Raw genomic sequence first — 72,089 nt, forward strand, 5'->3', positions numbered from 1 at the left:
CTAATCAGTGGATAATATTTCAAAGACACATCTTTGATTTAAGTCAAATATAAACCATGACTTTTCATATTACATCTCTGGTAATTCTGCTTACAGGAGAATTAGACATGATAAATGAGTGCTATTACATAAAGCACCATAAGCATGAAAATCATGGGTATTTTCTGGTGAATTAATTGTCAGTACAAAGGTTAATCCAAGCAAAAATACAGCTACTAGTCTTAACATAGATTTCATGTAAAGCTCATAGAGTAATTCCAGCAGAGTATTAGACACCCCTATATTTGTATTTCTTGTGATCATGAATTTGAATCTCCAGGTGAAATACAGTCAACAAGAGCCAGCTCAACAGATATTCCCTCAAGCTACACAGCTGTCCCTCATACACATGAACAAAAGAGCACACAGTAGCTGGTAACATAATTCACCTCAATAAGAAATGTGTAGTGTTTATGCACATAAATATTTTAAGTGAAAATTCTGGCAAATTCTCTTTACACCCCATATCCAAACAGCACTAATTCTATTTAAAATTTTGATCATTTTAATCTAGTCACAAATGAGGTGTTTGGTACCAGAGCAGCTCAAAATTAAGTCCTGTTTGAATGGAAGTCTGTGGTAACACCATAATTTCAGTACAATTTATCCATCTCTTAATCAAGTCTTACAGCCCCTCTAAGTAAAGCCTAAGTGATGTTATTGCTATAGTGATTGACAAGGTTGTTAAATTTTGGCCCAAATTTAGATTTCCTCCAAATTAAGAGTACAGAACATGGGAAAATTAACAGAAAATAAAGTTGATGGTCTTGACTAAACTTGGCAACTTTAATTTAGTGACACTTTGGTTTAATATTTTAAGATTTTTATCTCTGTAAAGGTGTATGTTAATGTTTTCATGAAAGTCAAGACAATGTAACAATGACCACAGACTATTGTAATTCATGAATTCAGAAATGGTGTCTCACACACCGCTACATGTGTTATTAGAGACCAAGGGAGTTGCAAGGTCAGTAGGTTAGATATGCATCCCTTTTTTCTCATATGGCCATGTCCCTGCACAGCATAGAGCTCCAGGCAAGTGCCCTACGTGCCTCGTAGCTTAACGAGTGCTGCTGTTGATGAGGGAGTAGTCATTTACCAGATACTTTTCCAATAAAGCCGATGGGGCCACCAATAGCAGAAAGGGTCTGAAAGGTCAATTTAACTGTTGCTTATTCAAATCTGAATTCATAGTTATGTTACAAAAACAAGGTAGCCTCTCCTTTCAAGTATAAAAAGTAATTGTAAAATCAGAACCCTGCACAGAAGAAAACTAGGAAGAAATATATTTTATTGATATTTATGTAGGATATGTTATGAGTCTAAGTCATAACATTATTCCAAAAGTGATAATCAAACATGACAGCATATACATGAAACAACTCCTTTCTCTCAAGTAAAAGCTTCTAGAATTTGAGAAACATTTATATAGAATGAAAACACAAAATCTAAAGCAAAATTCTGCTTTAATTCCAACCTACATAGTCTCCTTTACATTCTGTGGTGATGCACTTGTGTGACCAGAAAAGATTGATATTATTATACTCATACAACCAGACTAAAGTCTCACAAAATAAGTAAATTCAGACTCATACCTGCTGCTAACCATTGGCTTGCCCTCTTGTCTCCAAACATTATATCTTATGATTTAATCAGTAGAGAGGATCAATTTCTGGCACAAAAATTAACTAAGAAACGTAGTGGTAGGTAATAACTTCGTATTTCTGTGCTTTTTATATCTTAGCCATCTTATCTTAAAATATAGCTAGGAAAATGTTACCAAGAGGATTTTTCTTCAAGATTCTAGTTTGTTAGTCTGAAGTCAAAAAAGACTCATTTCCCACTTAATAACCCCTGTGATTGGTATCAGACTTCAGTGGAACTTCCAAAGGACAGTAATTGAATGGCTGGTACGTTGCTGAAACAGATTCCCAAAACAACCTTGCCCTGATTTCTCTATTTCTTCAGCGGTTAAGAAACACTGCAGTGGTGTGGATACATCCAGTTCAGACACCACTGAGTCGGAAATTGCTCTTTACTACTTCTCAGATGCATTCTTAAAACCTGCCTTCAAAGTTTTACAATAGTTGAACTGAAGTTTGAGTTTACACTGAACATTGTGGGGATGTGATACCTTAGCATGCTTTATATGGCTGAACTTAAGTAGGAGATATGAAAGCCAGTATAAAACAAGGGGGAGTGGTAAATACAATGGAAGACATGGAAAAAACACAGAATGACACTATTAGTGATATTAGTCCTAACAAAGACTACAAAGAAACACTTTGGAGAAAGAACTATGTGAGACAACATGAGTTTTCTTTTCAAAGACAGGGCTCACTCATTTTAAATTACCTCCTAATGCAACTACTTCCTGCTTTTCCACGGTCTAACCATGAAAATATCACAGTGTTGCATGTGTTGATATACACTCTGGCATTAGATAACCCTAACCTGGTGAGAATCCTGGTTAAAATCTTGTAGGCATATTCAAACCATTTGAAACAGATATAGACATCATAAGATGCCATATTTCTATATTAATATTAGTATAATACAGGTTTGTGGTTAGCTTCCTTCCAACACTGAGAACTTTAAATATGCTCATTTAACAATGTCAAAATAACTTTCAGACTTGAGTGAAGTAAACAGTAAGTGGCTGTATTTGTCCAAGAAGTTTATTATTGCCATGGATCACATTCATGAAGATATCCGAAAGTTACAAAGAATTGTAATTAAAAATAAAAAAAAAATTAAAAAAAAACAGTTACAGAGATGTACCGTGGTCCATTACATGTTCCATATGACAACTTTATTACAGCAGAGGACCACTATAGCAATTACAAAAAGGAAATATCAAAAAGGAAATATATTACCCATAACTTGTTTTGAGACAAAATGCAACAATGGACCAAAATGATAGTATAGGAACATATTATTCTGTGACATGATGTGACAATAATTTTGAGGTTACAAAGGAAGAAAAGAAACTACTATAACTTAGAATTTGATAAAAAAAAAAAAAAGAAGTAACAAAAAGAAATTTAGCAATGGAAGCTTTGCTATTATTTTTGGTTATTACTGATGGCTGTTTGGTTTTTATAATTAGCAGCTGTATTGTTTTCTCATTATCAATATCAATGCTTATTAACTTATTGCCAAGGACTAGAGAATGCTAAGGGAGCAAGCACTGGTGCTACACACTGTACAAACTTTTAATGGAATGACAATTCATACCCAAGAGACCTGACAGCAGAAGTGAAAGAGAACATGTAACACATGGAAAAAGATGGCTGGGAAAGACATGAAAGCAGTAGGGAAAGCAGAGGTCTGGATAATCACGAGATTCAAATTTTACACACTTTGACAGATCACGCACTGATGAAGAGTTTTACGGGGAATTCAGGTGAAGATAACTAAGTAGCTTTGAAAATGTTTACACATAGCTCTTCTCAAGTATGAGAGAAGGCATAAAGCTCTTTCCTAGTAGATTTGAGAGATGGAGACATTCACTATGAATAAATCTGTTCATTCTTTACAGTGTTGTTAAGTGAATGAGTGAATATGTGTATTATAAGAAGCCAAAAAAAAGGATTGAAAGAGAAAAAAAAAGAATTTTAAAACTCAGGAGTACAGTGTTCTACAAATCTACTTGAAAGATAAAACCACAACAACACAGTTATTAAAAAATATATTTTAATTAGCAAGTGATAATCAAACTTGATTACTTTTATTAAGGAAATTATTCTCATATTTGCTGTTCATGTGTTTATGTTAGTGTTAGAAAATGTAACTGAAATGAAGACAAAAATGTAAACAAATTATATAACTATATAACTACAAAACTTAATTAGATTTCAAAGCACACTTACAGAAAATTTGAGACAGCAAAAAGGAGCTAGGCATGCATTTTTTAACAGATGGTGCTAGATTAGGTCACATAGATATAATTGAGGTCAGAATTCGGCCACTGAAGGAAAAGACCCTCTCATTGAAAGAGGTGAATTTCTTCCTGTGTTTTTCATTAATTACTCGGTGCCATCCAGTCACAGTGTTGTCTGCTGTAGATCCTCTCACTAATTCCTTGTCCATACAAGCCTTGCTCTAGAATATTCTTTCATTATACATATGAACAGAATTTCTCCTTGTAGAAACATTGATTTGTTTTTTAGCAGCAGAGACAAAAGCTTGTTAGCATCACCATTTATCTTAGCTACAGTCTCTAAGATAATAGTAAGTACTGGGGACAAACAGATAAAGGGGCATTTCCACTGCTGATGTAGCAAGGACTAATATAAAACAACAGGTAATTTTTAAGAAAACACAAAGAATTTTTAAATCCTAAGACCAATTTGAAAATACTTTATGTGAGAGACTGAACATAAAACAAGAGCCCATGGATGTAGCAGAACAGACTTGCACAGCTGTTTTGGACAGACACTGCTCAAATTCTCCTTAGCTTTCAGCATGTAGAAAGACAGTTTTATTGACCTTGCTGTTGGTTTTATACACTGTAACTGAAAGCAGTTTGCTTTGTTTGCTCACATACAGTATAAAAATCTATTAAATAGCATTGTATACTGTAAAGCAAGGATTCAAGATTGCATTTATTTTTACCAGGAGTCATTCACATGTGAATGCCAGTTAGAAAGCATGCCACAGAAATCAAACCAACTGAATTTCCGCATGAGCCTCAAAGCATAATGTTATGCTGTTTCAAGTCATATAAAACATTCTCTCCACAGCTGTGCAGGCTCAGCCTGCAGATGAAACCATCACAGTCAATACTTACTTGAATGACACCCATATTAAAGTAGTTTTCTTTCATAATAGTCCATTTTATGTCACTAAAAGAAAACTGTGTTTGAAAAATATCATTAATATATCCACTTTATTAATATGTTAGATTATATTTTTATTTTTACTTTTTACTAAATTTATTTCCTGAAAATATTTTGTTCTATATCTCTTCAGCTAACATTAATTTGGATCTGTGTTTTGGCCAATCTCCCTTGCCTAACAGCTTTACACAGAAATAGACAGTATTAAATAAGAATAGTAATAGCAGAAATAAATCAGCTAACAGTATTTACCTGAGTAAAGGTTTCTCTAGATAATTGTAGTTTTGCTTTTGGGAAATGGCTGAAAGCAAGGCCAGACTATCACTGAAGTCAAACCCAATACTTCAATATTTCATTATTTTTGTTATAAAGGAGAATACATTCATTTGTGGTAATCATTTAATTCCAAAGGCTGTGGAACTTTTTCTTACAATAAAAATAACATTGCTTTGGGCTTCTTAAACCAGCTTGGGTGCACACACAATTTATATATGCCATAAGTTTGTCACACATGAGGTCCAAGTATCCCCTCTTTGCACAAACACAAGACCAGCAACATTGCTGCTAAAGTGTAATTGAGTTTGGCCCATTATATATTGAAAAGGAGCAACGAGGACAAGCTAAAAGAGTATTAAAAAAAAAAAAAAAAAAAAAAAAAAAGAGTTGATTTTATATCAACATAGAAGCAAAAGTCACCTTTTATCATTTTGTTCAGATATAATAGCTGGCTGATGATCAGTGGCTCCTTGAACCGAATCAGCCCTGAACACAAGGCAGGGAATTCTGCTTACAGCAGGTAAGCTTTGAGACCTCAAACTGTCAGAGTGCAATGGCAACAGCTCAAATGGCTTTAAACAATTGCTTATTGTTTACCATGAAAAGCTTGAATAGCAGGGGCAGAATTAAGGAATTACCTGTTGTAAGTTTTATTTTTTCTGTAAAGCAAGGCTTTTCACAGTTTTTTAATAAACTATTTGGTTGTAGTAGGGCCCCAAAACGGCCCTTCTTAAAAAAGTCTCTGTGCCATAAGGCACTTTTGACAAAGAAAGACATCCATGTTAGCATCCATAGATGGCACATGAAGATACTGCAAGCGGATCTCATGCCATGAGGGGAGATTGCTCCCACCCTGCAGCCCTGCCGTCGCACAGCCTTCCCACACCACCACAGCTCAGCTCCCGCGCTCCGGCACCGCTGGCAATCTCATCGGGGCCCTGCACAAGCAGGCTGGCTGTAACACCTATCAACACCTATCCAGAGTCAGTAAAAAAGCTGCATCGAAAGCAGCACGGCCAGCAGGTTGAGGGAGGTGACTGTGCTCCTCTAGTCAGCGCCGGGCCCGGCCCCGTTCGCACCGCCCGCGGGCAGCGCGGCCGCGGCCGGGCCATGCGCGCCTGCGCCGCCTGCTGGGAGGGGCAGAACGGGGCCGGGCCCGGCGGCGATGGCGGCGGGACGCGGCGGGGGCCGGCAGGGAGCGACCGTCGCGCTTCTCTTGCTCGCTGCGCTGACGCCGGCGAGCGCCGCCTCGGCTGCCGCTCTGCCTGTAGTCATCAACACCTGGGCGTTTAGGACGGCCGCGGAGACAGGTGTCCCGGCGGGGGCTCGGGCTGCAGCGGGGCGGGTCCGGCCGTGCCGCGCCGCGCCGCTCGGTGCCATTCGGGAGCGCCTGCTGCTGCTGCTGAGGGGCCGCCGGGCGGACCTGGGTGTTGGTGCTGCCTTAGGAAAAACGAGTCTCTGAGCCGTGAGTGGGCTGATGGTGGCCAGAAGGAGCGGGCTGTGACCCGGCTGCCACGCGGCGCTGGCTGCGGAGGGCCCGGGCTCTGCTCGCCGCGCTGCCCCGGCACGGCTCAGAGGCAGCCCCGCAGCCGGCGGGGAGGCGGCGGGAGGTGCCTGGGTCGGCTTAGGAAGGATTACCCTTCCTATGGAAGGGCCCCGCGCTCGAGCTTGCCCGTCCTTCCTCTGCCGCTGGGAGCCTGCAAGCAAATGGTTTCGCTTTCCACGATGGGAAATAACGCTAAAAACCCGACCAAAACCCTCAGAAACTGAAGAAGGGAGTTCTGAACTGCGGGAAAGCTAGATCAGAGACATACTTTTGATAATGATGTGGTTGGCACTCTTGTGCAGTGTTTCTTAACGATTTGGGGTTTTTTTTTGAGATTCCTCTAAAGAACTAGGTAGTTACATTGTTTCTTTGAAACTCTGTTGTTTTGTGATTTGTTATTGACAGTCAGAGCAGGCTTTCCTTACGTACATTAGCTGGGAACAGTAATCTTAAAAGACTTGCAGATTATTTTATTACTGCCGAGTTGTAAATAACCCCTTGCTACAGAATGCTCGCTTGTGAAATGAGTTACCAGTAAAGCCTTGTAATGGTCAGAAGTGAAATACACTCATGAAAATTGCAAGCCCCTTGCTTTGCAGCTTCTGAAAACCTGTGCTAAAGCTACTCACGGCAGTAAAAGGTAATAGGAATCAGACAATACTCCTCATACTGAAGTTTGTAATAGAGGCAAGCATATGTGGAGTTGGATGCATGATATTAAATCTTATTTTTTCCCTGGTGCAGGAACCTTCATGTAGTAGTTGTGAAGCATCTGTGATGATTAGGCTTCTTGGCATATGCTGCCTCCCCTGAGCTGGATGTGTCAGGGGATGGAACACCAGAGCCAGCACAAACAGGAGCATGCAGGACTGTGATTGTCAGTGGCAGCAAGCTCAAGCACCTTAGGAGATCTTGCCTGAGGTCCATCCTTGTGAAATCTCCTATGTGCAATGCCTTCAGGCTCAGTGTATTCAAGTCATGTCGTTTGACAGGTCTGCAATGTCTTACAAAGCTGCGCCATGATCTAGATTCTGAAGAATGGAACACCTAGGGTTGAACAGGAGAATCTGGAGACTTAATTTCTTCTATATAATTTTCACTTTGCTTTTGTGCTTACATGGTTACTAATATAGGTTTATACCTTTTTATTCTGCAGTTGGACACTTAATATTCTCATACGAAGCTTTTGAGGGCAGCTTTTTTTTTTGGCCTTTTTTTCTTTTTTTGAGTTGGAAGATTTTTTTTTTTTCCTCTTTCTTCTCCCAGAGAAAGAGGTGGGATCACAAGTGGTGATAAAGTAATGATTGGTTCTGGACAGTGAAGGGTATTTGATATAGAGAACTTGTGATAATTGTTAATAAATAATACCTCAGTCAAAAGGAAAGCTCTGTTTCTCAGTCAGAAACACTAATCAGATACACAGGGAAAAGAATATTTAGAAAAGTGAATAGTGAATTTAGAAAATATAACCAGTTCTTTTGGTTATATTTATATTTTTACTTCATAATCTGTAATTTACAGTTTACTGGTTTTTGTCTACTTATGTAGTGCACCTGCTTCGTGTCCATCTTTAAGGAGCAGTGGAAACTCTTTTACCTGGTGACATTTAATTGTTTGTGTTGATTACAGCTTGGAAAGTATTAGAGTCGGGAGGTTCAGAGCTGGATGCGGTCGAGAGAGGCTGCGGTCAGTGTGAGATCGATCAGTGCGATGGAAGCGTGGGGTACGGAGGAAGCCCAGATGAAAGTGGAGAAACAACTCTGGATGCAATGATTATGGATGGGTAAGGAAACTGTATGGAGAAAAGAATGATCCCTGCTGTTAAAAGCGACTCAGACCCCAAGTGGGAATGCATTATATGAGTTTAATTGAGAACAATAAAAAAGTTCACAAGACAAAAGGGATAGCACTGGGAGCATATCCGAATGCAGGAGGCTCATCCACAAAATGGCCGCTCCATGATTTATACCCCTGTGTTGTTCCATCAACAACAGCTGTGGTGTTCCATCAGCTTGCTGCATATTTATTTTGATTTTACATAGTCTTGCCCCATGTCACTCTCCTGGGCGCCGACACAGTTTCGTCACTGTGGTCCTCAGGGCCATCACTGGATGAGTTCCGCTCCTTTTTAAGGTTGTGTCTCAAAGGTTTGGCCAGCAGCAGTCTGTCCAGTGTAAACTCACAAACCCCCACCACAGCACACAAAACCATCCTCACAAAAACCAACCTCACAACTAGGCCACTGCAACAACATCAACCACCCCACAGCACGTATCACTATATAAATAGTGACAACATCATAATATTTAATCAGCAGTATAATTAATAATATCAATTCATACATCACCCAGTGAAAGCCAACCTCCATTAACTTGTTTCTCACATCTGCCATTTTTATTACACTTAAGTGTTGTTACAGGATCTTGGTACTTTGGGGCTGACTATGGGACAAGCTAACTTGTGGAACAAGGAAAAATAATATACCTGATTGTTGGAAGAATAGGAAATGACTCTTCACTTGCATTAATCCATTTCTAGGTATAGCAGTTGAAACAGATGGTTTGTAGCATTGATAGCTTTCCCTTTACATTCAGTCCATAAATATTTAACTTCTGGAGCAATTGTCTTCAATAATTTATTTGCTGTTTAAAGCTTTCATGATTAAAAAGTAATTGCAAATGTGTGGTTCATGTTATGAGTTTATGTAACAAAATAGTTACTCTACTGAAAATATTACTGTGAATGGCAGTACTGTTTCTTGAGCAGCAACTCCATGCCTGTGAAAGGAAACAATATATATAGGAAGTCTTTCCCTACAAATGTAGTGACATCTGTCTGTGGCATAGAACTGTTAAAGCATTATGTTAAAGGAGCAGGCTTTTTGATTTAGATGAGAACAGATTTTGCCTAGTAAAAAATGTGCAATTATTCTTGTAGTTATAATAAGTTTTAAATATTCATTGTTCCCAGGAACACTATGGAAGTTGGGGCTGTTGCGGATCTCAGGCGTGTGAAAAATGCAATTGGTGTAGCACGAAAGGTCATTGAATACACTAAGCATACATTACTAGTGGGAGAGTCAGGTAATTATATTTTTAACTGTTTCCAAGTCAAACCCTCATTTTAAAACACTTCATAATAAAATTGCTATGTTTTCATCTTGGTAATATAGGTGGAAGAATTCCTTGACAATCAGATCAAACTACTCAAATAGTTCAGAAGTGTTTATTCTTTCATTCTGTGTCCATGAAACAGATTTATTTTTAGACAGAAAAAATAGTTGTATGTTTTTTTTTTTCCATCAGCTTAACTGCAAATATTGACTTGTAATCCCAAGGCTAATATCACTGATATCCAGGTTACCAAAGATGATTTATTAAAAGACACTGTAGAAACTGTTAGATGTAAATGTTGCATTTAAGCCACTAAGTAACTTTTTCTAAGGAATGACAGAATTTATAGACACTGGAGTTAAATTCTAATATTTTGGTATATATTGAGTGTGATTAGAATATTTCATAGTTTAAAAGTATTAGTGAGACCTTAAATATAAAAAAAGCTCATTAGAGGCTGTACTCCCAGGCACAACAAAAGAGCAATAGCAAATTGGAGGATTAGTTGAGCTTTTTAAATACAGGCTGATGTTGGTAGAATAGTACCAGTTTCAAAAAGAGCTGTTCATTCCCCAGAGGAGTGTGAGTGGTAAACAGCTTTCTTGGCTTTTAAGAAGCCTGCTCTGAGCCTGTAGCTGCTCAGAAAGAAATATGCAGATTAGTGTGGAAAATGACATCTGACCATTAATGGTGATTCAAGTACTTTGAAATTGGTAAGAAAAAATAAAATATTCTTGAAGTAATTAGCATGTGCAAAAGTAAGTGCACAAGCAGTTTTTTGATGGAGTAAAGTGGAACAATTTTGGGATACAATTTCAAGGTCTGAACAGAAAAACCTATTTAATTTAAGGCAATTGGTCATGATGATGAGTGGCTTTTCTAAGAGAACTTTCACATGTAGTGCAGAAAAAGAAATTGGTCAGGTGTTGAATAGTGGAGGGAGATATACTCCTAATACTCATTTGCCCCCCATTGCTAGTTACCTTATTATTTTTAAATTTTAATCAGGAGAATGAACAGAAAGGATAAGGAAAATGAAGAAACAGAAGGATTAAAGTGCTGATTTAAAATACATCTTCCAACCTAAGAAGATACCTATTTGCCTAGTGGAGGCATGTGGGCAAGTTTATTATGCTGAATACTTACTGTCAGTGATAGCTTCCTCAGAAGAAAACATCTAGCAGTAATGACAAAAGAAAGATGTGAAAGCTAAAGATTCATCTGTTTAAAAATTTGAGATAGTATTTAATGTTAAAGAATTAATGAAAGCAGTGGAGAAATTGAGAAAGACTATTTCTTTTGAAGAAATGTATTTTTTGTGGAAATCGGAACTTGGATAAAAGAAGCTCTGGTTGTCTTCACCAGATGCAGATGAATAAAAAAAATCCATATGAATCTTCAAACTGGCATGTAAGAGAACTAAATAGAAATACTTGTATTTCTAAATAGAAATACTTATACTACAGAAAAGATAGCTAGAACAGTAATATCTTTTCATATAACTGCATGTAATCTCTGCAGGCATTTTTTATTCAAGATGCAAAATTAGGAACTCTGCGTCCTAGAATAGAAACAATGTTTCAAAAACTATTAAAGAATTCCTAACAAACATGCACAAGCACAATTTTAGCTTAAAAAAAACAAAACAAAACAAAAAAAAACCACCAAATAAAACCCAAATTAAAAAAAAATTCTGCCTGTTTGTTGTATAAGTGGGAAAATATTTATCTAATTCAAGCTGTCAGTTTTCTTTTCCTCTGACTGCTGATACTTGTGTCAGTTTTTAAGAAAAACATAGAAAAGCAGTCCAGAAATAATTGAAGGCTTCTCTTAATTTTTGGACTGGATAAGTTTGTTCAGCTGTGTATTATAGTGATATTATTATCAAGGATTGATAATATAAATTCAAGCATCTGAACCTAGCAACAGTACCTGTTACTGGGTAATATCAAAGGTATCTACAGCTAAAAGATGACAGAAGAGTTGATCTTTTTTCTTTTCCCTTTGCCTAATGATAAGTCATTCTTAGAAGTGTAGCATTCTTTCATTGCTTGTGTTGGTATTTCTTTTGCTCTCTTGCCACGTACTATATTAATTTTCAAAACAAGGAAGCAGTCACTGCTAAAGCTGCAAGGACGAGGTGTAATGTGATGTAAGCTGGTGGATTGCTTTCTTCAGGTATCAGTTTTAAAGGCAAACATACTGTTATGTTATTTATATTTGATAAAAACTTGCTTTTTAAGGAAAATACACTTACATTTGTAGGACTTACTTATTTCTGTGACGCACACAGCCTAGACCATTCTTGCTTCACACTCTTAATTGTGTCCAGTTGATTAACAGAGTTGAATTTGTTTCTCTTTCAATGGGAAAACTGTTATGTCACTTCCTGTGGAGCCAGAGTTGGCTACTGCAGTTGTACATCACTCTAATGGCTGACACTGCTCCCTGAAGATGTCTTTCTCATCCCCAAAAAGGATGTAGAATTTCTTGATGTCTAAAAAACCAAAACATGAATACATTATCATAAACCCCAGAAAACTGTGAATAAATCAATGTTTCTTTATTATTTTGTTCTTGCTTTTCAAGCCTCCCTGTTTGCTGTAAGAATGGGGTTTCCATATGAAGATTTAACTACCCAGAAATCCCTTTCGCTGTATTCAGAGTGGCTTAATCAAAGCTGTCAGCCAAACTACTGGAAGGTACGGTGCATTGATGGCAGTGAAGGGGGGATTTAGAAAGTCAGTTGTGCCTCTTCCTTTCAGCTTATATTGAAGTTACGCTTTACATTTAAAGAAAAAGAAATTTTGCTTATTAGACAGAAAAAACTTGGTATTACTAAGCACTTGCTAGACTTGGGAGTGTATATGTCTAGTTATTATTTCTTAGATCCTGCTGCTTTTGACCTTGCTGCAGTAGTGTTTTGGTGTGGGAGTTATTCTTTAGTTCTTAACTGGGACAGGACTTACTAAAATAAACAAAGCAGTGCTTGTATTTTTTGATGCATGTATAAATTTCTGAAAGAAAATCTTAGAGCAGTAATTAAGGTCTTTAAATAGTTAGTTGAGAGGCTTTTTGCAGACCTATGAGTACATCAGGTTACTGCAGATGTCCGTTAAACTTGCCTGTTGTGGTGAGCTTGGCTTGTTGTTTGAATGGGGCTTTTTTTTGCTTTGGGTGTTACAGATTTCTACATGTTTGTACACTGGTTTGGGGTCTTTTTTGAACAGTCATTTGGGCAAAAGAGAGTCTTTAATGTGAACAATGTAACTTTTCCAGGAAAACCTTTTTACTGTATAATACCAGAAATAAGTCTTAATTCATTAAGCAAAACAATTTGTGGGATTTCAGTACATCTCTGTGGTTTAAGTACTGGGCATCTAATGCCTTTATGGTAGATGATAGGTATTGATTGGAGTGTTTTTAAATTTATGTGTGTTGAATATGTTATATTATTCATGCAAATCACAAACTGATTACAGAATGTAGTGCCAGACTCTTCAAAATCCTGTGGACCGTATAAAAGGCGTGAAGAAGTATCTTATAAAGAAGAACACACCAGCTCACAAAGAAGTATTCATAACCATGATACTATTGGTAACAACTTTTGGTAACTCTGACGCTGATATTTTTTTTTTTCTCATTCCTCTAACGATTAAATCATACTTATTTAAAGAAGAGTATTTCATATAGGAATTATTTCCTGTTTATAGTGTTTTCAAGATTCTGTTACTTATGTGTTAGGATGGAGTGCCTAAAAGTAGAATTTGTTTTTGGTTTTTTTCAAGTTCACTGGCTGCACAGATGCTTCATTTTTTGCCATTAACTCTTGTTCATTGCCCTCCTGCTTTTCCCACAAATACCTTGGCATAATTTCTTGGGCAGCTGTGGATGCTCAGGAAACTGACAAGTTAAAAGTAATTATGTTTGTCTTGATTATAGTGCCCTGTCAGACCAACTTAAAAGGCCTTGCAGTGGTAGAAGAAATGAGTATACCATTAGTCCTGTTGCCAACTAAAAGCAGTGTTTTTCATGCTCTTTAAGCTTATAAAATAAAGTTTGCTTTCCTTTTTTCTTCTATTCTGGCTTTTTTCTAAATCAGTAAATTTCTACAGAAACCAACATTAAAACAAGTTAGCAGTAGTAGTCCCAAAAACTTCTAAGAGTTTACTGTTTGAGGATTGTTAATTGCTAAGACTGTAAGTTGATTCATGAGCAGATCAGACAAAGGACTAAAGCAGTTACAGGTTCATGTCTTTCATATCTATACTTTATAGTCTTGAAACTTGCACTTTTTGGTTTAGTTTGGATTTTTATCAGTTTAGCAATAGCTTTTTGTCTGATGGTCTTTACAATATCAAGAATTAACAAGTTGTTTCAAGTGTTAATCTTTCTTCTTTGTTTCTAGTTCATCCTAATCAATTAATTGTCTACAGAAGTCAGGTGACTTACCAAATTCTGAAGTTGATAGCCAGCTTACTTACTGGGGTAATTCAGTAAGTGCTGGAAAAGTTAGAAATTATGGAGTGTCAGGAGAGAGGAATCTGTTAAATACAATTCAAGGATTGATCTATCATTAAGTAGCCCTAAGCTGTTTTGTAGTAAATTATGGTATTTTATATTTGTATTTCAAGTACTCCCACCCCATTGTTTTACATATGAAATAATTCTGTGAGCAGCACATTTTGAGAAGAGTCTTCATTCAGCCTGCATTTAGGACATTGGTAGGAACTGATGTCTTTCCAGTCTTTTTGCAGAGGCCATTGGCTCTGTGCCTCTATGATTTTAGCTCCTACTGGTCAGGAAGCTTTTCTGTGAGAAGAACATACTGCTTAGTGAGGTCAGAGAAACAGAATTCAGCTCATCAAATTCTTCTTCTTGGCTCTCAGTTTGTACTGGAGTTTTATGCTAGCAGCAATTCATGCCCTCTCCTGCTTTATGGAGGTAAATTTTTGCTCTGTGGAGAAGCAACTGATCCCAAATCTGATTCCAAGTGACAGTCTAAACTTCTTTAGTATGAGGCAGTGTCTTTCTTACCAGCACAAAATTATCAAGGGGTAGGCTCATCCACACATTTGGTTGTCCGTCGTGTAATTCTAGTTACTTTGTTAGGCAAAATGTCATCTTCTGCCAAATTAAAGCTCATGCTTCTGACTTTTTTTTTAATTGCCTTCAAGTACCATTTATAATTCCTAAACTTCATTGCTCTGATGGTGTTGGTGCTTGATGTGGTGACAGCAGGTATTTGTTCTCTACTTGTTGACAAAGGTGTGTATCAGGAGGCAGTGGCTGCTTGGGCAGCAGTAATACATAGCTCTGAACAGTGTGGCACTCAACTGTTTCACATTCCTTTTTGAGCTCTTGTAATAGATCATAAAAAGTTTCAAATATCTTTTAAAAAGAACTTGTTTTCCTAAAGAGTACAATTCTTGTATTTCAGGATATCAGTAATTTGAATAGTCTGGGATTGTGGTTCTGTTTGATAAGGGTAGTCCCAACTAAATAAATATGCTAGTAGTGTTCCTGAATATGTTTTGTCCCTGTTGAAAATCTTAGGTATGGTTGTAATTGGTGTGAGTGGAACCGTTGCTTCTGGGACATCTACTAATGGTGCAATACACAAACTTCCAGGGTTAGTATCTCTTGATTTTACAAAACAGCTTTCCCCCCCCACCCTGTTTCCTATGTTAAACTTGTCATTGGGGCTTAAAATATTAACCAGTAGATCACAAAATGGCTTTGCTTTTTTTTGTGCACTTGCCATAAATCCTAATATTGAGAAACTGATTCAGTTGCAAAACTGCATGTTGCATTTGAGGGAATGCTTGTTTTTCATCTTGCTTAATTCGCCATATAGAGACACAAACAACTGGCACAGTTGTGAGACAACTTGTAAAGCAAGGCACCAGGGACAAATAAGCATTTTGGAGAGGCACACAGTCTCCTAAGAAACGTACATAAAATCAGAGCCTCAGGCTTGTGTTTTGTCTTTGAGATACTTTTTCTACACAGTTAGGATTATTTGTCAACCAAGTCAGACAACTTCTGGATTTAGCAACAAGTTATTGAACATATTAATGTCCCTAGCTCCTTACTGTTGCCCACAGGCTAGAGCTCACTGGCTTAACTATAGTCAGTATAAAAATAGACAGTTATGCATTGGTGGTGGATTAAGCCGCAGGTCAGTCAGGTTATCACAGATCATTTTTACAGGTAGTTTTAACACAAGACTTTTGACTGCAGTGGATTGACCTCTACCTGTTCTGCTCTCCTGTGGGTTTAATGCTAAGTCAGCTGGAATCAGTAAGGCTGACAAAGTTTGGTTTTTATTTTCCATTGTTCACTGCAGCCGTGTGGGAGATTCTCCGATAGCTGGAGCGGGATCCTACGCGGATAGTACAGCCGGAGGAGCTGCAGCCACTGGGGATGGTGACATCATGATGCGCTTCTTACCCAGGTTTGTCCTTAGGGCAGAGTTTGCTAGATTTCTGCAGCAATATGTGGACTCAGCAAATGAAGAGATTGATTAAAAATATGATCTGACTTAGTGGCTGCTGAAGTGGGAGTAAAGGAAGGAGAGGAAGGGGAAATGGTAGCAGAACCAAGTTACCCTTATGATCTGTCTGAAAAGAAGAGACTTAAATATCTTGATGACAGATCCCTTAATACTGCCAAGCTGTGAGCAAGCAGGCAGCAGGTAATGAGTATATTTCCAACCTGTATGCTTTTTAGCAGAACCGATTAGCTTTCTTCTCCAAAGCATTTTGTTGTGTGGGAAAGTATCATAAATTGTAGAAAGGATGAGCTGTGGGTCTCAGCTCACGCAGGAGGTATCACTGCAGGAATCCTTTGTAATTGCATCTAATTTGAAACTGAAAGAGGTGTTCTAGTGTTGTCACAGTGGTTGCATAAACTGTGTAAGAAATGGCTCTCTTCATGAGCATCCTCGTGGGCTGGTCTCAGCTGGAATCAATTATGGAAGTCCATGCTGAACATAATGGGCACTGATGCTTGAAGGATAATAGAGAAGTGGCCTTCATATTGCTCAGACAACTTTTCTGAAACTCTGGCAGCCAAGAAAGCCTGCTAGCTGTTGCATATTTACAGATATTGTCAGTGAATTTCAAGCTGTTCTGAGTCAGTCTTTCAAATACAAGGCAGTTGACAACTTCATGAATTACCTGTCTTGTCATACAAGATACCAAGATGAGTAGTGAGTTGATCTCCACTATAAGGTTAGTCAGTAAAAGCTTAGATTGCACTTAAGCAGCCTGAAGTGTTTGTCTGCAATGCCTAAAAGATTTAATGTTGGCACCAGTGGGTTAATCACCAGACTAGGTGGTTAATTACTGGTACCTTATAGATAAATATTTTTACTAATTCCATGATATTTAGATATTCCCACGTGAAAACAAAGACAAGAATTAACCTCCTGGAAGTGAAGGAAATTTCAAATAAAGGCCAAAATTATTAATATTTTCAGTATGACTTTGTTGAGGTGGTAACTTCTTGTTGAGTTTTTGATTAGTCAATAGTGAAATACAGCTTTATATTCAGATACTTATCTTTAGATAGCTTGTACCTATTTGATTGTTGGAATAAATCAAAGATAATAGGGAGTCTCGAAATGCAAGAGTTTTTCTTTTCTGTGGTACTTTGATAACATCTGTAATTAATGCAATCTGTAGATGTGTTAGTGTAACAAGTTTGTCTTGGTATATGCATCTTTCATCAAAGGGATAAAATGTTGTTTGCTTATAAGTTATGTCATGAGTTATCATTTAATCTTCAGGTACTGAAAGAAAATGGCAACATAAGTAATTTTTTACCTCAGGACATTTTGGAAATGCAACTGGTTCATCTCAAGCAATTTCTTTCAATATAAAGGAAATTCATTTTGATTACTCTTAGAATAAGGGGGCTTTTTAAATCACTTGCAAAAAGTTTGAAAGTGGCTCAAAGTCTTGATCAAAACATGGTACCTTCATATTCATAAAATAAAGAAAATCTGTCAATTTTGATGTTTTCAGAAACTTAATTTTTTTCTGAAAGACTTTTTTAATGCTTACTGAACTCAAAAATTTATCAGTAATGTAATATTGAGTTTTCCTCAAAAAATTATCTTGACATTAGCCTTTCTGAAAACTAGCAATTACTTCTAATGTTAAACCAATCATATGATAAAAAGTAAAAGCCACTAAGTCTTCTAAACCACTGCTCCTTGCTGTTCTTTAACTGATCTTTTGCTTAGCCTCTTCTACTGCAAATGATCAGAGTTCTGTCTTGGTTTTGCCTGCCATAGAATGATCCATGGTATAGATGTCATCTTGTAGTCCCTTTTAGTCTTATTTTTAATTGCTTTTTCTGTACAATTTGAGTAATAATTGCCAATATGAAGTTGGTCTAAAAAATTATCAAGTGTTTCCATTATTCAAAGAAACCAGGGTCTCTTCTGTGATATTTCAAATTATATAACCTAAATAGGACTGATTTTCTGGGTATGGGGTTTGTTTTTTTTTAGTTATCAAGCTGTGGAATATATGAGGATGGGAACAGACCCAACAGTAGCCTGTCAAAAAGTTATTTCCAGAATCCAGAAGTACGCTCCAAAGTTCTTTGGTGCTATCATTTGTGCCAATACAACTGGAAGTTATGGTATGTATTTTGTTTTGCAGACAAAGGTGCTTGACCCTAACTGGGTCACAGATGTACAAAACTGAACATAGATTTGAAAGAAGTCTTTAATTGTTCTTTGGAGACTGCAGCAGTACTGGCCATTCACAGTTTGGAATACTGGGTAGCAGGGCAGATGTGTCCTAGTGCAGACTTGAGATAATTTAATTTTGCATTCTGATGTCTTAGACTTTCACAAAATTTAAGAAAATCTTAGCAAAACCACAAAATATTTACAACCTTCATTTGTTTCCTGGACTGTATATGATTAATTTGAAGGTTTAAGAAAAAGACAGTTTTGCCTTCCCTAGATATGGCATAAGGGAGGGAGAATATGAATGTTAAGCATAGCTTCAAAGTGATCTAAGAGTAGTCATTGTGCCAGGCATCTCATTAGTGAACTCTTAGATCAGTAGGAAGTACAATTTGCTGATCAATGTGGATTATTTAGTTAGACTGCTTTGCTTATTCTTTGATCTCTTACTTCTTATAGTTCTGTGTTTCAGAGATTAGTATTGAAGGAACTCATTAAATTAATCAGGATTGAAAGAGAGAGTGATTTTCCTGACTTGTTTTACTGTTTTGAATTGTACTATAAGGGCAGTAATTGCACCACAACAGCCAGTTGTATTGTATTTTAACTTAAAAATTAAATACTTTCAAGATGTCTTGGGTTAAACAGATTGTAAAAGAATAATCACACCACTGTAGTAGAATTAGTAACTAGATCTTTAGATGATAAAATAAAATGACAGAGAGATTAATCCCAAATGTAGTAAATTAGAATATTTTTTTTTCTTTTTTTCCTAGGTGCTGCATGTAATAAAATTCCAGGATTCACTCAGTTTCACTTCATGGTTTCAAGCCCTTTGCTAAGTCGACCAACTGAGCAAGTAGTAGATTGCATTTAATGTCTTTTGTCCTATTAGCATCTCAACTTAGAAGAGGACGGTGCTAAGTTCCCCTGGTTATTACTTCTTAAAAATGGTTGTTTCTAGCATTTAATGGCTGTTATGGTCTGCTTGTTTTCCTAAGAAGTGAGTAGCTAGAAGTGATGAATAGTAACCATTGAACAGGCCCTTTGCCTTGCCATTTAAAAATATATTTGTCAGACATCTGGAATAAGAGGCTGGAAGTGGAACTATGATTCTACATATAATTGTAGAGTCATAGTTCCACAAAACTTATGTTGAGAATATTTAATTGTCTTTCTAAGATTTAGTCCAGGTTTTCTTTTTTCTTGAAAAGAAAATTGCATGAAAATGCTGGCATGCAAGGAAAGGGGCTTGAGGAGTAGTGAAGACTATTTCAAAGATGTAATGAAAAGATAAGAAGTCCTTATGGACCATTCTAACTTGTTCTACAACACCTGGGAATACATTTGAATAGAAATTACATGCAAGCATCCCTGGTAGTACAAACCTTCAAAAGAGTTTGATTGACTGACTGGATGTGAAGACAATTGGAAACCATCCTGTCACCTGTTTTTTGTAGTGAAAGTTAAGTTATGAACCATAACCACGGTGATTTCCTTGTCAGTAATAGGCTGTGCACTCACCCTGCCCTACAGCACATTAACCTCTGCAGAGGAGCAGTTGAATGCCTAGAGTGTGACAGTTATCTACAGCTTTGGGTTTTGTCACTTTCTCTGTCTAGAGACACCAGGATTCATTTGTAATGGAACTTTAGCATCATGAGGATTATTCCACAGGTATTTGAAGATCTGTTTGATCATTCTCTTAAATTATTGGCTTGCTGATCTGATGGAATCTTTGCTAAACTTGAGCTAGGAAATGGCAGAAGGGGAAGTGAGTAAAAAGAGTATGTCTTGTCACTTTAATTATTCTGTGTCTACTTAAATAAAATAAAATAATTGGGTAATAAAATCACTGGGTAATAAAAGCACACATTAATGTATTAGTAAAGTTATTTAGATGCTTGTGTACTGTGCCTTAGATTAATTGTTGATTTCTGTTTCAAGTTGGTGTCTTTAAAAGCTGGAAATAAACCATTCAAACTAGAGTGGCTATCTTTAATGGCCTACTATTGAACTTCATCAACAAAGTGATTTACTCACTTCTGTCACTGGATCCTCAGAGCCTGTTGAAGCAGTATTCACTGCAGGCCACAGAAAGCTTTTGTCAGAGAAGCTCCTAGTGAATACATCTGTAATGGATTTAGATAAGTTTTTTACCTGTGCTACCTACAATCCTTATTCCATGGCTGCTCTATCTCCAGATAACTTAGGCAGTCAAGTGCAAATAGATGAATAAAATCCTTAGTGATTGGTACTTTGAAGATTGCTATATGGATTATGAATGTAGAAGGTTCAGTACTGGGAGCTGAGCAGTAATATCTCAAATTGTTGCACCTGAATCCTCCAGGATTCATTTCTGAAAGAGGCTTGGGAACATCCATATCTTGCTTTCTGGAGTGCTTGTGTCACTCTGTACTAGCTAGTCTATGCCAGTAAAAGTTACGAGTGCCCTATAACAGGCACTTCAAGATAACAGGTATCTTGAAGTCACTGTTAGAGTGCTAACTTCCTACATAGTCAGCTTATCTCTGCTGGCTGCCAGCAGCTGAACATGAGTCAGCTGTGTCCAGGTGGCCAAGACAGCAATGGCATCCTGGCCCGTATCAGCAATAGCGTGGTCAGTGAGACCAAGGCAGGGATTGTCCCTCTGTGCTCGGCACTGGTGAAACCACACTTTGAGTCCTGTGTCCAGTTCTGGGCCCCTCACAACACAAGGGACATTGAGGGGCTGGAATGAGTCCAGAGAAGGGCAGTGGAGCTATTGAAGGGTGTAGAGGGTAAATCCTAGGAGTAGGTGAGGGAGTGGGGTTGTTCAGCCTGGAGAAAAGGAGGCTCAGACCTTACTGCTCTTTACACCTGCCTGAAAGGAGGGTGTAGCAAGGTGGGAGACAGTCTTTTTACCCAGACTGCCAGTGACAGGACAAGGGGAAATGGCCTCAAGCTGTGCCAAGGGAAGTTCAGGCTGGATATCAGGAGGAGTTTCTTCACTGGAAGGGTAGTCAAGCATAGAAATGGGCTGCCCAGGGAGATGGTAAGTCACTGTCTCTGGAAGTGTTCCATAAAAGACTGGACATGGCACTTTGTGATATGGTTTTGTTGGCATGGTGATGTTTGGTGAATGGTTGGACTTGGTGATCCTGCAAATCTTTTCCAACCTCACTGATTCTGTTATTCTATGAAAGTTACTTGTCTCCATGAGACATAGGCACTAATACATGTGGTTTGATAATGTGAGTTGCTTTGTGGTGATGCATTAGTTATAAATGAAAGAGTTAGTTTGTGTAAATTATTTTGATAAATCATTAACTTGACAATATATTAAATCATAATATTAAGAATGTACCATTCTGATATTGTGGACAGAATTCAGAATTAGAAAAATAATGTGCTTGATATTTTGTCTTAAAATATTTCTTTAAAGGTTGATAATGATGTTCTGTTATGCTTAGCAGACACACCAATTCTTTTAGGAAAGTTATCAAGTACAGACTCCTGTCAAAAGTAAGCAAAAATGATGACAATCTTTGTTGGGGTTGCAAAAAAGTATTTTACTGTTTTTGATTTCAGTTTTTACTACCCAGCTTTTACAACACAGAATATGAGGGTTTGCGATTTAGTGGTTCAATTGAATGCATCTGTCTGTAGAGCTGTGTGGCTTTCTTAAGTTCATTAGCTTCTTTTTAGTCATTTTTTTCTGTTTCTTAGGACAGAAAAAGAATCTTTGCTCAATGGTCTGACTAAAAGTGAACTATGTTCTGTTTCTGCATGGCATCAAATTGTTCCTTAATAAAGCAATCTGTGTACCCTGGCAATGTTTTGTATGCACTTACTGAAGAAAGCTTCCCTGTCATTTCACCATTGGTAGGTTACCACTGCAACACGTTCTTTCATTTGGAAGTGCCTCAGTCAGGAATAATTCGGAGTTTTAGAGAATTCAAGATTGAGTTTTAGATGGATTCTACAATGCTGTATAAACTGAAGTGAATCTGTCAGCATTTGTTGTTTAAGTTCAGTTTATCACGTGACTGTTGTAACTCATTAACAGTGCTGTTCATTCTTGTTTTGAAACACTGAATGTGTGCAGGATTTCTGTGCTATTATCTATAGTCTGTGCATGAAGAAATATCAGTTATACTGTTAAATTTGCTCCAGCTCTAATATACAGCAGGTATGTTATATATTAAGCACTGAAATATAAATGTTTTCACTGGAGGGTCTGTTCATTCCTCCACATAAATTCCATTAAATTTACAGCAAAACCCGAAATGTTCATGGAGCAGAAATGAATGAATCTCTGGATTTTGTGACTAATATTGTTACTGTTTAAGCTGCTGAGTCAGAAGCAAACATTTATGTTTGTGCATTTAACAACCTTAGCTGTGTTTTCATTTTCTTTTTTTCCCCTGACAGTTGGAATCAATGTAAGTAAATACAGCTGCTGGTACAGTGCTGTCTTGGTGTGATTAGCTCATACCTTTACAGTGACAGGTGGTGGTCTGTAAAATAAAAGCAATAGCAACATCAAAGGGTGCCAGTTCAGGGAATCCCTGCTACTGGTGACATTTTTTTTTCCCTTTTTCCTAATACAATAGAGAAAAAGCTTTACAAGAAGTTTTGATTATACTTTTTCCAGGTAGAGCTTTATAAAAGCAATTGTATTGTAAATGTCAGGGGGATTTATTGATTAGAAATTGTGATTTTGGTGTACTGCATAGAAAAAAAAAACTGTCATGTGTTAGATGAACAAGAAGTTTCATATTTTCACCCTTTGCATACTTGCCAGCTGGACTCTGAAATACATTTTAACCCTAATTCTGTTTGTTGCTATGTTATGATTTTGATTGCTGGTGTTGTGTAATTACATAGAAAGCAGTGGACTTTGCCACTTGAATGTAGTTGGAAAGCTGGGTTGTGTTTTATATTTATAAACATTTATCATTTAAAGATCTGGTGAAATAAGAAATTCGATTAAGGAGAAATCCTGTGGCATTGTTTTTTTGAGTATTCTTATGTACAGATGGGAAGACCCAAACTTGTTATTTTTTCAATACAGGTATAGAAAGATTGTTATAGACCTAACCCTCCCAAACAGGAGAAAGGCTTTTTCTCCTATAATCAGAAGAATCCCAGTAGTGTTTTTGCAGTTCTGCCATTATTGGTACTTTATATTTTCTTCAGATGTGTAGTTTGTCAGTTTATAAATGTTTTCTCTATATTAATTTTGCTTTCTTTGCTGCCAGCAGATCTGTCATAACAGCTTTCTTGACACATTCTGGCTATACCCATCCAGGTTCAACTGTTGCTCAGTTTGCTTTTTGAAGTGTATTTCATGCATGATGTAGACTGTGTTGTAGTATAATTTTGTCATGCAGTATTTGGCAGGGAGAATTCAGTTCTATATGATATGACCTTTTACAGGTGGCATAATTCCTGAAGCAGTAGATTACAGTATTGCAGCAATACAGGTTTAGAATTATACTTAGTGAGATCATGAATGCTTATTGTTCATAAGTAGATGCTTGATGGCATATGTGGTTATTTATTAAATACATTGTGACAGGCTTTTTGAAAACAAAAACCATTATGCTGCTAACTTAATAGTGCTCCTGGATAGACATTGTTACAAGAAAAATTCCAAGACAAATTATCATGGATCATCTGTGAGATTTGTGGTTGGGTTGGCAGGCTCATACATAGAGAAGTACAAATAAACTGAAACTTCCCATAAATTAATATTTTTATCTGCAGCATTTTTCCTGAGCATTGGGTAGCAATGTAGAACTGACAATTTCCTACTTTCCTTGTGTAATCATTTCTTTAGATATGTGGGGGTTTTTCTGAAGGATTTATGGTAATAGATGTAGCAAAATATTATAGTTTAAAAGGGTGGATGTAAAGGATATTATAAACAAGTTTAATTAATATTCAGTCTAGTGTGTTTTGTTAATCTAGTTGTTACTGAAGACTAATTTGTATGTTATAGGGTATAAAATAAATTACACTGGAGTAGCTACAGTGTTAATGAACTACAGCTTTTGACATTCCATCTGTACCCATTCATACAAATCTGCCAACATGAAAAGTCCTGTGATCTCACTTCTCAGCTAGAGTTATGACAGATCTTGTTAGTGCTTAGCGAAAGTGCTAGCCCCAAAAATTAGTCTTTAGGGATAAAATCACTTTGCTACTTAAGCTTAAGAATGTTACCAGCCTTTAATTGATTTTTCCAGTGCTACTTCTGCCTGCTTGCTGTGTTTCTTCATTGGAGGTTACTGTTCATATACCAGGACTGGCAGACTGGTGGATGCTCCATTCCATATCCACATATCCATATCCTCTGCACTTTGCACTGAGAATAGCAGTTACCTGCACCCTATTCCATCGACTCTTAAATTCCCATCTAGGAGCTGCAAGGAAAGGCTGCAGGGCTTGCTAGGGGAACATGCATCAAGTATGTGTATCATACCATCATCATTCCTTTTTTTGAGCTCCAGGAATCATAGTTACAGCAGTGCTAATAAAATCCACCAAAAGCAGCTGTATTGGACAAGGAAGAATTAAGTGTTAATAACAATTAACAATTAATAATGAAGGGCAGAACACAAGGTTATATTTGTCCATCTCTCAAGGATGGTTTCAGCTGAAGAAAGATTTTGCTGCTCAAAAGGAGCAGGATACTACCCACATGTGGGAGTATGTGTTCTCTCTTCAGTTATGCCATTGGTTCTGGTAATTCTGCATCTCCGCAAAATGGATCACCTTGCTGTTTGGCTAAAAAAAAAGTAATTTTTTCTTTTTCAGAATGTAAGCAAGCTGTTCTGTTTTACTTTAGGGCCACACAGTTGCTAATAGTAACAAAAGGTGTAATGCAGGAATACGCAGTAGAGCACTGAGGAGCACAGGCAACTGTCCAGCTGGTGACAGCACATTCTTAGTTTGGCAAAAGAAGACTCTTAAATTTTCCTGCAGATTGAAGTAAGGTGCCTGTCTCTCTGCAGGTTTCATGATTCAACCCTCATGCTAGAGGCCCATCTACTCTTTTTCCCCCAATACAATTTAGTAAAAGATAGGAAAATCTGGATGGGCATCTACTATTCTTTTTTTTTTTTTTTTTTTAAATCAACAGGCTATTGTCATGTTTTCCTTATTCTCTCTTCTGTCATGTAAGTACTTAATTATCTGCCATAGATTTCCCATTTTCAGGATGGGAAAGTACAGAGTCCCATATAACTTTCGGATCACCTTCTCTTTGTTAAAATACGAATTTGAAGAATTTCTACTGACTGAGGAGGGTTTACAACTTCAGAACAGCTGCTGCTACTACAATGCTTTATGAAAATGTGAGCACTATGAATTCAGTCTCCTTGACTGGCTATTTAATTGAAAGTCACTGTGAGATGTGCTTTGTGTTAACACCGCTGTGTTTGGACAGACTGTGAGATTGGATTATTGGGGAATTCTGTCACGGGGATGTGTGGTTACTGAATCACAAAGAGTTTTAGGGAAGAGACAATCACCAGTATGCTCAGTGGAGCTATGATAACATCTGCAGGCACACTCAAGAATAGAGCCATAACCCTGTAACTTAATTTGAAAAATCAAGACTCTTTCAGACTTGGGAATAGAAGTTTGGTCTTGCATAAAGTTGTACTTTTATAACAATAATGTAGTGCCTCACTATGAGAAATATAAGTGCTAATGCCAGATAAATATTCCAACTGTCATTTATAATTATAATTTTTGCACTTTGGTCAAGCAGCTATTCATAATATGCCAGTCAGTGTTGAACTTAACCATTATGTTCTGCTTTGTACCTACAATTTTTCCAGGTTTGGCATTTGGGAAAAAATTCAGATGCATACTAGAAGTTCAGGTCATGTGGTCATCCAATAGACTATCTCATGTAAGTGCCTCTAAAGTATTTCTCACACATATGAAGTATTTCTCACAGCAAATAACAAAATCCCTGGATAATACAGTACTACTGAAGCCTTTAGTCTCAGTATTCATTGAGAGTGCTCCAAAAAGGGAAAAGTTGCCTTTTCTTGGGAAATTCCAAAAGAGACCTAGACACCGGAGTCCAGCATTTTAAGCTCTGTGAAGACCTTAGTACTTTGTAGCGGCTGCTGCTTTCTGTCTTTGTAAGTATCCCACATCTGTATGTGATTTTGTTAGTGAGATTGCATAAAACCGGTAGCTCCCACTGCTACTAAGATAACACGCCCTCAAGCTCAACCCCAGGGCCTTGTTGAATGGACCTGCTGATCCACCACACTGAGTGCTGCTCAGCAGGCTGGGGGTTTGTGCATCTGTGGCTTGTTGCATTTTTTCCTAATGACTGTGATATTATGTGTGGAACATGAAAATCCATGTTCAAATAATAACCTGCCTAATTATCCTAGAATGCTGAGGCCAAAGAATCTTTTTCTCCTCATTTTTCCTTAATAAGTAGCAATTCATTTATACTAGGTGGAACAGCCTCAGTAAGAAACATGAGATGATGAGGAAGACAGCATGTGATTCCATAAGGGTACACATCCTGACCATGTCTGTTCTTGTCAGTGCTGGTTAGGTAATGTGTGTATCAACACATACCGGTAACGAAGGCAACCACCAAGCCACATCTAAAATGCAGAGTAGATTTTATTAATTGTGAACATTGTTCACGACACAGGGCAGCAGAGACACGCAGGGGCACAGGCTCCTTGGACTTAGCTCACCCCAGTGGGCACCAGGAGGGTCTCTGCCTGCCTTAATACTACAGAAGGCTTTATGCATCTCTGTGGGAGCGTGTTATGTTCAGAGGAATTCCACTTAGAACAGGCAGAGGATAAACCACACTAGACATAATAAATGGACATAGTTTTTCCCACACTGACATTTTTAGCAATCCCAGCAGCAAGGTCACCTTGAGCAAAACTATTCCCTCCTCCTCCTCACATCTTCTGGTTTTAACCCTTTCCTCCCATTCCTTACCAGTATGTGGTAAGCATCTGGTAAGCATTCCTTGAATTCCTGCAGAGCTCAGAAAACAGACCAAATTCCAGACTGGTTCAATTATAAGGCATTAAGCCAACTTTCTGGCAAAACTTCTGACTACAAGAATTTGCTGTCAGTGTGGTTCTTTTAACTTCCTACGTACGACATTTTCATTTTAACAAGTGTCTCTTCCCAATAATGTTATGACTTAATAGTGAACAACTGACAGCATACATATCTCATGCCTCAGAATTACAAGCTAGGTGTCTTTTCTCCCAGAATGAGTATATTTTATTCTCAAACCAAATATGTGAGACTACCAGCCTAAGCACAACCCTTTTTTTTATACAGTCACAGTTTCAGGTCTGCCATCCTGTATGTGAAATTTACAGGTAACAAATTTCAGTATTTGTAATGATGTTCTGGCAATAGTAGCAGCCTGTCCACAGGAGAACAATGTATCATTGTAATCTCAGTAATTAATTAATGATCAGTATACCTTTCCTACATCCAAGAATGTTTACTTCAGCCTTACTTAACAGGGTTACACAAACGTGTTTGGAAACAATGCTTCAGGGTGAGCTGTCTGGTAAAGCAGTGTTACAGCCTGAAGAGAAAAGTGCACACTGATTTAGGTGAGAGATTGTGACTGCCATCTGTCTTAATCATATGGCCAAGCACATTAAATTTATGTTTCAGGATATTTTATAAGTGAAACAGCTTCATTCATTCATTCATTCATTCATTCATTCATTCATTCATTCATTCATTCATTCATTCATTCATTCATTCATTCTTATTGCAGGGAGTAAGTGGGAATAGTTTTATTTTCTTCTGCAATTTGAATACATATTTTCCTGCATCTTGACTGCCTCAAACTCACACCTTTATTAAGTCTTCCAAAACTTCTGGAAAAATTATAGTTCTAGCTGACCCAAACAAATTGCTGGACTTGCTTTTATACCAGAGAAGAGAGTTACGGTCATCTGGCAGGCCTGCAAAGAAATTATAGAATAAATTACCATTACTATAATGTATTTACCATGGTGGCAAAATTATATGTGAGTGGACATAATGAAAAATTGAAGGTGATTTCTTTTGACCTTCCTGTTTGTTTGCAATGCAAAATCCTTTTATTATTTGCAACAGCTAGGAAACAATATTTTCAGTGGATATGTACAGTATTCTCTAACTTAGCAGCTTTCAGTAAAGCAAGGTAATTACACAAACACTTGATGTTAAATAAATAGTTTCATTTTTTATGAAAATGAAAGTTTTTATACTTTCATTTTCAAAGTTGATGTAGTTGTGGTTTTTTTAGCACTTAACAGTGAGTATGGCTGGTTCTTGCCTCACTCATCATGGCAAATGCAGCCTGCTGCCAGTTGGTGGCTGAGCCTGCAGTTCTGCTGCTAAAGGAGTAGAATCCAAGAGCTGCAGATTTTATGTGTCCCTCAGGCATTCTTGCTCCTAGGAGACAATCCCAATCTCAGTTGCAAGGGGTTTTTTTCTGTTATTTTTTTCAATCCAGCAGCCCAAACAAGCTCTAAATATAGCATGAATATAATCACCTAAACTGTCATTAAAAGACGCCTCTCAATCAGCAGAGCCTGTTAGCTGATTGTCACCTGAAACCTTGCAATTAACATGACTAGTATTTTTGGCAAAATAAAAAAGTGTAACTTGATTAATAGTGCTATCTCAGGAATGTTTTTTTTTTTCTAATATTTATTACCATTAAAGCTGTCAGTCCTGCATACCATATTTTAAGACTTCACAACAGATAAAGCTAAATGGATATATGAAAAATAGGCTGTATATGGCTTCCAGAGATTTTAGGAACAAAGTTAGTGTGCTTGAATTTTTCCATGTGCTTCATGTGTTGGTATGACAATAAATTAAATTAAGTTAATCCACCATGTGCAATCAATAAGGCTTTAAACTGAATTTGAAAGTAATGTGTTCTAGGCAGCACACAAATGTAGCTTGTGAAGAGCAATGAGGAGGAAACAAAAGTTGTTTGAATTGCAGCTGGTAATTGTTATCAGGGTTCAGTAGTTCAGTAGTACCTAATGTATTACATTCAAACTAGCATCACCTGAGATCTGCCAAATAAAGTTTTAGGTTAGTAATCATGCTATAGTTTCAGGGGTTTATTCCCCTCACCTGAATTCCACCTTCTGTTTTGTCCTATAACTGCTTTTCTCCTTCTTATTTAATCCATATCTAAATAATTCCTGTTCTCATTTATCAAAACAAATTATAATTAGTAAAATATACATCGTTGAAATGTCTATGTGCTGTAATATCTGTGTATCTGAACAGTTTTATGTCAAAAGTTTTTTCTATGTTTATGTCCTTCTGCATTGCTGTGTCCAGAAATGCCAAGTCAGGCTGTAGAGGGATACTTTGTGTGATTACACCTTGCTTTGATCACCTGATCTTTGTCAGGGTTGGGCTCTGTGGGAATCCAAGAACCTTTAGTAGCTAATGTCAAGACTGCATGTTTAGTGCATTTCCCCTGCAAAAGAAAAACATATTTTCTGGTGTGTTTATTTGATGGTGGGTTTTTTTTGACTTTTAATTCTTTTTCAGTGGTTCCATGTCTCGCAAAGATATAAAAGTTTCAAATGTAAATTTCTGAAACCTTCTGTCCTTATTGTGAACTTCTTGTGTAAAATTGTTGCTACTTTTGGCATCTGACATATGATAAAAGAATGGGATATGATAATATTAGATATATTTGTTCTGGTCTGCTTGAAGTCAGTTCATGTTTTTAAGAAATGCATTTGCTGAAAGCCTACTTTTATAGAAGGTTTTTTTTTTTTTTATTGTAAAGCCTTGTCCCATTAAATGACTTTGGACTGACTAAAAATAAGTATATTCTGTTTTTCTAGTTTAGCATGAGATATTGCTTGGATTTCTAGATGAAACTGTATGCTATTAAAATACTAGGTGATGACTGAACCTTGGAAAGAAGCTGAGAAGTAGCAAATACAGTGCAACTAACATAAGCTGCCTGAGAAGCAAAGGATAAATTATATATTCCATGTGTACAGTAAGGAAAAAAGCAAGTGCATTGTTTTTCTAATTTCTTGTTCATACAAATGGATTTTAAGCTTGTTTGTGCATTCTAGTGTTGAGTGTATTTTTTACTTTTATCCCCTAAAAGGCCAAGTATTGACTTAAATGTTATTTCTCAGTTATAATCCAAGCAAGTTACACTGTTATATTCAAGACCACTTCATGTGAATGTACCATCCTTAAGAAATTTCCCAACAGCCCACCATCTTTGCCTTGAGTGGAACTTTGATTAAATGTATTTTTTACTTCCATAGGCTCAGCGGTATTGCTATTGTAATGAGTTTAACTTTTATATTGCAGAGTTGCTCTTTAAATGTAGTCTAGATTTAAAATTGAAATTTAAATATTAATTTGTTTATAGAGATCTTGTAACTTTAGTGTTTTTCTAAAGGCATTTCAAAATTTTGATTTTTTTTGTTTAGGTCAACCTTTGCAGGTTTGCTGGTATAGGATTATTTATAGTTGAGAAATGTAGTCTAAACTATTTTTATGAGAGGTTGTGCATTATTTTTTTCTCTAGTTGTTCTTAATGGATATTGCCTTAGGTTTGAAATCATATTAGCCTATGCCAATATTGTACTTTTCAAAAGTCAACCAGAGGGGAGCAAAAGCACCTTGCAAATGCTGCTTAACTGGGGGTGAGTAACAAAGCTGATGATCCCTGTGTTGTGCTGCATTGTTTTTTAAATAAAGCTTAAAATGCGTTTCTCAGTTTACCCCATTTCAGGCGGTCTCTTCCATACCGCAGTGTCCTTGTCTCTAATAAAAGATGAAGGATTTTTTTCACATCAAATGATTACTGTCACTGTCATCATGAGTACTGTGATAGAACAAAAGAAGTTATATGTAAAGAAAACAACCAGAAAAAAATTCTAAATCCACATTTGCTACAGAAGCGTAGGGTAGATGATTATTTAGACCACATAGGCTTTCAGTGTCTGACTTAGATTTCAGCTTCGTAAGTAGTTGAACCAGTCAAATGGGCTTTCTCCTCTGCCAAAACAGAGGAACTCTTGCTTCAGTTTCCCCTTCAGTGTTCCTAACTACACATTTCATCCCACCTTTAAGTCAGGCTCAGCTGCGCAGAGTTGAGACTCTGCTCTTTCCTCTGCCGTCTCTCTGTTAAGAAGATTCACCTAAAACCTTAGTATTAAAATATGAGTAGTGTTAGCACCTTTTCATGGTATGATCATATCACATGGCAAAATGCTGAAAGACAGTCATGTTGTTTGAAGTTGATTTTATAATAAAAAATTATAAAGCATACAAACTCTGCAGGGACCCACACTTTCTACAGCAGTGGCAATTCAGTAACTTAAATAACTAAAGCATTAACTATGTGTAGACAATACTGTGTACATTCTGAATTCTGCTCACCCGTAAATGTGCTTGATGCATTTTTAATAAGCTTCATATGGAAAATAATTTGTTGGGTTCTCTCCTTAGATTGGGTTTTATTTGGTTGTTCCACTAATATAAATTATAGTGCATTCCCACACACTTCTAAATTAATTTTGAATGTATATTTTGAATATTCAAGTAAAAATTTGACATAATAAACAACCTTTCAGTCATCAGAGAAATAAAAAACAGACATGCAGAATATTAAGTTATACTGGATGATGAACTCTGCTTATCATCAGCAAGCTGAACTGCAGAAAGTGCAAAATGGTAGGAGAAGAGGCATTGAAAAGAATTTTAAATATTCTAGAATGTTCACAGTTGCTGTGAAGTCTGTTAGAGACTTTACAATACCTTTTGATTTCATGTGACAGATGCATAGCCACTAATGATCAGCATTCATACAGATATTAAGGAAGGCATCCTCTGCTTCTTTGAAAGTCCCTTTCCATCACTGAGCTAAATGACTCTTACGTAAGTTTCCATTCCAGAAAAACAATTGAGAACTAACACCTTTTTATGTAGGAAGGTGGATACAGAATAGCTGTATAATTGTAAAGGTCTGTAGTCACAGTTGTGACATGGTCATGTCCCAAAACTTGAGTGAATATTTTCAGTGTAAATTTAGTTGTCCCTCAGTGAATTAATAAGTAGTACTCTATTCATTTATTTGCTGAATTTGTATTTGTATCAAATGGCATGCCTGTCTTTAACAAGTACCTAGTTAAAAAAGTATTTTAAATAACGGCTTAAAGGCATGAAACCAGGCATAGAATCTGTTGGATTCTAAACCGAATGGGACCAATTGGAAAAGAAATATTAATTTCAGTCTGAAGGGAATACTCTGCCTAAAATTACTGTAATAGTAACGAAAGTGCTACTAATAGAGCAGAAACTAGTCATGGCATATGGCATTAGTATTTTCTGAGTTTAAAGTTTTTACTCCACAACTTGTGTGACCTTGATGTGATCCTTTAAAACCTGTTTTGTATAGTATCTCAGCTGAGTTCAGGGGCTTTTTGGGGTTATTTTGTGGTATATAAAACGTGATTTCAGCTTAAGGTGAAAGACATTTTCTATTATGAGTCATGCTATCACCATGTAGTGTTAATGTCTAAAAAAGCTCTCTAAAAGTTGTACACAAGAGTACTTAGAAGTCAGCTTTACTGGAAGTCTCCTTTTTAGTAGAGAACTGTCATCAGCACCTCATTTTAGAAATCATCCAGTCAAAGAAGCTTATGTGAGCCTGTCATTCCTAACAGCCTCCTGTAGGCTGTTAGGTAATGCTCCCATTTCTCTTGGTTGTGTTTGGGTAAAGGCCAAAGTAACAAAACTGCGTCAGAACCCTAAGGCCTTTAGAAAGGGCTGTATTTTTCTAAAAGCTTTACATTTCTTTTCTAAAAGATTTACATTTGCTTTCATTAGGAATAGAAATTACAGAAAATCTTTGTGGAAAACAGCTCTATCTTTTAACTTAGATCTTGTTATTTTTATCCTTCACAGTTCATTGTGTGCTACACAAGCCATTAAAATGTGCAAGCCAGATACAAATCTGAAAGAAGTGGGTTCCATCACTTGCACTGTGATAGATGAATCAATGTGAAAAAATAAAAACACATTTGTAAACTACTAGAATAAAAGCCAAAAATCAGGACTTTTATCTGGTTTTGCACCCTTGGTTGCAGTTTCCTTTTGAAAGTTTGAGTGGGAATCTATTCCAAGATAAGTTTTGTTGCCAGCTTTTTTTTGGGCAAAACTTGTTATAACCAGCTATCAGCCAGACCTTGTTAAACAAGCTACAAAGTGCCATTGTCTCCAAGGGGGAAAAAAAATAAAATAAAAAGCAGTGTTGGCAAAAGCAGTAAGGTTTGCAGAGGCATCTAATGAATTAGAATTCACTGTCTCTTGTTTCGTTTCGTACTTTCTTTAAGTGTAAACATGTGAGAGTCCTTCGTATGCTTGTTCACTGTGATAAGCTCAGGGTGTCCTTGCCCTTTGATTCCCCTGTCTGCTGTTCCTCACCTTGTGACATTACAGAACTAGCGTATATGGCAAAATTAGGCTGGTACAAGTATACCGTATACAACATATTCAAGAAATATAAGAACAGAAAAAGTGATTGCAATAGCTAACAAAAGCACTTAATCCTTTAAAACTTGTATGTATTTTATTTAAACAGATATTCACTTCTTTTCTTGCTATTAAGCTAAAAAAAAAATATAAGAGCCCAACTGTTAGTTTGAAAAATTTATTTAACTTCCAGCTTCAGAGAAATCTTAACATTCATAGAAGGCAAGTAATCAGAAATGGTTGTATTTCTTTTTTATTTTTCAAATTTAACTGAACTGCTGAAGATTAATCCCTGTGCCAGATATCCAAAAGCACGTACAGTTTAAAAATAATCAAGCACTTTATCACCATAATGAATTGTACAAATACAAGTGAGGAACAAGTTAGAGTGCAATTTTAAAGATTTAGATGTATAAGCACAAGCTAGCAGCAACGTATCATTACGACAAGAAGCATCATAGAAAGAGACAGCAATGGAAAAATAAGTCTTCACCATCTGAAGTAGCTTGTTTTGTTCTCAGGTGGAGTTCTGTACCCCATGAAAGAGATATGTTATTTGGAAAGAGGCCATTGAGCAACATAAAGATTATAGTTTCTACAATCCGATTAAAAAAGATTTCCTTCATGTAAGGCAAGTTTTGAAAGATTCCAAACATATCAAAGGCTACTGAAAAGTGCAAGAAAAAAAAGCCTCTGAATTTGTGCTGCTTAGGAAAAGAATTAAACCATTTCCCTTGCATCATGGAATGGAAGATTTAATTGGAATAAAGTTATACAATGTTCTCAAGAAAATCAATGAGTCCTCCACAAAACACAACACCACAAGTATTTGCACAGATGAAAGAACCATTTGTAAGGTGCTTTTAAATGTGCTTCATCCCACATGTTTTGCTGGGAAGCAACACTATTTCCCATTATTTTCAATTCAAAACTAGTTGCAATTGAATCATGTATGAAGCTGAAGGATGCATGACCATTTCATTAGTCTCATTTTCCTTGGCATCTATAGTACACTTTCTAAAGATTAGAAGAATTCTGTTTCTGATTTGATAGCTTAGCGTATTCTGTTTACTCTACCCCTTGCTTCAGCAAATTGTGGTAAAACCAACAAATATAAACTGAGTTTTAAGTATTTTGGAGGTAAGATTTTATTATCGATTACATATGGAGTGGGTGAAAAAATGTTCAGTAGCAACCAGAAGAAAACATTAAGATGTGGATTTAGAATATATAATTTAGAAAACCAAAGAGTCACATTATTTGTTTTAGGAAAGTTTTTTGTCATTTTCCAAATCTAAGCAAGGTCAATGAACAGTAGTAACATTTGAATTTTACAGTTCATTGCTGTTGCATCTTAAGCACAAAGTGGTATTTAATAAAGTATATTCTTTTTATTCACTTTTGTTAAGTACATGTTTACACTTAAGAAAATTTAAAACAATACATGAAAATTTAAAACAATGCATGGGAAAAGGAAACAATGCAATTTTTTATTAGAAATACAATAGTATGTTACAGTATGTTGCGAGATAAATGTTTATTTAAAAATTGTAGGCTGCATACAAGCAGTGTTTAAATTTTATAGGACTATGTAAAATTACTCTTTCTAGATATGTTCTTTACATTGGAGCTTTTTTACTAGTTAATGAGTGAACAGGGAAAAAGAACAAAACTGAAATTACTACGAATGTTGTGTGCACTTAAGACATCCTGAAGAACAGGTAATTGTAACATGAGCATCATGGAAGAATCTGCATACCTGGCCCATTTTCTGCCCATTGGAAGAAGCCACACTGTTTTTCCTTCCCAAGAGGGCACACAAAAAAGTTCTTTCCATTATTGGGACCGATCTTCAACACAGTCTTCATAACACATCGCTTGCCATGGTTACAAAATGGAAAATCCAAGTCAGCCCACTGCCAAAGAAACAGGTTTCAGGCACATGTGATGGCTATGAATTCCTTATTTTAAAATTAACAATAGAAAAGGATCTACAGGGGGTGCCATGGAAGAAATTCTTCCTAGTACTTAGATTAATTTTATCTCTTTTGTGAACACTTTTTAGATTTTTTCTTTAACATCAACTGCAACTGCACGCACTTTGACTGGTGTCACTTGAAATCATGTTAGCGCGTAGTTTTTTTTTCATATTTAGGCATTACTATCTTGAGTTCATCTGTTAACCACCTGATAGTCATGACTGTCAAGTCACTTTTCAGGTCAAACTCTTTTAAGACACCTACATCCATAGCAAGGAGCAGAGGCCACTGATTGCAGCTAGAAAGGTCATGTTAGGTATTAGTGCAGCAGTGGGAGGGGTTGCCCAGGCAGATTACAGAATCATCATCCTAAGAGGCTGTCAGGATTTTGGTTAGTTGACAATTAGATCTAGTTTGTTATAGTCCTTCCAGGAAGAAGCTGATCTAAACAACTTGTACAGCTACCCTCGAACCAGTATTTCTCTTATACATGTGTTTCACATCACTCAGAAGTAGATTAAGAGCACTTGCAGAAGCAGGTGCCATCTCAACACTAGGAGAAGTAACTAAAACTGTTAAGTTCAATAAGCTGTTATTATGCTCTTAGTTTCAATTCAGTGTGCAAGAGTATTTATGTCAAACTTTAAATTAAATATATCTGTCCATGATTGACAGGTCACTGGGCCAAGGAGGCTGCAGGAACAAGCACTGATTATAAAAACAGACCCTGAAGTCTTATACATACTTGAAAATATTCACACCGAGTTTCCCTGGAGAGAGAGCAGCAGTAAAACTGCCTTCCCTTGTTTTCTCCGTCCTTTCTCACAACTCTGAGGCTGCAGAGACGGCTGTGTTTACTGCACCGAGGATGCCCCATGCTCAACATCCGAGTATCATCTGTCACATTGGTTTGAGGTGCGCTGTAATGACAGGTTACAAAATGACTTCTGTGTAATTTAAAAGGGATTACCAGCCAAAGAACTCTCGTCTACCATTACAATAGCTCACTCAGTACTTTTGCACAGTGACAGACAAAGGACTTGCTTCTCTAATGCACCCAATTGTGCCTTTAAAGCTGAACGACTGCCAGGTGTGAATAGACACAACTGTGTGCTTTCCTTGAGGTATTATACCAGTTTTCCCCACCATGTCTTAAATTAATTTGAAGTACTCAAATTCATGTACGAAACAAAATAAATATTACTACCAATGTTATACTGCCCACCTCAAATTCTGACATGTTCTAAAATAGTATTCTGCTCTCAGTGGGAAAAAAACCAATACCACTAATTACTCCAGTCTGAAGACATTTGTATGCTTCACAGAAAAGACTCCCACCCTCTTTACTGAAAAATTACAGTAATGCTCCAAATCACATTTGGACAAGAAATAATCCAGATGATGGGATGGAATAGAATTCTCTGAATGGGATAAAGTTTCTTTCTTCCTCATGATTGAGACAATTTCTGACTATCTGCAATACACAAGGTTTCATTTAAAAATAGTAACATGAAAAAGATTAATGTTCTGAAATGTATCTTTCCAATATATTTATAGAGCAGAAAAGCAGTAATGGAACCTTAATGAAAAAAAGAAAATATTAATTCATTCTGGTCAAGTTAACAGCTTAGGAATTTTATGTTGTCTTCTATGTCTGGAAGATTGCAGTCCTGCAGACACCAGCAGTTTTATTCCAACACCTCATTAAAACACAAGATAAAAATAACCAACAGATTTTTGTGGTTTTGGTTGTTTAAGAAAATACTATAAAAAAAAGCATTTCAGTTGATGACTTGCTACAACAACCTGTTGTCATGATTGATACTATCTCATTTCTTGTTCACAGTTCTCTGTATTCTCAATTATCCTGCCTACGGCCTCAGTTCCTCAGTCTGTACTGAGAGCATGAGGAGGAATTGTATTCATTCTGTCTAGTCTAGCTAGTCAGCAAGATCATTTCAAAACTGGTGTTTCAGCAATGTAAGAAGTAACTTCTGCATTTCAGAACAGACACATGACGAAGAATTTTCTAACATATCATCAATATTTCACATTCAGCCTGCATAATTTACCATTGTAAGTGACATCTACCTTGCACTCCCATTACTGTTGTTACTATGCCCAACTTTTCTGTGACAACTCTCATAGATTCTCCCATTTCTCTTAACAAGGAAATGGATGTGTCTGAACAGGGCTCTGTAAATAAAAGTATGGGTAGAGCATTTAAGTGGTTATATACAGAATGAGGAGGGAAGTTAAGAATAAAAACAGTGATGGGAAGCTCATCAAGGTAACTGTACAGAGCTTCCTCTCATGGAAGAATGCAGAAACCTGGCAGTTGACAAATAACTTCAATTAGAATATATTCATCCAGATAGCTTCCTTTTGTAATCTTTCACACTGATTTCAAGATCTCTCAAATCAAATAGCAACTACAGTGCTAAGATCAGACAACTCCTTAGCTAGAAATGTGCTTGACCTATTAAAACTAGACTGGCCTATTCAATGGGAATAGCTGAGCTATGAACAGCTGTTTAGCTTACAGCAGTACTGGCTAGATGCCAAAATCAGGACTTTTCTAGTGACAGCCTAGGTAATTCAATGCTTTTGAAATCTGAATTAAATTATAGTTAGCCTAGAATAAGTTACCTCTGGCAGAAATCCAAAGACAACACTGTCTGAGCCAAACAGCACAGCATTCAATTAATCGTTAAGGATAAAGTTGGTTTATGGGATTATAAAGATGTGCTTTCATTTCAGAATACATACCTGATTGCTGTATTATATGGGTGAACCGAAGGTACATGATCAGTTTTCTGTTTTTTCTGTATGTGTCTGAAAGAGACAGGCTGCTGACAGGAGGACAAAGCCAGGGCAGTTACAGGTGTTGAGCAGTCTGTGTCTTTTCTTCCCCCTGACTGGCAGGCATTGCTTTGGATCTGTTTACTATTGCTTTTTGGAAAAACACACTGAGAGTGTCCACCAGACACCTGGCTATAATTTCTCAAAACAGTTTTGTTACCAAGATCTGTTAAGACAAGAGTTGTAGTTCCAAACGCAGTTTTCCTATTGATCTTTATTTCTGTGCTTGGTTTTCTGAAATCATTACAAGGGTACTTCATTAAGTTTGTGTTAAAGGCTGCTGAATCTTCGAAACTCTCCTTTGTTGGAACTAAGGAAAAAAAGTTATTAGTTATAATCCATCTGCATAGAATGCTACATTATACTTCTGATCTGTATTTGTAAGTTGTCATGTGGAGAATGAAAGAGTTAATTTACAGTACCATCTCAAAACCTGTCACAAATTAGACAAGAGTACAAAATTTCTTACAATAAAAAAAACATGCACTCTTAGAATCATGTAAAACATGTTTCAAGATAGCATTACTATTGCTTGAGCAGGATCAATTAATAATACTATGTAAATGAAAGCTATTGGACAATTAACCATAAAAAATTTAATTTGGCCCAAACACAAGGATTAAAGTATTTAAAATATACAAAATAACCTTTCATAACCCCATTAATGGGAGATCACAGAGTATAGTACACCAAGCAGTGATGTGTTATCCATTTTTGAAGTATAACCTTACTATTGACACAAAAAGGAATATTCAGAGTTTGGGGTTTCTATTGTTTTCAAAGTTGCCATCCTTTCCCAACTTTGTGCTCATCCAAACTTAGTTACTGTAAGAGGCTTTTCAGAAGAAAGCAGTTCAGACATTTGCTTTGTGGTATAAACAACAGTTTCTTCACAGAATCAGAGGCCCTCCTAGTGGGCAATAATAATTTCAAAAGAATGGGAATAGTTTATTAATGCCAATTTAATACATAAGCAGTCTGTAGATAATCCCTTTCGTGAGAAAAGGGTGAAAACCTAATGGCATCCTATATGCAATCTTTTTAGGTAGCTGTGAAACCATAGTGTTCCAGGAGAGAGTCCTTTCTTTTCTACTATATCTAGTGTATTCCGTACAAAGAAGAGGGAATTGAGCAGAACATGGGTAGATGAGACATACACAAGGGCATACTCTCTCCAAAGGCATTCTCACTCAGAAACAAAATAAGAATTTCTACATTTGACTTGGAACATTACTTGTTTCCAAGCACCTTCCATTTTGCCACTACTGCACAGTGAAACATACTCGTTTCATTCAGACTTTTTAAGAAAGAATAGTAGCAGCTTGGCCTTGTACTTAGCAGTGGAGCATGGAAATTGCAATGTAATGGTAAATAATTATCTGTCTACAGACTGAATTATTTCAGCTGTAAAGGCAGCAGCTAATTTTACAGACGAAATATTCTGTCCTCAAAAATTCAAACTTTTCTGCTGACAGTAGGTAATTTTAGAAACAACATAAGAAACAAACACTGAACCAAGTGAGAGGGGAAAGAAACTTTTCTGCTGACAGTAGGTAATTTTAGAAACAACATAAAAAACAAACACTGAACCAAGTGAGAGGGGAAAGACTCTTAAGGATTAAAAAAAAAAGAAGTAAGCAAGCCTATATTTGAAAAAAAAAAATCAAATAACATTCCTATGCAAAAATAAAGTCTTATTTAAAAAAAAATATATATTTCCCAACAGTATTCCATCAAGTCCAAGACAGCTTCAAATTCCACATCTGATTTCAGTAATTGCATATAACTAAACAAGTAAAACTCAGAAGCTTAAAGCCTTTGTACACATACTGTCAGCTGGCATTTATAATATATTATGATATATTATAAAGGCCAGCTGACAGGACTAATTCCAGGATACATGTTAGTTGGTAAATCTTATTTTGTGAACAGATCAAAATTTTCAGGTTTCTGGTGCTGATCTGGCAGAATTATGCAAGATTAGCCTGTGTTGCCAACAACTGTCATGTAAGGCATGAAGACATGCTTTTATTGATTCCTGACCTGAGAAAATGAACTATAGCTAGTGCCAAATAAGGGTTTTCCTTACATCACTCCAGTCATAAAATGATTAAGCAATGAAGCAGTATTTCATGTAGATAGCAGCGTTAAAAGCTCCAACAAGAGACAAACAACAAATTGAGGTAAGAAGTTCAGAATCATTTTTACTCTGAACTTGAAGGGAAAAAAAGTAGCCCCGGAGAAACCTGGCATTCTTTTAGAAAAGGGTACTAAAACATACTGCTTTTGTTCTCATGAAAGAATGACAGTTAATTTTCTGACCTTTGATGATTTCTAATTCAGAGTTACATTGCAAACTTTGAAGGATTTTAAGGAGAGTTTAAAGAATGAAAATTTTTCTCACTGCCCCAGTAAAAACAAAGGGTCACTGAAGACACTTATCTATAGAATCCCACCTGCACACCAGGTTGGAAAATGACACTTATAGGGTTTAAGAAAAGACAGTTTCCATATTGTCTGTGTAAGATTTCCTCAAAATCTGACTTCAGGTTAGCTAGTTATATATATATATATATATATGATTCACAATGAGACACTTCTACATAAAAACTACACCAAAATCATAGACCTCCCCTCTTTCCCAATACAGATGCCAGACAACCCTTCAGTACCTTCAGGTCTTGAAGTCAAACAAGCATCACAAATTTCAGCAGAAGGCTTGTTTATTAGGGTGCAGCACATACATGTCCACTCCTCTTCAGATTTCTGAGCTACATGTTCATTAGAACATGACCCCCTGCCATATGCCCAGCCAATTAGGCTGTTTCTAGCTGGCAGTTTGCTGTGAAACAAAAGAATGATGTTAGTGTTTTGTGACGTTCCCTCTACAAATTGCCTTACACCACTCTGTGCAGGGAGGCAGGGGCTAGAGAACAAGCAGTATGCAGTGTTAAGCCTCCTATCAGAGCTTGGACAGCATGTCACTGTTCAAGTTTGAATTTTCTTTTCTTTACCTCAAGGGCAAATCTTTTCAGATGCTGCAGAAGTAATAAAAATATTTAAACAAGAAATTGACAGAAAGTTAATTATGAACTGATGTACTCTCCAGGACAATGCCCCAGTCTCTCAGATCCCCTATTGTTTCCAAGTACTGCAGCAAAAAGCTTGGTGAGAAAGACAGACTGTTCCAAGGCTTTCCCCCATCTCTTGTACACAACACTTGCTAACAAATGCATTACTGGATGAAGAACTGTTTATAAGATGAACTGCAGAAATCACACATTCTAACAATTTTTTTTTGTTCTCATTTGAATGCTACACATAAGTCCACTTTTTTATCTTAACAGCCAAAAGCACTGAAAGCTTTAAAAGTTAGAAAGTCACCATTTGCTGGAAAGCCTTTTAAAATGTAGGAATCTGTTCAGAATTAAGGAACCTAGCTGTGACTCCTGAGACAAAGCTACTCCAGACACCACTAAAGATTTAGTTTTATCTATTTTCCTGTAAATTATAACCTCGTACGTTGATAGACTGATTTAGAATCATTGTTACTCCTTTTACAGCTTCCTGTTACCAGGAGCTACTCCTGTCATAGTATCCAAACACTGACAGCATGTTAAATGTAACTTGAACTTACCTGTTCAGTAAGTTATGTATGTATATTTCTAAGTGCTATCATATTATCCAACTTATGGTTGATAAGTTGTCAAGTGGTTTTTTATACAGTTGTTGTGGAACAGTGGACATTTTGAGACTTTTATTAATCCTAAGAATTTAAGCACTTCAATCAATAATGCAAATGATGTAGCTGGGCACTGTTGTGACACTCCTTTGACCCATCACTTTTTCCATAATGATCACTTTCTGTAAGAGGCTAGAGTTCTAAGATAATGGTAGAGATATCCACTACCTACCACATCTTCCACAACAGAAAAACTAAGGAGGATAATGAGAACTGCTGACACACCGAAGAGTCTGTGCTGTTAAGAGGTAGAACAGACATTACAGCAGCATTCACCAAAATACTGTGGCTAGCAAACAAAATAGCTGAACTGCAAGTGTTAAAATGGGTATTTTCACATTATTAGATCAATTGTTCTACTCAGTTATCAAAAAATGCATTACTAGAGTGAATATATTCAGTGTGTCATGTTTGGGAATTTAATTCTATGTTGTTCCCCTGGGTCATCTCTCCTGTCATTATACCCCCCACACCCTTTCTCAATTTATGAAATATGTAGGAAAATGTCTATTTTTTAAATTCAAGGTACATTTGAATTTGATGGACTAAGTTTATAATGGGTATTTTCTAATTTTTTTTTCAGTTGAGAAAAATCATAAGCTATTTGACTTGACCCAAGAATTCAGTGGGTTGAATTCTACAGTTTATGATCTGTAGCAAGTCAGTCTAATCACATGGGCCCCTTCCAGTCTTTAAATGTGAAAAGCCTCGAATGGCAAATAAATTACTTGAGCTATACATAATTTTATATGGTAACAGTTACTGCAAAATTGAAAAGAGAGCAGTAGAAAACAAAGAACTGACCTTTAGGATAAGGACAAGACAAGAAACCATCTTTTTATTTTATAGCTACCACTACCATGTTTTTCACCTAAAACCAGCACTCTTTAATTGTTTATTTAAAAGTACAACAACAAAATGCTAAATCACTACTTGTTCTAGAAAAGAGAAAGATTTTTTTCCTGACATTGTTTTCTAGTTATCTGACTCAACAGAAGAATGCTGTCTTCCTACACTTCTGCAAAATATTTCTCATTATTACTTTCTTAAAATACAGCAGATTTGGGTTATCAGCTTGTGAAATATTTATCTTCCATGCTGGAAATTTTGATATTTGATCTGTACTCAAAGGCAATTTTTTAAGCTTTAAGCAAAATCCCTTCAGCCATCTGAGTCTTGAAAGAAGCTTGAAGGTAGGAGAGGGATTCGTGTGTTCTGTAAATCTTATCTAAAATATATATATACATGCACACACACTAACGAGGCAAAGTCACAAAGTGAAACAGCGTCTTACATTAGACTGGCAGAGAGTATAAAGGCAGAACTCTGAAGCATCAGATGAAAATTTTCAAGAATAACATATGCCTAAGTCTGAATAAGGTACTTTTGGAACTTTTACCTTTTGACCCTTTGTGATATCAAATGCACTTTCTGCTTTCCTGAAATAAAAGGAGGAAAGCTGCTGCTAGCATAATTTATGTGGAACTGAAAGTGCCTCTGTAGCACACCTATAGCAAAAGCTTTTAAAATCCAATGAGGAGGAAGAAAAAGTACTAAGCCCCTACAATATTTGCTGCACTCTGAATTTACTGAAGTTTTACTTATCCTCAGTGTAAGTCTATATCCAGAAGAAAATTGCACAGATGCACAGCTATCTAGATATGCCAGGACTGATGGGGCTATCCTGCAAAAAGAAAGACGAATTCCTACTTCATGATATTCAACTCAGTTGTGTGGAAACATCCAAGCCCTTTATATTGATAACACCAACAACAAAGGGCAACTTTTCTGGTGACTTAGTTTCAGTGAAAAAATCTCAGTACTCTGAATTGTTTTGTAATTCCTACATTTGATTAGAGTAATAGCTGCTTCATAATAGATGACACCTTTTAAAAGAATAGTAGCAAAGAATCTAAGCTTCTAACCATTTTTAAATACTAATAGCCAAAACTTTTTTTTTTTTTTTTGCAAGATGTTCTGGTTTTGTCTGGCATAGTTAATTTAGTTATAAAATGCACAGAGATCCATTCTATTTCAAAGGGCGTGTCCTCTTACTGTAACAGCCCTTTGAGGTGCTTAGAAATACCTCCATGTTACCATCATACCTAAGATTGACAAGCTGGGGATCCGCCTTTTGACATCGAGAGCAGAAGTAAGTCATCCTGTTATGGTCTCCCAAACGACACACGGTGATGCTGCCAGCGCACTCCCTGCAGGCTGGGCGCTTGTACACTTTGTAGTGTCGGTATAGCGGAGACCCCGTTTTGCGGCACTGAAACAGAACGCGTTTAAAATTCAGGTTAGAGACTCAGGATCAATTTTACGAGAGTCTGAAAATAAAAAGCCCTACATAAACCGTCAACTCAATGACTAGATGAAGATATTTAAGAGAGACACTAAGAAAGGTTATCCCTGTATTTCACATTATTTTATGTAAAGAATTGACAAATCAGGTATAACAGTGTCTGTAATTCTCCACATAATGAAATAAAAGACAGGAAAAAAAAAGCATACTAGCAAAGTGCAAGCAAATACATGCCAGGAACTCTCTAAGTTCAGCTGGACCAGCTAGCTCTGATTTGACAACAGTAGTCTTTGACCTGACACCTGCAGGAGTCTTCTTGAAGAGCTAATGAGCTCCAATCAATGCAGCATAGAAAACAAAACAAACATAAACCACAAAACAAACACCACCTTCTCTCACCCCCAGAAAAGCCAAAAACACAGCACAGCTTAGATGTGATGCTACAATCTGGGTTAATAAGCCTTCCCAAAACCTAAAGAACTGTGCAATGCAGAAATATTTCCAAGATTCTGTAAATGTTGGATAGTGCCCAGTAAAGTTGCTCAGCTTCATTGTGGCCCTGGCCATGCCAGACAACCTGGCTCATGAAAAGCCACTTGGCACTATGGTGAGCTCCCCAGATTCTGGCAGAAAGCCGTATTAAATTAAGTATAGTACAAGCCCAAGGGCAGTGACCTGAAAAGCCTCCAGACAGCTGGCAGGCACATTTCATGAGACAATTCCCAAAACACCCATGAAGTCAGCATAGACACACTACAGCTAAAAGTAGCAAAAAAAAAAAAAAAAAAAAAAAAAAAGTCAAACAAGAAGTGCCCAGTAGAGATGCAGCCAACTCTGCAGAGCCACCCAAGTTTCTGCCCTACAATTGCAAATCCTTGGGCTCAGTTCAAATGACACCACAGTTGGCCAAGTAATACCAGCACAGTTCTGGCAGAGTTCACTAGCTCTAGCTCCATAAACATATGAAAACCCTTGGAATTCTCCCAAAACACAGGTGTCTTTGAGCACAGTATATTTGCTTCTACTGTGCTCTTATTCATTAGTCTTGCTGAAAGAGAATTCTTATGCCAGTGCAAACTAGTAATTCAAACAGAAGGAATTACTAATATATATTTGCATGAATATTCACTTCCTCCTCAAGATTTTTAGTCAGTTTCTTGTAAGTAGCTTTTTTCCCATTCAGTTATGCAAAAAACAAACAAAAGCAACAGCTTTTTACACAAACAAGATTCTTCATCTTTGCATCTGCAATGATACAGTATGATGACAGCAAACAATCTATAACAGTCTATTAAAAATTTTAATTCAAGCACTATCCCTCATTAACATATTTTCATTATGTCTCTTTAAGATGGAAGGAGAGGCTAGCCCTCTTAAAAGTACTTGACTGGTGAATACTTGCTAAGTGTGGACTACAGAAGTTTTCAAATTGGCTAAACAGGAAGTATAACTTGTTTATTATCAGTCCAAAAGCCTTTACATTTCTGAGTATTAGCATTGTTGCAGAACTAGACGGTGTCTCTTTACTGGCAGACTTCACTATGAAGTTCAGAGCAATGAAAACATTTCCCTTCCAACAAACCAAAGTACTCTTTAGTGGGCTGAGGAAAAGTAGACATTTAAGCAGACTATTAAACAAATTAGTTTTAGCCTTTATGATTTTAGAAAAATTAGGTGCCCTCACCCACCAAAAAAATTTTTTAGCACTGCTAGCTCCTTGCCTTTCATGAACATCTAGAGAAAGAGACAAAAATGTCAGTACTGCTGGTCATTTTTTTTGTATGCAGCTTAAAGAAACAAAACATAGAAGAATTAGGTCAAATTCACTCTTTTTCTATTGTGGAAAGTTAAAGAGCACCATGAATTATGGAGTTTATACAGGAAGAAATCAAGTCCTACTGAAGTTACAGCAGTAGGGAGAAATTGTAATTTATTTCACTTTATCAACCAAAACCATTATTTCAGTTAGGAAAAAAAAGTTGTTAGAAGTTGCAAACTATTTAGTCAAATAAATTGAATTGTTAGTTCAAGTTTTATATAGGAAGCCACATCAACTACCTTCGTACTTCCCTAGGACAATCTCTATTTCCCAGTCTGAAGAGCAATCTTTATGTTACCTTATACGTAACTTTGTCCTTAGCCTACATCAATTCTGACATGTTCAGACTGGCATAACAGCACATGCACAGATAGACTGAACTGGCCCTCAGGCAGCATCTGTGAAAGTCTTTTGGGCCAAGCTCTGCATATTTTTACAATCTTGACTCTCCCTACCTTTCCATCATCTGACAATTCGCAATTAATAAAGAGCACACAAACCAACATTCCTATTCATGGAAACACTTGCTTTGCTGCATCTTTATACTGTTTTCACCAGATGATCACACACAGCTAAAATGCCAGTGTAACATTTTGAAAGTTTTCCAGAATGTGTGCCAATACCTTATAAAAAAGCAGGGTAAAATCACGTGTCATTTTCACCAAGTGACGAATATGCTCATCTGTCAGCTGGCAAACCTGTAAGAAAGGCAAGAATGCTAAGGGACAATGGCAAAAAAAGACCTATGAGGTAGGTGCACTTTGAACACTGATGTGGAGTTGCTTTCCTCCATGTTGTGATAATTCCCTGACTCTGTATAATATATATATCATCTCAGTAAAACAGTATATGTTTACATTCTATAATACAAAAACTCACTGCTTGCATATCAAACAACATGCTTTGCCTCAACCATGCAAAATATGTGGTAGAAAATTCAGTTGTCTTGCCCTATATTGACCAAAGAGTTCATGATCACATGAATAACAGAGCTAGCAAGTCTCATATCCCTCCTAATTTCCTCATGGATCATAATAGGACCTATCATCTGAGGCTCTTTTCTCAGAGATAGTCAGGAAGAATGAGTGAGTCAAAGGCATCATAATTAGAGAGATGTATCAACCAAGTTTATTTTTCCTAAGAATCCAAAGTTTTAAATCACTTTTTTCTTTTCCCTGCCATATCGATGATAAAATTAAAAGTCAGATTGATCCTATGAACAATTTTCAAAATACTATGTTTAAAAAACTTTTCAGTTACTAATCTCCTCCAGTTTCCATTTACATCCTATGTAATCTCTGTTTTGCAAATATCTTCTCAACCAAAGTTTGAAAACACATGCCTGAGGATCTTAAAACAGAAAAAGTATGATAAACAGTGGTAGAAAAAACAACTGATGCCAGCTAGCAGGATAAGAAATGGAAGAAGCAGCTGCAAAAATTATCAACTCTACCACATAAACTATTTTGGGGTAGTAAATGAACAAAAAACCTGAGCACTTTTCACTTTCCCTCATTTATGGACTGCCAGTTTAATGGTAGCGTAACAGGATGCCAAACTTAAAATATGAAAGTTAATCAGCTCCAAGGAGTGTCATGACAAAAACCTCCTGTTATAGTGATAAAACATTAATTTAGTGTCCAAGAATAACTTAAGAAATTACAGATGACAAAACAAAGGTAAGAAGATAGCAAAATATTAAATCAATATGTATTCAAATTCTTAATATTTTGGTGTCCTTAAAAACCATCTTGAGACATTCACCCACCTTAAGAGCTGGATGAAGACCACTATCAAACAGTGCTTCATTCTTAATGATATTTCCCACTCCAGGTAATACTGCTTGATCCAGTAACACATCACACAGCATACGGGTGTTCTGCTGCTTAATCTCATGTTCTGCTCTTGAGAAGCTAAACTTTGGAGAACAGACATCCAAACTTTCCATCATCCTCACTTTCTGCTCACACTCAGCTGCATTTCTGGAACAGAAAAATACACTGATTAATTTTTATTTTAAATATAATACTGCAGTGTGGTTTTAAAAACAACACAGCATATAACAACATTATATGCAGATAACAGAAACCACGAAAATAACAGTGACAAGAAGTGGCACAGAAATTCCATTAAACACCTCTTCCAAAAACAGGTCAATGATATGTGCATGGAACATGCATCTAGTCCAACATGGAAGAAATAATCTCATTTTGGTCCTATTAGCTTGAAAAATATTTGCTAGCTCCTTTCTTTAAAACTACTTCCAAGATGGAAAGCCCATGTGTTTAGACCCTCAAACATACCTAACTGTATGGTTACATGGTCCACTAGTTACAACATGACATTTACATGTATATATATGTATATATATATATATGTAAAATATATTTATATATTTTATTTCAAAGAATCACAGAATATTCTGAGTTGGAATGATACCCCAAGGATCATGAAGTCCAGTTCTTAAGTGAATGGCCCAAATGGGGATCAAACCCACAATCCTGGCATTATTAGCACCATGCTCTAACCAACCAAGCAAATTAAAATTATGTAATAGATGTATTTAGTAGTAGATTATTAAAAGTAGTTACAAAATTTAGAAAAATATATATTCATATTTTAAGATATGTATTATTAGGATAAGCATATTCATTTGAAAATAATGCCATACAAGAAGTCTTGGCTCACATGAGATTTTGAGGTTTGTAATTTCACGCACACTTGTATATGTTGCACGAATTTACATGTCCATTTCCACTCAAGAGCCTCAATCACTTTAAAATCAACCTCACTGGTGTTTTGGTTTTTTTTTTTAGTGGTGTGAAGTACAGTGCTAATGGGCATAAACATCTGCTTAATGTAAACTAGAACAATTATAAAAATTTGCTCCCAAAAAGAAAAAAATTGAACCCCAACTTTGGGATCATAAAAACTTGAAACCAGTAATTGTGACAGGTTGTTTGTTACTCTTGTTAAGAAATGAGACTTGGATAGAAATTAACAGAGCAATGGGTATAAGCATACAGATCTAAGGATAGAATTAAATCCAACTTTCATTCCCAGTCTTGACACTATGGCATAGAACTACTTTAACTGTATGTAAGCTCTGATACAAAAGCAACAAACTCAAATTACCACACCATTAAAATGATATGTTTAAAAAGTTTTGTCTTGATAGAATCCAAACGCTTAACAATTTGTACATGATTTTTCATTTAGCTTAAAAGAATGTTATAAAAAAAAAAAAACTGTTTCATTAGTTTCTGATTTACCTATACTCTACTGTCACATCCCAAAAACAAACAGTATCCTCCACAAGCTGTATCTCCAAAATTGGTTGTGTTCCATTTCTGTCTTTTCTTCCATCAGGATTAATGCGCATAGAACCGTTCATACCAAAGTGAATCCTTGGAAAGAAAGAGATTTTATAGGTATTTTAAGTTCAATATTGTTTCCAAGCACTACACCAGTCTATTTTTAGAGCTATGAACCTTACCTAACCAAGTCAGTATGTATGTACATAAATTCTAGTCATTACTAGTAACACAGCAACAAACTTAGCTTACAGAATGCTCAATTCCCAAAGAAGAAAGAATCCTCCCCAAGTAAAAATCCCTCCAAAACATAGCTGGTTTTGTGTAGTCTTCATAATACATTATATAGAAATCAAACCTGATCATTAATAAGCACCATTTTCTGGTGCACTTAGAATTTTTTTCACTTGACATGCTGATCTTCCAACACATATTCTTAAATTTTCAGGAAGGCTGAAAGAAATGAGGCCACTTGACCAGAAATTTTTCTATTAAATCAGGCAGAAGTCACCTGGTATGAAAAGAAATAATTTAGTCCCCATATTCCTACCACTGTAATCACATTGCAGCTAAATCTAGTAACGTCACAAACAACGTAATTAGTATTTGCCATATGTTGTTTTCTGCTTTTCTTTGCCTACAACCACAGCAAAACCTGCAAGTCAATGAAAAATTAATAAAAGAAATAAACTGAAAAATGAACAGATGGCAAAGTAGAACAGACCCTTTCAAGCATTCATTTTACAGATTAGTAATGCTTTAAGAGGTCTTAAGTTTTATAAAATACTCTGTGAGGAGCTATGCTTGAGCAAAGGACAAGTCTGACTATTATATCATACGTTTTGTTTATTACAAATTCACCTGGTACAATCAGGTCCTAAAACCCATCAGATAGCAGGAATGCCTATTACTATACACTGTGTATCAGAAGAAGTGGATTATTGTGTAGTTAAAAGAAGATTTAACAGATTAGGCTACATAAATGACCAAAGAAATGCAATGCCTCTATTTCCAGTAAGCCCAGCCTTCTTACATTTCAGGAAGGACAGGCATTTTAAATATTTACAGATGGGCTAAGAGAACATGTCATTAAGCCTGTTCTTAAAGTTAACTCTTTAAAACATGAAAAAATTAATGCCATGAGTTACCGTGTCTTTCCAAAACTCTTCTTACAAGTCAGATCAGGAGATATAGTTGTTTCAATCACTTTTATCTTCAAAAGCCATTTCAATTCCCAAGTACCATGAGTAGTAGTGCACAGGCTTAACTAGCCAAACTTATTTTTAAACCTAGGCAAATTTATTTTTAAACCTAGGCAAATTTATTTTTAAACCAAACTCTTGCACCTTGCTAACAAATGGTGATGCGCTAAATGCTTCCAGAAAATTATTCAATTATTCAATTCAATTATTTTCATTCAATTTAATAGCTGATGGTTTCATTTACCAAGCTCCAGTATACAGTTTGAAAGAAACTTTAAGAATAACAACTATTAGCTATTCTAGTGCCTTCTCAGTTCATGACTAGAAAAAAAAATTGAATCATCACTACATGTTTATATTCAAGAGCATTAAGCACTTATAAAATTTAATTCCAAATTGTTTCATTAACTTTGATGTCCTGAAATAGGGCAAAATAGAAATCTTTTTCATTACAGATAGAAAAGGCATGCTAATTAAACCTAGGAAATCTTACTCAATGAGAACTAGTAGGAGTTGATGATTTCTTGTTTTAAAGTAAAAAGGTGAGACTTTAGAATTATTTAGTGCTACACAATATTGCAGGGATCTGAATGCACTGCATGTATTATAACTGTTTTGTCTCCAGAAAATGCAAATTCCTGTTTGAAACAAAGCATGTCAGTAAATAACTGTCCTTTTCAGATACCTTTACATTGAATCTTGGAGTAAAGCAGTAAATTATCTAAACATGTGACTATATCCAGTATGCCTGTACTGCAGAGAGGCTGATGAGAAGTTTCTCTCTAACACTTTCAAATCTCTGAAAGTGCCATTAGCAAGATCAAGATGACCCCCCAAATAAATTCAGTCTGAATGCATAGGAAGCCTTTTTCTCACTTACCTCAAAGCTTTTTGATCAAAATACATAAAAAGTTCCTTTCCCAATGTCTCCACACCCCTGTAAACATGTCCAACAAGGAAATCATGGCCAGAGATTGTCTCTTTATTTGCAGCAGTCTGAAAAATGAGTACACACACAAAGATTAAAGAGAATTTATACTGCTTAAATTCTAGCACCAGTACACATTCAGCAAGCAGCTGTACAAACGAATTTTCCAGCTTGGACAACATTAACTATTTTCTCCTTAAGCATTCTCCCAAAAACAACGGGACTATTAACCCAGGAAGCAGTCAGTATTGCTAATGCTGTCATAACTTACCTCAATTTTTTCCTAACTGAAACAATACATCTTTTTTATCAGAGGATTTTATGCCTTTTGCTTCGAGTCATGAATTTATAATAAGAGTTTCAGACTGGTGTAAAATAAACAGGTACGGTTTGAATATTAAAAACATGTCAGTGTAAATTCTGCCATTTGCAGATCTATATCCTTCTTCAAATGTTAATAATAGCCTTCCAGTATTTTGCATTGTGCATTGTGTGTTACAGAAAAGCCTCCACTGAGCCCACAGAGATATCCCTCTCTTCCTACTAGTCTAAAGTCTAATCTCAGAAGCAGGTGAGCAGGAGGTAGGACACTACTAGAGGACAGGATACATGTGAGATTAAAGCACTCATATTTTCTTGCCTAGCACATGAAAATACATTGAAATTATAAGAGATGTCCACAATGCCTGGTCAAAGCAGAATACACTTAGGACAGGGAGCTCAGGGCCTTTTCCAGTCAGATTCAGAGCAGCTCCAGGGATGGACACTCCAGCCTCCTTGGGCCCTTGTTCCATGGCTTGACTATTGTTGTGGTGGAAAATTTTTCCACCTCATGAGAAAATTTTAATACCTAATGAGAACTTCTCCTGCTGTGACCTACATCTGCTGTGCACGGCCAACAGGAGACTAGCTCTGTCTCCTCCATATCCTCCTTACAGGTACCTGAGGAGAGCAATAAAACCCCAGTTCTGTCAACTTCTCCCTGAGCACCACATGCTTCACCCTGCTAATCATACCAGAGACTCACTCTAGTACATTATTATCTTGCCATTGCTAGGGAGTTGGAAACTCAGGTGCAGCCTTGCAATTGCTGCTCAGAGGTAAGCATCACTCTCCTCAACCTGCAGAGCTCAGCATGGGACTCTCTCTCTTCTTGGAACATGGACTCAGCTTTTACAGGACCCTAAGATCCTTTTTTGATGCAGAGCCATTTCCCACCTGAGCAGCAGCCAGGACTGTGCTATTCAATGACACTCTTCTGTTCCAAGTACAGGATTCTGCAAGTTTTCCAAATGCTGAACTTGACTTTCTACCAGTCCATTTTTCTCAGCATGTGAAGGTCCCCCTGACTAGCATGAGAATCTGCCAGCAGCAGATTCACTGTCCTCATAGCCCTGACTGTAAGGCAGATACACGTATCAGTGCTTCAACTGCAGCACTCAATTTCAATGCAAATATGTATGGAAGCAACTCTGGCGAATCAGCCAGGCTTTTGCTGGTTAGTGACATTTCAGAGCTACTCTCTGTGCAATCTCCCACTGCATTATAACCTTGAAATGATATACATTTAGAGAGTTTTATGGTTATTATTCTGTCAAGTAAGAAAATAAAAACATTTCTTGCATAACATCACTTACTTTGTTCTCAAAATATGAAGAAAGCAAAATTTTGCACCCATGTAAGCAGTTCATGCTTTCCAATAAAAGTATTGGAGTCTGTTGCTGTGCAACAGTTTATTTTAACTTTAAGCCGCTAAGGTTTGTTTAAAATAAACCAGAATAAGAAATTACTGAGATGGAAAACTAACTTGTCTTTTCAAATATTTGAAGTTAAATTCATCTCTTTGGTATCAGGCAAACCCTTACAGTCTTCATAGTAGAAACTCTCCTAAACACTGTAATCTTCAGTAGTGGGCAAGGCTTTGGCCATGGTTAGCAGCCTCTATGAAATCTAAAAAGTCCAAGACCCTTAGGTTGGTCATTTTCCAATGAATAGAGGCTGCCCTGAGGTGCCTTTTACTGCACAAAATGATGATAACAAATCTATTTGAAGGAGCGAGATTTCTTTTTGAAACCTTAGGAGAATAACTCCTTTCTTCAAAAATCTGTCCTGAAAGATATTAACCTATAAAGACTAGTCTTAAGACATAACTTAGATGTATTTTAAACCACATCCTTTCCTAAATTGTTTCATTGAAGTACTATATCACTGTGCCTTAATCACAAACTCCTACACGGCTTTATACACACTAAAATTAGGTAAAAATTACCCAACTTTCTGCCTAGAGACATCCAATATACTTACTTGTGACACAAGCAACACACGAGCTCTTAAAGATGAGCAAAAACAAGGCATGGAAAAAAGATTCCTTAGCTAGCTTTGTAATCAAAACCAGAGAGGCCAGAACCTACACATTCATCAGCCAAGACCTGCTTACTGACACATCTCCTACAAGGTCTCCTACAAGGTCTCAGGAGTCCCAGCAGCTTCATACTAGTGAACTTCTTTATGCTGGCAATGAAAGGCTACAAACTAGTAGGGAAATTACATACTGTGTACACTGAAAGCAAAAGTCATTCAGTCACTCTTTATTTAAATACTTGGTCCAATTAAAATTGCTTAAAGAATAATTACAGTAGTAAAAGCCCCCTTTCTGAAGGTCAACGTGTACCTTTCTCATGTTTCACACCGATTAGAATCATAGCAGGGTTTGGTTTAGAAGGGACCTTAAAGAGCATCAAGGACATGCCTAGACTGAGGAGATTATGAAGAAGGAAGATTAGCAATAATTTCCCTTGTATTTAACGTTTCCTCGAGCAACATGGTATTTTGAAATTTATCTTAAGTGAACACGAACTTTCCCTTTTCTAAAAGCTTTCCCTCATTACTCCTGTTATAAACGCCAATCACTTGTTTTAAAAATTTATAAAAGTTTACTAAAAATAAAATGGAAAAAAAATTAATACAAGTATAGTAATAAAGATTAAACAATTAAGAGTTAGGACAATTAAAGAGATAATAACAGCAAAAAGTTACAGCCCGGGCTGGGTACCTCTCTCTGGACAAAAGTGAGCCAGGAGAAGGACCCCAATAAAAGAGAATTCTCTCCTTAAGAGGGGTAATCTGTTGCATACACAAATCACTTCGTGAATATGCATGCTTTTTTATTTAAAACAAGAAATTCGTCCGGTACTTGTTGAGGAATTCCTGTTAATCCCAGGCGCCTTGAAGTCTTAAGTCGAGTTTGGAGAAGTTCGGTTTTTTGTTGATAAGGAAAGCCATAAATTCCTCTCCTCTAGAAGATTTAGGGGTTTTTGTAATTGTTATCTCTGTGTGAAGAATTTCTTGATTATCTTCTCCTTCTCTTGAGCAAAAAGAATACCACACACACATATTTTCTATTTTAACTACTAAAGCTTAATTTCAATTACAAAACTACATTTACTATATTATTAAAATGTTACTACAGCATAACTTTCCAACCTAGCATAATACATATAGTAAATATCTGTGTAGAGCCATATAATATGCATTTTTCACACTCCTCAAATCTCCTGTTTCTACAGCTTCAGCATCGCATTTACACATCTGACCTGCCGAGACCTAGTGTGTTGCCGACAGAAATATTTCACAGCTTCAAGGAAGCATAAAGACAGTGTTTGCGTGTGACACCCACCATCACCCACGGACGACGGCAACCGCGGCACGGGGGGCACCAACCATCCCGCTCGGAGCTCCGGCCGCCAGCCCCGTGTCCTGGCAGCCCAGCGGCTCCCGCCCGCCCGCTTGCTCTCACCCACACCTGGCGGCATTTACCACCGCGGACACCCACGAGCAAAACCGCTGGGCCCCGCTGCCCGAGGCGGCTGCCCCGCCCCGTCCCTGTGGCCGGGCCGGCAGCGCCGCTCCCCGCCCGGTCCCTGTCCCTGTCCCTGTGTCCCTGTCCCTGTCCCTGTGTCCCTGTCCCTGTCCCCGTGTCCGTGTCCGTGTCCGTGTCCGTGCCCTCACCGCGCCGCCGCCCCGCGCGGCCCGCACGCGCTGTCCGCGGCGCAGGCGCGCCCGCAGGCGCTCGGCGCAGAGCGCGCAGCCCGGGCCCTCCACCATGGCCGCCGCCTTTCGAACGCGCCGCTCGGCTGAGGGCGGCGCGGCCGCGGCAGGCGCCGCCCCGCTGTTTCCTGTTCGTTTCCTCCTGAGTGGCTGCTCCCGCCTTGCTGGCTCCTGGTAGCTCCGTGCTGCCGTCTAAAACACGCGCGAGTGCGTCTCCTTTCAAGACTTCCTGCACAATCAGAAATGAGTATCACTTTTACGAAGTCGATGTTTAATAGGTTTCTGCAGTCAGTCCAGGTTTACAGAAGTGAAATGCTTTTTTTACCCGCCACATTTGAAGTACGATCAGGCATGGTAAACTGCAAGCTCGAAGAAAACTGGGGGCATACGCATTGCAAGGTAGAACATTGGGCACCATTTCCCGATGCCCAGCTCGTGAGGCAGTGCTCACACTGGTTAAAACCTCTCAATGTCATTTCTTACGTACACAGGCCATATCCACTCTTCTATTTGGCTTCAATCAAAATGTGTTTTTCTTAAAAAAAAAAAAAAAAAAAGAAAAAAAAAAAAAAAAATATATATATATATATATATATATATATATATATACTTTTTCTTTTTCATGAAGGGAAGTGGATAAATCAGGCTAAATGACGCTTGTTGAAATAAAGTATAATAATATAATATAATCCGCATTTTCGGCTGAAACTAGGGTGTGCTACCCTTGTTGCAAATGCCTTTTTTTCTCGGTGACATTTTTGCTGTGGTCTTTTAATATCAAGACAATAAGGCAGTTTTTAGTCAGAGAATTAAACTCACAAGTCAGAAATTGGCAATGTTAAAAAATGGGATGCAAAAGTGATTTTTCTGCTGCTCTAGAATTTTGCCTTACTATTCTTTCAAGCAATTAGAAATTGATACATAACTCAGGTTTCTATATTAATGTTTGAAGTACTTTAAAAGCACAGACAATATTTCCTGTCATTTGGCAGTCAAATATAATGCTTTTCATAATAAGGGATTTCATTTCATAGCTGGATATTTTTCAGTCAATGGTGTCTGCAGTATGTTACAGCAGATTGGGTTTTCAATTCCTCATCTAATTCTGCAGATTAATCAGAAGTTCCAATAGTAACCATTAATTCGGCTCTCTAGCCGTTTTTCACTTACATACATGAATTTTAACCAGAGATTCTGCATTAACTCACTTTTTGCTTGCACTTCTGTTCCACTAAAAGCTGAATTGCAGGTATGCACAATCTGTTGTTGGTGAGATTCATATTAAAGTGTTTGGTGGTGACAAACATTTGGGAATTTCTTTGCTATAATAAAAACATTTAATAATATTTTTGAAACAAAGGGAAGAGAGGTAATAGCACTGTAATATACCAGTCTGACTGTTCTATATTCTGTAGCAAATGACCAGTGCTGATCTCTAAATCAGGACAGTTTATAGGTAAAAGTACCTAAATGACAACAGCTGAATGAAGAATAGTTGTTGGGCAATATTATTGCTGATATAGTTTCTTAGTGATTTAATAGTGTAGCCAAGTGAGAAATATACAGCTGTTTGTGCTTTACAGCATTCCAAACAGAATAGTCTTAGCTGCTGTTGTGAAAGTATTTCCTTGAGTCTGGAAATCTCACTTGCTGCCATTCAGTTTCAACAATGAAATTCCCAGGCTACAAGGCAAGTTTTATATATAAAAAAATAAAAACTTCATTAAACTTATTCCAGAGTTCTGTATTAGAATTTAACATTTCTTGGCAGGTAATTCCATCAATAGTTGTTCACACCTTATTTTGATTTTGAAAAATCCAATGTCCACAAGAATGTCTCCCACAGGTAATTAAATGTGCAATTTACAATCAAACAAGCAAGTAAATCTCACTCAAGTATAAGTTTAACATTTGACTATTTTTTTTTTTTTACTTCCAGACTGCCTTTGCATCAACAAAATCAGTCTGTTCTACTGTACAATAATTGATATAGCTAGTAACACAATTTATCTGCAGTGAAAGGTAAAATCTATTTTTAAAACAAAAATTGAGTAAGTCTACATTTGCTCATAAATTTGACCTGAGTTCTTGGAGCTCTATGCACAGCTACCTCTGTTATTTTTCCCAATGAGGTTTGCAGGCATCGTTTCTTGGTTTATTTGTGCATTTGCATATTTACCATCAGATAACAGCATACAACAGAACAGTATGCTCAGCATTGTACACTCATATCTTGGTATATTAATGCAGTTGTGATCTCAGAAAAAAAATAAACAGAGAAGTGCATTTCTTTCTAAAACTTCAGGTTTCCCAGAAATATAAAAAGGATGCAATTCTTTTTTAAATTCAGTTTTGCAGTATTTATACAGAAGTCCTAATTCTCTGCCTTATTGTCCCACTTCATGTAACAGGACATTTGGCGTAAAACTGATGTGGCTAATTGGTGCAAGTAGAGCTACCAACATCCAACTGCTAAAACTTTTTAGTTTATGCATATTTTCTCCCTTGAATTAATATCTTAATCTTAGGACATTGGTGCTCAGTTTCAATACCTAAGTAAAATTTGCAATTAATTGAGCTTTGAAAGTGGTGTTGGCAAGTAATATTATCATATTACAAATATAGATCAATTTAAATAAAGACCAACTTATATATCATTTTAGATCAAATAATAAAATTACATTTTTCTGAAGACAACACAAGAGAACAGAAATATGCAGAGTACAAGCACACTCTCTTCAAATCCAGCAGTACGAAGAACATCAGCACTGAGATCCTTGCTAAAGAATGGGGTTTTTTTCCTACTGGCTGGTTGAAGTATACACTGAACTACAAAGATATTCCCTTTATGGTGACAAAAACTTGGATAAGAATTAATAATCAGTGAGGACTGATGCGTTTCATGGTTGCTTAGAGAGTTAATGTGAACAGTTAAGCACACTCAAAATTGCTCATCATGTAATCCCAATGAAATCCTTCCTAAACCTTGTAAAAACATTCCCAAGTCCTTCAAAATTAAGTCTCTTAATGCAATTAATCCAAATAGTTGCACTGTCCAGGGAATGTGTTCTGGTTATAAATTCCTGGTCTGCCAGTGATTTTTGAGGGTCACGCATAGTTGATACAGACACATAGTCAAATTATTTTTTGTCAGTTATCTGAAAATAAATAATGCCTTGAGTGTTTGGATTCTTTTATTCGTAGAGAAGTCTTACTTTCCTTTACAAAAAAAACCCTACACTATTGTAGCTTTGTTTTTACAGCTGCAATTATTGTAAAGATAGAGATCAAGGAGGTTCTTTGGGAACTGCAGTGAAGTATCAATATAAAATTATTAACCAAATTGTGAATATCTCCTTTAGTATGAGAGTTTCTTGCATGTATTTCATTGTTGCAGCCATACTAAAATGCTACAGCATACATACCATTCTCACTAAACATGGGGTATGTGTTCAAAATGGAGTAATTAATGGATTAGTGGTTTGGAAGTAAAAGGGATAGTTGAGACTTAGTAGTTCTGTCCTAATTTCTACCTATTGAAAGCTGGTCACAGACAAGCATATTCTTAGAGTTACAACTAATATACTAAAGAAGAAAGAAAAATATTTGTAGAAGTATATATTGTACTCGAAGTTCCAGAGAGGACATGTTTTCAAATTAGACAGATAGAGGATGCAAAAAACCCTAAACTGTTTAGTTATGTGTGCAATTATATTTTTTAAAATAACTATTTTTCAATATTGTCACAATATTACCAGAATTTCCCTGGGTAGTGATTAAGAGTATGACAGGTTCAGAGTATGTCAATGACTGGTTGGCTGTAAATAAGACACCACTCTTTTAGAAACAATAGCTTTTTATCTCTATAGCAATCCTTGATTTCCATAGAGATAAAAAATGCAGCACCTTTGAAAATCTGGGCTAGTTTGACGTGCTAGTTTTCGGCAGAGTAATTTTGCCATTTTGAGTCATGAATTAGATAGGGACTGCTTTCAAGCACCGAAGATCATACTTCTTTCCAAAGAGATCTTCATACTGTATTAATTTAATGGACTTTGCTTGAGGTGGGGGGCACGGGAGCGGAAATAATCTCTCTTAAATTTGAATTTTTCTGCTGCTCAGACCAAAGGGTTAAATCCACTAGAGGGAGTTAGGATTAAAAAGAGACAGGCAAGCTATTCACACTCCCTAAAATTCAATAATAATCGAGGTCCATCAACTATACTATATATCTAAGGTAATGGAAACTGTGAACTCTCCAAGTAATCAGTGGCAATAGGTAGGCACCCCACCAGACAGTGATTTAGAGCAGGGGCTTCATTAGGTCTCTCTCTCCATTAGCCACACAGGGAACAATAGCAGTTCCTTCTGTTGGATACCCTGCTGAGAACCTTCAAGCAGTCACCTGTTTCCCTTATGGAGTGCAAGGGGAGAGTTATGTCAGAGAATATGACTCAGTAGTATGGTGAGCCAGGAAGTGCCAATGGAATTTCCTAGATGCCTCTGCAGTCTGGATTCATAGCAGTGAAATAGCTCCCCTTTGGTTAGAAATCCCAGGAAAGCAATTTTTTTTTTTTTTTTTCAAAAAAGAGATTGTGGCAGCTTAGTGGTGCCTCCTTCCCCTGGGAAGTGGAGAAAATTGATCCTAGGGCTTTCCTGAGAAAGTATGCAGTAGACTAGAAAAGACACTGTTCTGAGCTGTTCCTCTTATCAGAATGCTTTTTCTTTGAATAACATGCTTTGTTTTTTACAAGAGCTATGACTATCACCAAGGTGATAGATTTAAGCATTTACCTTAGCCTGGAATTACCAAATATAATTTTCAACATATGACTTCTGAACGTAGCCACCTCAGACTTCATGTTTTGTAATAGAATTACCTCTGGAAGGATATTCTGATCTAAGGCTGTGATCTTGCCATTATTTGTGACAGGGGCTTTAGAGATTATGAATTTAATTTTGGCTTGTTGGAAGTGAATGTGTGTCTTAATGATGTTATTAATAAGTTATATTCTTAAGTATTCAGTATCCATCTACTTTTTTATTATTTTTTATTGAAATGTTTTACTAAAAGATTCCTCTTCTTTTCTCCATCAGTGTGCCTAGTAATCCAGTGAAAATGACAGTTCCTTTGTTGACACCAGATCAACAGTCCATATGCTGCTTCAAATCATATGAAGTGCTTTGAACCTAGATATATTCCTTATTGTGTGATTGTTTTAAACCAGCAGGAGAGAGACTTTCAGAGACCACTCCAAGTGAGACTACACTCCTCACCACGTTTTCGTTTGAGCTGACCACGTGACCATAACAGGAAACTACATCTCTTGAAGCACACTCCAAAAACAAGATGTGTAGAGGTAGTTAAACAATTCCACCTATGTATGAGGTATAGACAAAATGGTATCAACTCTTGATTTGTGAGCACATTCTAGGTGGAGATAATTGGCTACAGCACAGTTAGCTTCCTAGGAAAAGACTTGGCAAAAGAATTAGAATGTCTCCTCAGCAAGTTCACTGATGATATGAAGCTGGGAGTTTAGTTAAGTGAGGGTTTTTTGTGTTAGAAAGCAAAACTGGAGAAAAAGAAAGGTCCAAAAATATATTAATTTGTTCAGAGATGCTCACTGTAGTACACAAATGATGCATTTCAAATTTCTTTTCTGAATGTTTCTTCTCAGAATGTTATACCCAAAGGAGAAAAGATATTTTACAATTCTTAAATTATAGATTAGTGTTGGAGTAGAATTGACTTAGACCCTACTTAAATTTAGAAATAAAATGTTTAGGGAAAAATTAAAAAGAAAGAAGTTACTTTATAAGTTTGTACCCTAAAGGTTCTTACTCCCTTCCCAGATATAAACTCTTGTTGCTTTTAGATACTCAAGTCTGTCAGTGTAGATGCCTCTACCCATTCAGAACTGCATAATCTAATTTACAGTCATAGTTTAACTTCCTTTGAAGAAACAATATGACAGCAATGTGCAACTGCCTCAGGGTGGGGACAGCAGATCTTACTGAAGCTGGATATTCATGGGATGAGTACAGACAACTTTTCTTGGCAATTTATGAACACTGCTCACAACTTTACTGCATCTGAGATACAGTTCAGGGCCAGTAGTTTCCCTTGTTTTGTTGATGGATATTGGTTGTCCCAAATTAAATAAGTTACTTCACTTGTCTGGAAGAGAAAAAAGAAGCATTTAGAACTTGCAGTAGTTTATTCAAATGGTAAAATCTTTAAGATCTTTAAGATAAAGTGTCCACCAGTGCCTGTAGGCTATCTACATGCTAAAACAGATTAAAGGAGAAAATCGGTACCTGGAGAGAGGCAGAAAAATTCTTTGTAGCCTTCTTGCCTATAGTGCAATTTTATGTGCTCTGCTCTGAGGTGTATTCACTTATGCTGTATGTTTTACATGAAAGATTAACACCTCAAGGAAAAATAAAAGAAGTTAGGAGAATATGATCCCGATGAAGAATTTACCATATTTTCTTCAATGTTAAATGTTATACTTTAATGCCATATTGAAAAATATTAGGATAATATTAATTCAAAAGCATAGGTGATATTAGTGAAGCACAGACAGAAGACTCTTCAACTAATTAAAGTTTATAAGTGGTATGTTTATTACAGCACCAGACAAAAGCAGAATTATTTCCAAAGGCATGTGCAAAATAGTCACAGACTCCTGCTCTCTATTTATCCAAAAAGGTTTTACATATTCAGATGGTTTCCAGGACGGTTTCTACGATGCTTATTACATAAACTAGTATTATAATTCACTGAATATCCATTACAGCTGGGCAATTGTCCTCTTTCAGTGGGCTTCTGGGGAGGAAGTAAGATGTCTTCTTCATGGTAAACTCTTCACCTGTGTCAAGATGGCAGGGCTCCTTGACTTTCAGGTCACAGTCCAAATACCCTCTCATTCTTAGAAGTCAGTGGTATTTATGGCTCCTGCACTCTTACAATTCTTCATATTATCACCTGTCATTCCCAGCCTTGTTTCAGTTATCCCCACCTGATATCAACTGATTTCCTTGTTAAGCTCTAATCACAATATATGATCTTTGCTAACTCCATTTCTAACTTAACTCCTTGACTCATCAGAAGGTTCATGAAGCTGTAATAACAGAATAAAATAAGTGATAAGTGGCTGGGCAAAATACAGTGAGAATGTCCTCGTTCTGGCCAGGACAGGGTTAATTTTTGCTGTAGCTGAAAGGTGGCATGGCTAGGACCAGTTCTGTACCACCTCAGGTCATTGCCAAGGGTGGGAGAAAAGGACTCTTCCAGGGAGAAGGGCCCTTGCTGCTCGGGTAAGCGTGGTGCCAGTCCCTCCCAGAGGGAGCAGTTGGGAGCCGCTAGTCCCGAGCCAGGAGTGTTGAGGGTGGCATGGCTTCAGTTGGTTGAGCACCACAGTGAGCATGTTTGCCTGTGAATCACTTTCCCTCTTGTAAGCTTTTACTTTTAATATTGTTGCTTTTATTTTTTTTTTCTTATCTCATTGCTGATTCCAATAAATTGTTATCTCAGTCCATTCGTGATCTTTGCTTTTTGTGCCTCCAGTTCTCCTCTCCAGCCCTCTGCAAAGTAGGAAGTGAGGGCAAGGGAAAGCGAGGGAGTAGCACATGGTTTGGAGTGTCTCAGTGAGAGTACTAAATTAGAGGATACTATTCTTAAACCACAAAAGAGAACCATAGCAAAAATGTTGCTCTATCTCAGCAGATGCAACGAGTTTTACTTTTTTTGTGACACAAATAGTATGATTCTTAGTACCTTGCTATAGCCTTCATCAGCTGCATGTGTATATGCAGCACTCCATTTTAATTAGACTGAAGATTCAAGGCTTAGAAAGAATAGCAGGGGTCTCTAATTATCTTCACAAACTAGTGATATGCCCAGAAAATGAAGAATGAATAAGCATTAAGCAGTCAGAGGCCAGTACTTAATCACAGAGAGAAGCAGGAAGAGTGGAAGATAAAGAAATGCAATTTTTACTGATTTGGCAGGGCCCTGAAAATTACTAAAAATAATCCTTCTTTAGTAAAACACACCAATTCTAGATACAGAGATTTATGATTTATTCTTACCAGTAATATTAGACTTGATGTTTTAGAATTTTTTTTTCCTCATATCTGTGCCATACTTTTGATCTTTTTATTTTACATGTGTCTGTTTAAGCATCAGTAGCATTTTTTGAAGGACTCTTATGAGAATAATGTTTTCCAAGCATTGTTTGTAATTTTTCAGTCCAAGTTCCAAGGAAATAAAGACCATTCTTTCCTTCTTTTGAAAAAAAAAAAAAAAAAAAAAAAAAAAAAAGATGACATTGGGATTTAAATCATTACTATTCACAAACTGGCCCTGACAAAAAAGGCTGAGGATTATCTCTTTAGCAACTTTTGAATCCAAGCTGCATTATTGATATGAAGCTAAAAAAGCTTTGCAATTCTTTATATAATTAAAAGCAACTGTTATTATGGAAATTTTTCAGAACAGCTGTTGTATTGGAAGAAAGGTTACACTCTTCTCTATCAGTAATCCCTTTAAATCTCTGACATGATTCATTGCTCCTCAGACAATGCCAGTGAATTAAACAAAACTGGATGCCTTCCATACATATATTTATTACTTGTAACCCTATCATCAAGAAAGAATGGAAAACAGAACACAAATTGGCTAATGCAAGTAATGTGAATGTCCCATTTTATGAACTTTATTTCTATTTTTATCTTCCAAAATACTCATTTTACCTAAAAGTGATGTCCAGATTCCTGCCCGTCCCAAAGATCTTACAATCACTACTTTATTCTTGAGCCTTAGTCAAGGGTAACAATCTGGAAGGAAAGGGTAGATCTTGCTGAGTTTGGTAAAGGCTAGAGACAGTTTTGATGTAGGATAAAAAGCTTTAGCTCTTTATGAATTTCTGCCTGTCCTTGTGGAGATTCAAAAAAGATTTTTTTCTCCTGGCTGGAAGGAGGCAGCATATCATTAATGTGGCTGAGGTTTTCATTTCGTTCCTGGCTTTCAAGCCAGGAAAGCAGAGAAGGGCCAGCCAAGATTTTTTTTTTTTTTTTTAAATTTTCCTCAAGGGGCTAGAAGGAAGCAAAAAAAGAAAACAAATGTGGGCCTGAAGGAGGAGAATTGGTAAATGGCTTACTGGGTTTAAAAGTGAATAGATGTAGTGTATTTTCTAGTGAGGAAAGTCGAAACAAAGAAGCCTGGACTTGCACAGAAGCGAGAGGATGCCTCGTTTTCAAAGTCCAGCTTCTGGGGTGGAATAACCTCACCCAGCAAGTGCTGGCCGGGGCTTTGTGCGGCGGCGAAGCGGCGCGGCAGGACGGGGCTGCCGCGGGTGCGGCACGGCCGCAGCGCTCCGGGATCCGCGGGTTCTGCTTTGGCGTGTCACGGGGAACCATGGCTTCTGCCACGTTCCATCACGGGGAGCGATGGCTTCTGCTTGGTTATATCGCAGGAAGCCACACCTGGACTCCAGTGTGTAGCTGTGGATTTCTCAGCAAGGGAAGACCTTGACGAACTAAAGCAAATCCAGCCGAGCTCCATCAATATGTTTGGGAGCTGGATGGCAAGAAGCTGAGAGAGCAGTGTTTGCTTAGCAGAAGAGGGTGGAAAGGCTTTCTGCGCTTCTCTGATTTCTGTCTTCACCTGCTTAAGAAAAAGGAAAGTTGTTAAGGATGCCAGAGGCTCTTCTCAGAGGCTCACAGCAAAAGGACAAGCAGCCATGCAACACATTCAGGAATGGAAATATTTTTTTATATTAAAAAAAAAAAAAAAAAAAAAAGATAAATTAGTAAAAAGAGGTTAAGAACGGGAGTAGGTTGTCCAGAGTGCATGTGAAATCTCCATATTAAGAGAGTGCTCTTGGGGTAAAACCTAATGGAAGCTGATGTCACTTTGAATATTGTCTTGCTTTGAGTGGGCCTAGCTGGGCAGAGGTTTCCTCCAATCTGCTTGTTTCCTGTGAGTCTAAGATCTACATTCTTCATCAGCCAGATTGCTCTTGCTGTGGTTTTGAATTCTGTGTGAAATTCTTTTTTACTCAAATAAATTGCAAATCGTATTGTGCACATGCTGCCAACTCCGACTTTATTTATTTTTCCCCTCCTGATAATGAAATAGTGTATTTAAGAGCTGTTGGCAGAGGACTGTCAAAAACAATTGCTGATTAAACTGCTAGAGCAGTAAGAGGTGGGCTTCTGTGCAAAAAAACTTTCTGATGTTTTGTGAAGTGGGGAGAAGGTTGCTTTGGAAACAAGGTTATTTGGCTGAGTATAACCTGACAGAATGAGGAGGAAGAGGTTTGACAGGAGTACCAGAAAGTTCAAAAAGGACAAAACCTCTCTTTAGGATGCACTTTTTCAGTGTAAGAGTTGGCAACATTGCAATACTATGAATGATTTATTCCTTTTGCTTTCAGGTATTTTGAACTCTCTCTGTATTTCAGCCTTTGGCTTTAGTTACCTCATGCAGATTTATCGTGATAATGGTGAGATTTTTGTTTAGTGTGGCCCATCACAGATAAGAGGGTCGTTGATAGCTAGTTGTGGACTGTACCTGTTCTATTGCCTATTTTTATGTCAGAGCTAATGAAAAATAAAAAAAGAGGCTATATAAATCAGTGAATAAAAATGCCATCACTGTAAAAGGTTTTAGACACTGGAGTAATTAGGGAAAGAATAATGTTGGCTAATACAAAATAGTATCCTATGAAGAAAACTGAAAGAACTTACTAAAGTAAAACAAAGCCTTCTACTGGACTACAGAAACACATTTTTAGGATTTATATCCACAAATAACATAAATAATATCTGAATCATGAAATTACACAGTAAGAATACCAGCTGCAGTAATCTTGGGTTTAAGCAGACTGCTGTTTTAAAATGTAGAGCCCCTGGACTCTTTTTGTAATAGTGGGAAACTTCCACTATGGCTTCCACCATAGAGATTATATAACACTAGCTATAGAGATTATTTATACAAATAGAATAAAAGCTGTTGAAACTCACAATGACCACTAAATATCTTATTTTTTATTTATTTTTTCACAGGGGGAAAGCCCTTGCTTTAGCCATCTGAATGCTGACTTGCCAGCAAGGAAATTGACACCTGGAGATTCAACCCCTGAAAAGCAGCTAGTGATATCATGTAAGTAACAAGGTTGCATAGATCACTACCTGGGTGGAAAATTATCCAGAGAATTCTGCATCTGTAGAAGTCTCTGTACAAAGTAATTTGAATACAGTTCAACTTCAGCTAAATAGAATCTGCTATCAAAGATTCAAAGGAAACTGATTTTCAGCTTAATATGCTCTGGCTTGGGAGCATTTTCATAAAATAAGTTGCTTTCTTTTAGGAGTCGATGGTTTTGAATTTTTTTTTTTTTCCTTTAACCTGGGAATTTGCATCTCTCTACCTCCATTAATTAGTAAGTCTTCTTTTGAAAAAGGAGAAATGTGCTTCTATGAAGAGCATTTCCAGTGATCTGGCTGCTGAACTGTCTCTCAGGTATCAGGAACCAAAATGTTTAGAACTCTTCTCTAGAACCTTGTCAACACTCTTCATTCTCTGGCTTACAGCAAGAAGCAAAGAAAGTCAGTGAATTTCTCCTGTAATTGGTGTAATATGTTCCCTGTGGATAACATATCCAAGCAGGTGGGCAGCATTCTTTTACATCAGCTATATCATCCAAGTAATCTCCAAACAAAGGGTATGATGAATTATTTTGTGAGGAGAAATGTCTGCCAAGGCACCCTGGGATTAGTGTTAGAACTGATTTTATTTAACATATTCATTAAAGATCTGGAAGAGGGAGTAAACAGACTGTTAATTGAATTGGCAAATATTGCACAGAAATAATTCTAGGATCCTAGCTAGATCTAGCTAGACTAGAAATAAATGCAGACTGAAAACAAAAACAAAGACAAGTATTAAGATGATAAGAGCAATTTATGAATACAGTTTCTCTTTGTCTGCAGCCACCTTTGGGTTATTTTACAGATTGTGATTGCTATTATTTTTGTATGAGCCACTTTTGTATGAAACACTGTTTAAATACAATGAAACACTCATCAGTTTGAGAGAAGTGAGAGCAACATAAGATACAGAGTTTCCTTTTTAGCAGGGGTGAGGAGGCAAGGTAGTAGAAACAGTATGGTTTGGTTTTTACTTGAGGAAAAGAGTAAACTACAGTACTCTTCAGAGACAAAGTCTACCCTTTACATTTACCTGTCAATATCAGTATACCTTTTATCAGTATAGTAATTTTTGACCAATTTTAAAGTATTGGAGTGAAAGGAGATGACTAGAATTTGACAGACCCCTCTACAGTCACCCCAATGTGATACTGGTAACTACTTTTTTTAGATTTTTCAGGATTAATTTACTTCATATTTTTATGAGTAACTTTTAGACAAAGTTGCATATGGTCTCACAATATCACAAAACTTATTTGATTATAAGTTTTTCTAGAAAGAGGTGTGGTTTTTTTTAATTAAATCTCCTTAAATTCCTTAATGAAATAATGTTGTATTAGCAGTCTCATGATTTTGATAGGGTTCCACATCAATTTATCCATGCTGCAATCACCATTATAGTTTTCTGTTTAAAAATTATTTTTAAAAGAAAAATGAAAATCATTATTTATTATATGCCAATTTTCTACAAAGTCTTGTAAAGTACACAAAAGAATAGCTATAATCACCAGCTCTAAAAATCTAGCACATACAAACAACATAGAATAAAAGTCTACTTTATTTTACCATGAATGTACTTCATCTGTGTGGAATGTGTATAGGTAAGACATGTTCCCTCTCCCTGTCCATGAGACAGAGATGTCTAGACCACAGTAATGTGGGCTGTATGCATTTCCCTTGGAAAAGTCCCTTGTTTCTGTAAATCATAGATAAATTGGCACGGCATGTGTTGAGTTGGAAATAAGCAGCCTAAATGTAGGACACAATACTGCAGTTCTTGTGGTGCTTGGAGCTCTGCTTTAGTTCTACATGCAAGCACAGAAAGCAGGCTCCTGATCCAGCAGCGCTCTCAGGAGGAAGCTGGCAATATAGCAGAATCTGAATAAGTCAGAAACTAGAAAAGTATTACTGCAAGTGCATCTGTCAAACCTGGGGATGCAGGAGAAAATGAGGTGATGACAGGTTCAGCAGAAAGAGAAATAGCATAATATGAAGTGAGTTAATGATGCCAGCAATTTTTAGCAGTTGAGAAAGTAAGGGCTGCACAGGCAAGGTGGCACTCTATGATTTATGTGCAAGAGGTAGGCAAGGTGATATTTTTTGAAGTGTAGGTTTTAAGCTGCTAGGTTAAGTTCAGATATTCGATTTCACTGTTAACCGGGATATAATTTTAAAAACAGTTTTGCTGGAATTATTTGTTTATTCAGAGATTTGGTCTTGTGTTCCAGACTAAATGAGATTATTTACTATAAAGAAATATTTATTGATAAGCAAGGGGTTTGTTTTTTTATGCCACTTCTATGCTGAAAAATTTTATTTCAGTTGAATTATTATTCCTGACTCAAGTATGAAAAGCAGCAAAAAAAAACTTTAATTGAATTAAGAATACTTATTATAAAGATTTTCTTTCTGTTAAGAAGTCATTTTTCTTGGCCCAAGATGCCTGTTACTTTCATCCCACTCATAAAAAACTATAGCATGGCTGTATAGCAAAAATAAGTCATGCCATTTGAGGTACCTGAGTTATAATTCATACTAAGAGGATAAATATTAAAGGAAATGAAAAGCATTAGAACACTTAAATTGAGCTTTTTTATTTTCCTTATGAAAATCAGTGAAAACTGAAGAGGTATAAAATTTGACAAAAAGCTAAAACATAGTTCTAAACATTTCTAATAATGTGAAAAATCAAGGGACCTCTCACATGTCCTTGGCAAGAGTTTCTTTTCAGTGTCAGTTTGCTATAGCTCATTTCAAGGTACTTTGTGTGTAAAAATGTGTGGTACTTTGTGTGTAAAAATGAGTGTACTTCACAGTACAGTGGTGTTATATGTGCAATGTATGTTTTGTGAGCTGAGCAATTTATTATAGGAATGAAGTATATATGTTATAGATATAAAAATATTACTAGTGTGACCTAGGTTTGAAGATTTCTATAAATTAAAGAAGATGAAACAAATAGAACTGGGTGTTGTGTTCAAACAGTGTTCATTTGACCCTCCATATTTCCAGGTTTGTTTAGTATCTCTAACTTATTTGCTTGCTAATTGCAGTCAGGGTATAAGCTGATAATTTTTCTTTAGGTGATGACTACCTACTCTAGAAAGGGTTTGATATCTCTACTTGCTAGGTGTCTAAACAATGTTTAATGATGAAAATCCAGCTAAAGAAAGGGGTTATCCAGATGTAATATTATTCAGTGCATTGTATGTTAGTGACATTTAAAAATAATAAATAATAGCTGTCAAAGGAAGCACTTTGAACTAAGTTTGCAATAAGTAATAATAAATAATCCTGGAGGACAGGAGTTGAAATTTTAAAGACATACACATGCAGTAATGTCAGCTTGTAGTATAGTAGTCACTAGTCACTGTGAGGATAGTGGGTTTTAAAACGGGAAAGGAAATGAGATGTGTATTTATCGATGTATGACTAATGTGCTGACAGGATCCTCATTATGCCATGAACACAACAATGCTGTAATACAACTTCACTATAAGGAACTTAAGTCCATAATATATTTTATCAGCTGCTCTGTAGAAGGAAAAACCTGTTGAAATAGTCCCTTTTTTTTTTTTTTAATGGGACTGATGAAGATGTGTTAATCATTGAATCAAGTAATGAATTTTCAAGATCATGGTAATCAGAGAAAGATAAGTATCTGTTTGATGTGGGAAACATCTGTTAAAGAATTTCTCCTGAGTCTCATCAGTAGCTGGCAAGTCTCATTGCTTTAGCAATGTTTTCATTATTATAGCTCTGTCTATAAAATGGCATCATATGTTTTGTACTACTGGTGTCTTCTCAGTGTAAACTAGTATCAGATGTTTTAATTCCAACTTTTTGTTAAAAGTTGTTACAATATATTGCATAAAACAATATAGTGTTTTTCATCTGCATAGTCCTATATTGAAAATTTCAATTTCTGTGCTAATAGAAATCACTAAGTATGAAAATAACCTATATGTAATTTATGAGTGACACATCTAACTTTGTTTAGACCTAGTTACTTTTCAAATGAAGAAGTAACTTTGCCCTTAAGTGTGTTGGCCTAAAAGTAGATGTACCATTCATTACATGTACTTCCTTTTCTTGATTCTGTACACAGAAAAGAGAGGTTTCCTAATGAGCAGCTACTGCAAAGCTTATCAACACACCTGCACTAATCTTAGAACAGCAAGCTACAGAAGTAAATAGCTACTCTGTCACAGGAATTGGTATGCCAAACCCTATTTATCTATTAGTTTAAAGGAACTGATTGCGGCCAACATCAAATACTCCAGCAACGTTGAAACAAATTGCACAGGGCTAGCATCCATTAAAAAAATCAAAAGAAAGATTTTTCAGTTAAACTGAGCTTGAAACTAACTTTTCACATTGCCTGATATCTCTTTGTCAGTGTTAGAGTACTCATACTTAAGAATTTTACCAAACAGATTTTTTGTTTTGTGGTGACTTTGACATCATTATACCTTAGGACATTTTAAGTTAATCTACAGTTCTCAACACAAATCTCATGGAAAAAAGAGATTATTTGCAACCCAGTCTGTAAAACATACCCTCCCAACTGGCAGTGCTTGGGCTGCAGCAATCTTTTGGATGAGGGCTGGGC

The 72,089-nt window shown here is 36.7% G+C and overlaps 2 protein-coding genes across 3 annotated transcripts; one reads left to right on the forward strand and one right to left on the reverse strand.

The window, feature by feature from the left end:
• Window positions 1-6,307: 6,307 nt before the first annotated feature.
• Window positions 6,308-19,604, forward strand: AGA (aspartylglucosaminidase). Of its 2 annotated transcripts, XM_068187025.1 has the most exons (9): window positions 6,308-6,466; window positions 8,332-8,485; window positions 9,673-9,785; window positions 12,405-12,517; window positions 13,298-13,412; window positions 15,372-15,447; window positions 16,165-16,272; window positions 18,337-18,470; window positions 19,299-19,604. In XM_068187025.1, the coding sequence occupies exons 1-9, from the start codon at window positions 6,322-6,324 to the stop codon at window positions 19,397-19,399; spliced, it is 1,059 nt and encodes a 352-aa protein (XP_068043126.1). In that variant the 5' UTR covers window positions 6,308-6,321; the 3' UTR covers window positions 19,400-19,604. The 2 variants fall into 2 exon arrangements, with proteins under 2 accessions (XP_068043126.1, XP_068043127.1); XM_068187026.1 differs by lacking the exon at window positions 15,372-15,447 and having other exon boundaries at window positions 13,298-13,425.
• A 14,692-nt stretch (window positions 19,605-34,296) lies between these two features.
• NEIL3 (nei like DNA glycosylase 3) lies at window positions 34,297-56,318 on the reverse strand. Its single transcript, XM_068187023.1, has 10 exons — window positions 56,219-56,318; window positions 52,163-52,278; window positions 50,039-50,173; window positions 48,535-48,748; window positions 47,390-47,464; window positions 44,748-44,914; window positions 41,573-41,742; window positions 38,808-39,210; window positions 36,784-36,958; window positions 34,297-35,975 (listed from the first exon to the last, which is right to left on the reverse strand). The coding sequence occupies exons 1-10, from the start codon at window positions 56,312-56,314 to the stop codon at window positions 35,799-35,801; spliced, it is 1,728 nt and encodes a 575-aa protein (XP_068043124.1). The 5' UTR covers window positions 56,315-56,318; the 3' UTR covers window positions 34,297-35,798.
• Between the last annotated feature and the right edge of the window lie 15,771 nt (window positions 56,319-72,089).

This window comes from Anomalospiza imberbis, chromosome 4 (assembly GCF_031753505.1).
Source record: "Anomalospiza imberbis isolate Cuckoo-Finch-1a 21T00152 chromosome 4, ASM3175350v1, whole genome shotgun sequence".
NCBI classification, from domain to species: Eukaryota; Metazoa; Chordata; class Aves; order Passeriformes; family Viduidae; genus Anomalospiza; species Anomalospiza imberbis.

Coding starts and splice junctions, on each gene's coding strand:
- NEIL3 (XM_068187023.1), bottom strand. CDS start 56,314: ATGGTGGAGGGCCCGGGCTGCGCGCTCTGCGCCGAGCGCCTGCGGGCG. Junction 50,174..52,162: donor TTTGATCAAAAAGCTTTGAG/GTAAGTGAGAAA, acceptor TTTCTTTCCAAG/GATTCACTTTGGTATGAACG. Junction 48,749..50,038: donor GATGTGACAGTAGAGTATAG/GTAAATCAGAAA, acceptor TTTCTGTTCCAG/AAATGCAGCTGAGTGTGAGC.
- AGA (XM_068187025.1), top strand. CDS start 6,322: ATGGCGGCGGGACGCGGCGGGGGCCGGCAGGGAGCGACCGTCGCGCTT. Junction 8,486..9,672: donor GATGCAATGATTATGGATGG/GTAAGGAAACTG, acceptor CATTGTTCCCAG/GAACACTATGGAAGTTGGGG. Junction 16,273..18,336: donor ATGATGCGCTTCTTACCCAG/GTTTGTCCTTAG, acceptor GTTTTTTTTTAG/TTATCAAGCTGTGGAATATA.